Here is a 72,089-nt window from a genome sequence, read left to right on the forward strand (position 1 = left end):
GAACTTTACAGAGTTTTCTATATTGACCTTCAAACTTGATTGACAGGAAAGTGACAGTCAAAATTTTCTATGTGATCTTTTATTGTCAGGGTACACTATTCTTTTATTCCGAATGCATTCCAGCATAGTAATGAAGAAAAAAATCATACAAAAGAAATGATGCAGCAAAATAAAGAGCTTTATTTAGTTAAAAATGATGAATATAAAAGCTCTTAAGTGATATTTGACCTTAAAATTACCCAAATTTAGAGCATCACACTAACATTTATACACCAACATTGTCAAGCCATCAAATAGTAGTGGCTTGGTGGACCAGGGTGCAATTGTCTACAAAAAAGTCTAATGTAGTAGTTTTACTTTATTTGATGGTAACACATGTGGCATTGGTAGATCATAACTTACTGATTAGAAGATTCTTAATAAGCGTGCATAAAACTTTGCTAGAGAGGAAAGGAATCAGTAAGAACAAATAATAGGGAGGTACAACCTCAAATAACATACAAAAATACATACGATCAGTTGGCTCATCATTCTGTTAGCAGATGACACAGATTCATAACTGTTGACCTACTGTATGTCTGGAATTTAAACATCCTGGCATTTTAGCTAGACATAGAAGATTTGATTTGCAGGACACCAGTCCATCAGCCAGGTTGGTAACCTGTAACCACTGGACGTGAGCCCTGCAAACCTTCTTACCTCCCAGCATTTCTGGCTCTAGCTTTGTTTAGCCAGGCTAATGAAAAGAACAGGTGGGAGTCAAGGGAGGATAGGAGATTGAAAGGCTTCCATTCAGTGGTCAAAGATTACTGACCGGGCCAGCGCCTTTGTGACTCCTGTCGCCATTCTTGTGCGCCGATACTCTCAGGATTCCCCGCAGCATCCAGGTAATTTGAAAACCCTGTTGGAACCACAACAATGACAGGATATACGTATTTCCTACTATACAAGTAATTTGTTCTGATGAAGGTCCGGATGTAGATCGAAACCATTCAAACTCTTTGCTTTATGGATGCACATTTAATAAATATCTTCTGACTGGCAAGTTTTTTTCTGATTTTTTGGCCAATAGAGTCCTGCAAATTAAATCTCTCACCTCTATATTTAACAATCAATAATGAACCCAGTACCATACTGAGCACTGTATATATCTACACTAATCGGTAAGAATAGTAAAACTGGCAGCTGAATATCTTGCCCTTGTGCCGCCATCACAGACTTCTAATGTCAAGACATGAATTCCATTCTTAAAAGAATTTTCTAGTCTAGACCTACAATAAAACCATGCATAATACACATAAAATAATAGAGCCAGATTCATTAAAACCAGCGTTGTTCACGTTGGTCTTAATAAGCAAATGTGCTGGAGTCAAATGCTTCTGATTCATGAAGAAATACACCTCTTCATGAATCAGGAGCACAGGATGAGTGATGTACACCTCTGTGTGCACCTCACCACAAATTCTACTCCAGTCCATGTGATTATGAGACTTTTTCAAGCTTTTCACGCCACAATGCTGGTGTAAAAGCTTTGAAGAATCGGACACCTAGAGTTTACCATTTGAAAGTTCTATAAACTCAGGTAGGAACTTAGGTATTTAACCTTGCATTTCCATGGCTGCATCCTACAGTCCTTTGTTTACAGGCTGAAAGATTGATGTGCATTAAAAAGTCCTTATTAATAAACTCCACATCAGATAAGATCAGGTCTAATGAACTTCCAATGACAACAGCCCATAGAAATAAGTGCTTCCTCTGCCTGAATACCAAAAGGAAAAGAAGTCATTGTCTGCTTTAGTAATGGATATGTGCATTTAATGTGTTTACTCGCTATCACCTTCAATAATCTTTTATGTCATCACCCTCTGTGTTCTTTACTACTTATTTCATCAGTACAATGGAGTCAATCCTTCCATACAAGTCACCAGCAGTATTAGTAAAGTGAACACCTCTGGTTAAAAGGGTTGTCTAGTTTACAGGACTTAGGGTACCGTCACACATTGAAATTTTCATCGCTGCGACGGCACGATTCGTGACGTAGCAGCGTCGTATAATCATCGCTCCAGCGTCGTAGACTGCGGTCACACGTTGCAATCACGGCGCTGGAGCGATGCCGAAGTCCCCGGGTAACCAGGGTAAACATCGGGTAACTAAGCGCAGGGCCGCGCTTAGTAACCCGATGTTTACCCTGGTTACCAGCGTAAACGTAAAAAAACAAACAGTACATGCTCACCCGTCGGTGTCCTTCAGGTCCCTTGCCGTCTGCTTCCTGCTTGAGTGCAGCCGTACAGTGAGAGCAGAGCGCAGCACCGCTGTCATATTAGGCTAATCAGACTCTGATCAGAGTTTGATCAGAGTGGCATCCGATTTTCTCAGAGGAGGAGAGAAAACAAAAGCTTCACCACCTTCTCCTTGAAAACCAGATCACCCTCAAGATGCCGTCCAAGTGTGGTCCGATTTTTTTCATGAACTCATAGAGTTGAATGTGCAAATGTGATTCAATTCTAGGAGGTAAACTATGCATGCTACAGTCATGTACACAGGCCCATAAAATAACATGGTATAGGTGCTATCCATCAAAATCACATATAGCACTTGTCCAACTTAAATGGTCATCTACATGGACCTTTAAAGAGGATTTGTAGTGCCCCCACTGCCGCAGGGCCGAGGGGTACCCGGTACCGGGCCTCTGAGTCTCTGCTCTGGGGTTGTCACGGTGGCTAGACCCGGCCCGTGACCCTGCTGAGGGGCGTACAATGAAAGGTGAGGATGGTGATGATGTTATGGTGCGGTGCAGGTCGCAGTAAATAACGAGGACACCAGGTTGCAGTCTCTTTACCTCTTTACTGAAGGCTTCAGGATCCTCAGTCCGGAATACGGTTAACCGGGCTGCGCAAGTCCGGCCGGTCTGATGGCACCTCCAGAGTTCCCTTTGCAGGTGGAAATCTGTGCCTATCTTCTAGCGCTTGTGTGTTGTGGTCCTCCCCTGCTCTGCTTACGGGATAGTCCCCACAACTGTTGTGTCTGTTTCTGAAGTTCCCTCACAACTCGATTTTGATGTTCTTCTTCGTCCCCCCAGATGATATGGCTAGGACGCACCCATGTGATGGGTAGGCTCGGAGGTCTTCCGGGTCCCTAGTGTCGCCCCTCTCCAACTGTTGCCCCCTATGTCTTCTTAGGTGATTTGAGTGAGACAGCCCGCCTATAACTGACTGTCCTGCCGTAGGTTTGAAGTAAGGCCTGGAGCTCAATACTTCCTCGGTGTTCCGGCCACCGGCTACGCGCCTCAGTAGGATGTTGCCTCGTCTTACAGCACAACTCCTACTGGTGTTTCTCCTTGTTGCGTTGATCTCGTTTCTCACTCAGCACAATAAACCTTGCTTCTTGTCCTTTCTTGGGGTACCGCCGCAATGAAGTGCAGGCGCGGTCCCGTAACGTTCTTTCTGTTCGCTAGGCCTCTGTCAGGATCCCACCCCTGACAGGGACCCCCCTGAATCTTTCCCTGCAACACCCTCTGCCACAGGATGTTGCCTGGTTCCAACCCAGTCAGCTTCTGTCTAACTTCCTATCCAACCCCCAGTTTTACCAGATTGTGAGGAGTGGCCTAATACATAGTACCCTTAGCTCCCCCTGGAGGCCAGACTGTGAAGTGTATTGGTGTCTGTGATACCTGGTCAGGTGAACTCCTTCAGTGCCATCAGATGTACCATAGCCCCCCTTAGCGGCGGAGCATCAGTACTGCAACGACCAGGACTCTGGGGCGCTGCAGATTCAACCAATCAAAACATCTTTAATGATTCTGGTGCCTTTTTGACACCTTCAAACTGTAACTTCTCTACCCTATATCGTTTTGGGGTTTCTCCAATAAACAGAACTTCTTCATCTCTCCTATATTTTAATGGAAAAAAATAAGTGGCGTGAACATATTTGGCTATTTCTTCATCCATTCTCAGGAACGAGGTGGAACAAGTGTGTAATGAGGTTCAGAGAATATGTTTTACCAACAGTACTGTCTTTCTGACAGCTATGCCTTCAGACCCCCAACACATACACAAGCATGCTCAACTTGGCAGAGAGTGCTCTGCTCGGTATCAGCTTACCTCTTGTGCAAAGAATTGAGCGTGTTGAAATCCAATACGCCCCATTTTTTTTCCCTCACATCTACCCTTAGTGGAAAAATGGATCACCCCTATACATATTAGATACTTGGTTGGCTCCGAAAAAATTAGCAGTTTTCATCCAACATCCAAATGTCATGGCTCGACTACAGAACTCGATCTCTGGCAGTGGGTCAGTTTCCTTCTATGACCACAGCCTGTGGTTTTCTTTATTGCTTGTCTCGCAGTTTGTTTGTGTATTTCACTTTTCAGCTTTTTTCACAATTTATTACATACATGGTCTGAGGGTTTTCACGCATACCAAAGGTCTTTTTTGGTTTCTTTCTTTTCCTTCTGTCTTTCATTTATGACAGTGTGGACACTTCTGTAATCCCGTGTTTCACCCTTTATCTGTGTGCACTACGTTCTGTTGCTGTGGTTTTCGGTTACACTCTGTGTATAGTTGAGGATGCAGTCAAGGACACACAGGGTCAGCCGACGTTTAGTGAGAGCACCATTGCGTAATTTTAGGGTGCCAACCTTTGTGGTCAGGCAGTGACAAATCAGGGTCAGGTTAGGGATTGCCTAGTCTGTATTCGAATCTGGGGAGTGCCGGTCTAATCTCTCCTAGTTTGTTCATTCCCTTGTAATGGTAAGTGTTCACTCATAACACTAAGATTCAAATTGGCAGATTTGGCACTCAGCGCATATCATGTCTAAAATTGGAAACGTCTGCTTGTTATGTATTACCACTGGTGGAGTCAATGGTCCTCGAATGAACAATAACAGTATACCTATAGGTTAAGGTTCATAGGAGCTGAGCTCTTAACTTGACAGACCTCTATAGCTCATATTTTTAGACACTCTGGTAACCGTTTCAGTGCCACAAGATTGGAGGATGGTTGATATGGGACAGGTATTCAAGAAGAGTAAGATGATGGATCCCAGCAACTACTCTAAGTTTGACATCAATGGTGTGAAAAATTTTAAAGCAGTGTAACAGATGACCTGCAAAAGTACACAGCAGAGAATAATATGGTACCTAACAACCAGCATAGATCCATGAACAATAAGTCGTGTCTAACCGACATGCTGCGATTCTATGACTGGAAATCTGGATATTCATAGGAAACACTATGTGCACATTGGTAAAAAAAACTGCTTAATGGGCAGAGAAAAAGGAACAGTTGTAAATGGAAAATTCTCTAACGTCAGAAGTGGGGACCCCAAGGATCAGCAGTGGGGACCACAAGGATCAGTATTCATTCTATTTAACCTCTTTATTAACGACCTTGCGGGTGAGATTTAGAGTAAAGTGTCAGGCTTTCCTGATGACACAAAATTGTGTAAGATAATAAAAACTGGGCTTGACAGAACAATATTACAAAAAGATCTAGATTAAATGTCTGCGTGGGCAAACACTTGGCAGATGAGATTTAATGTTGATAAATGTAGTACTGCGGGCGGAGTAATAATATTGCTACATATACATTAAATAGGAGTATACTCACGACCACGGAACAGAAGGACTTGGGTATTCTGGTTACAAGTAAGCTGAGCAGCAGTACTTAATGTCAAGCAGCAGCTGCAAAAGCAAATGAAATTTAATGGTGCACAAAAAGAAAAATGCCAATATATCATTACCCCTTTATAATTTACCTGTAAGACCACATCTAGAATATGGGATCTAGTTTTGTGCTCCAAATTTTAAAATGGATATTGGAAAGCTAGTAGTTCAAAGGCAGGTAACTAGATTATTACATAGGATGGAAGGTCTCTCCTCAGGGGCCGCCAGGAGGTAAGGGGGACCACTTTCACATCCAAAGAAGATGGAGCTGTGCATTATCAATAACTTTTGAACTGCAAAGGGCCCATGTACTGTTCCTGCACAGGGACCCTCTTCTGTCTGTGTCCGCCACTGCTTCTCATATAATGAGAGGTTAGAAAAAGTAGGGTTTTTTTTATTTTATGTTGTCAATACAATGGACTGTTACATGATTTATTCTTTTAATAACCCTCCAAAAGTCAGAGGAACATTCATTACATCTGGAGGAAAGGAGATGACGTAGGAAAGGGTTCTTTACAGTTAGAGTTAGCTAAAAAAAAAAAGGCTGTAAGCTTTTATAATAATCAATGGCATTTTGAGTTATAGATAATCTAGATGATGTGTATTTGATCAGGAAGGGATGAACCTTATGGACCAGTGTCTTTTTTTAAGCTATGTATTTTCCTACGAAATGGAGCACAGCTTTCTTTAATCAGAAGATACATAAAACCCATAACCAACCTTTTCCTTTAGACTAAATTGATGCTTACAAATCAACAGTACCAATATTCTCTTCTACAAAAACTTTTATTTCTTTAATAACAAGAAAAAAATAAAGGATAAATAGAAACACCTTTAATAGTGAGAATCCCAATTCAACATTCAGATTTATAATAATCAGCTTCATCTAAAAGTGAAAAATGCTAAAGTGGTATAAAACCGCAGCTATAAAAGTTTAATGATTGTTAGACTTAAAGTCATTGAATAGTAATGATTGTTAAATATATCAAAATGGCTAAACAATAACCAACGTGTTTAAGACAATATTAAAAGCTCTATTTATATTCAAGGCAACTGAACCCTCCAGTGGAAACAGAGCTGCATTACAACAAATACATGTTTGGCTTAAAGAAGAGGTAAAATCATGAAAACAGCCACAAAACAAGACGTAAAATCATGTAATATTCCGCATTGTAGCTCACACGTCTCTGATCGGTGCTGCCGTAACTCGAATTCTCTAATTCACTCTTGTATAATGTGCTATATATCACAAATGAACTTCTAACTAATCTACATTTCAATTTAAATTGGATTCTTTAGCAAATACGACCAACGTGGAAGTGACCAGTATGTAAAATAAAACGAATAGTCATTAAGTGCTGGAAAGTCTCGGGAAATATAGCTTTTAAATTACTGTAATTGACCCACGCTGCAGATTTCATGTATAAAATAGAGTCAATGGACTGTTATGTTCATTAAGACTAATATGGACCTAAGTGCAATGTGCAAGAGACGGTGCTGATGAATGGATCGTACACCTGGCCCCTGCTGGATGAGACTCAATAATCACTAAAAGCCGATTATTGCTGTGCCATTTGTTGCCATTATGACGAGATGGAATCACAAAATTTCTCGCTTTTTTGGAAGTCACTAATTCGCTCAAATGAATAGATACAAATGTGATAAATTCTGCAAAATATGACCTGGATATTTATACATAGGCTTTAAAATACAATTTCAGAGAAATTCTAAAAATATTAAAAAAATGTTGCCAGAATGAGGAATATGTGAGCAGAATTATTAACAGCGAGCCAATACTTATTCTGCATCATGTAAGAATATGTGACGCATGTCAATGTCCCTATGGCATTGGATTACATGGATTGGCAAGCTAATCAATTATAGTTTTAATAAGGTTCTAAGAGAGTCAGAGACATAAAAAAGATAAAAAAGAAGCAGCTCCACCAATCCCTAACTGCTTCTGTTCTGAGGCTCCTTGGTACCGTCTGACATACAGTAAATGCCATTCAGCCAATCATTGAACGAGGCGATTCATAGCAATGACCTGTGATTGGCTGGAGTGGCATTTAAATATTTGTGTTTCAAAATATAAGCAGGATATAAAAATCAAAAAGGAATAAAAGAGAATTGGAACATGAGCAGCAATGGGTTGTTGAAGGTACTGGACAACCTCTTTAAAGTAGCATAGGAGAGATGACTTGATATGAGCTGATAGAATGTATTTGTAGATTTATTCTTCTTTACAAATTGTTAATATTATTAATAAAGCTTGTTTAATGATTGAATTAAATCTAAAAATATTTCCTAAAAGACCGTCATTTTTTTTTGTGACATATACACCCATAAAGGTCCCTATAATTTATCGCAGCTGAACTTGTATGAGCTATGAAAACATTGTAAAGCCACAATCTCTCACAGCTCTGCTGTATTATAACACTGGCTGCCTAAGGGAGACCTGCAGATGTGTAAGGTATAGTCACACACCGCTCTGCAATGAGATCAGGTGAGCAGAGAGCGGCCATAACTAGTGTTGAGCATTCCGATACTGCAAATATCGGGTATCGGCCGATATTCGCTGTATCAGAATTCCGATACCGAGTTCCGATATTTTTGTGTTATCGGAAATTGGAATCCATATTCATGTAAAAAATAAAGAATAAAAATTAAAAATATGGATATACTCACCCACCGACGGCCCCTGGCTCTCAGCGGTGCAACCGGCAGCCTCCGTTCCTACGAATGCAGTGAGTGTAGGACCTTCGATGACGTAGCGGTCTTGTGATTGGTCATGTGACCGCTCACGTGACCGCGACGTCATCGAAGGTCCTTCACTCTGCATTCTTAGGAACGGAGGCAGACGCTTGCAGCGGTGACAGCCAGGGGCCGTCCGAGGGTGAGTATATCCATATTTTTTATTTGTATTCTTTATTTTTTACATGAATATGGATCCCAGGGCCTGAAGGAGAGTTTCCTCTCCTTCAGACCCTGGGAACCATCCAGGATAGCTTCCGATATTTGTGTCCCATTGACTTGTATTGGTATCGGGTATCTGCGATATCCGATATTTTTTGGATATCGGCCGATCCAATCCGATACCGATACTTTCAAATATCGTAAGGTATCGCTCAACACTAGCCATAACACATTATACTGGCAATGTTCTCTTTTATATAAAATAAGCACTGATTCTCAGTGAGATATTTGTCCAGCCCACAGATCTTAAGTTCTCACATATAAAAAACATGGATTTCTCTGGAATAAGACAATGGATTTCAGATATCAAGGTAAGATTTTATTCAGTATCCTAGGACTTGCATGTCCATATAGATTGCTTAGAAGGGTAGATCCCACTGATAGATTCCTTTTTAAAATCTAGCTTTCATACTAGTCCATGGAAGAAAATAGTGATAGAAATCTGCAAACAATAAAACAATAAATCACAATGGTGCTACTCTTAATGTACTTAGAAATGTAGCTACAGGCAATCTGGCAGATATAGTGTGTGAGTCTGCCTGAAAACTAGAAGTGATTCAGATATGAAAGAGGATTGCAGTGCTTAAAACCCACTGTAAAAATGGGGATAGGCACGAATAACCCCAAAAGGAAAAAAGGCAATCATTCTATGGGGGGTGGGTTCACCCAGTGTGGCAACTGTCTATGTTGCATACATACTAAATGCACTAGACAATTGCAAGCATCATTTTGATAAAGATAAAAGTAGAGAGATTAAACTAGAGAGTTTTACATTAAAGATAATATATCCTGTCATTCCATGGGGGTCATATATACCATCAGGTGTCCATGTGACAAACTTTATGTGGGCCCCACAAAAAGACGACTTAGAGACAGAATCAAGGAACATCTGGATAACATCTCGAAGGGATTTATAGGACACCCCCTATCACGACATTTTGCTGAGAAACATGGGCGGTCAACTGCAGGAATTTCATTCTGTGGAATCCAAGTTGTCCAAAAAAATCCTAGGGGAGGTGACTACATAAAAAGTATGTCACGGACTGAATCAAAATGGATTTTTACATTAGACAGCCTAGCCCCAAGGGGTTAAATCAGGAGATAGAACTGTATGCCCTTTAGGGACTTATGAGGTCTGGAATGAATTGACAATTGACATGATGTTAATTGACATTTATTGATATTATTTATTTATAGAAAACAGGATAAGAAGTGGGTTTTACCAAATATATTTAATTACATTTTTATAATTTTATAAATTGTTCTTTTTATGTAGATTTTTTATATATATTTTTGTAAATTTTTCCAATAAAGATTACATTTTAAGAGGTAGTAAATAACACCAGGTTCTTAGTAGACACATGATGGAATGGGAGGAAGGAATTTATATGTTTATACAGTTAGGTCCATATATATTTGGACAGAGACAACATTTTTCTAATTTTGGTTATAGACATTACCACAATGAATTTTAAACAAAACAATTCAGATGCAGTTGAAGTTCAGACTTTCAGCTTTCATTTGAGGGTATCCACATTAAAATTGGATGAAGGGTTTAGGAGTTTCAGCTCCTTAACATGTGCGACCCTGTTTTTAAAGGGATCAAAAGTAATTGGACAGATTCAATAATTTTAAATAAAATGTTCATTTTCAGTACTTGGCTGAAAACCCTTTGTTGGCAATGACTGCCTGAAGTCTTGAACTCATGGACATCACCAGGCTCTGTGTTTCCACCTTTTTGATGCTCTGCCAGGCCTTCACTGCGGTGGTTTTCAGTTGCTGTTTGTTTGTGGGCCTTTCTGTCTGAAGTTTCGTCTTTAACAAGTGAAATGCATGCTCAATTGAGTTGAGATCAGGTGACTGACTTGGCCATTTAAGAATATTCCACTTCTTTGCTTTAATAAACTCCTGGGTTGCTTTGGCCTTAGGTTTTGGATCATTGCCCATCTGTAGTATGAAACGATGACCAATCAGTTTGGCTGCATTTGGCTGGATCTGAGCACACAGTATGGCTCTGAATACCTCAGAATTTATTCGGCTGCTTCTGTCCTGTGTCACATCATCAATAAACACTAGTGACCCAGTGCCACTGGCAGCCATGCATGCCCAAGCCATCACACTGCCTCCGCCGTGTTTTACAGATGAGGTGGTATGCTTTGGATCATGAGCTGTACCACACCTTTCCCATACTTTTCTCTTTCCATCATTCTGGTAGAGGTTGATCTTGGTTTCATCTGTCCAAAGAATGTTCTTCCTGAACTGTGCTGGCTTTTTTAGATGTTTTTTAGCAAAGTCCAGTCTAGCCTTTTTATTCTTGATGCTTATTAGTGGCTTGCACCATACAGTGAACTCTCTGTATTTACTTTCATGCAGTCTTCTCTTTATGGTAGATTTGGATATTGATACGCCTACCTCCTGGAGAGTGTTGGTCACTTGGTTGGCTGTTGTGAAGGGGTTTCTCTTCACCATGGAGATTATTCTGCGATCATCCACCACTGTTGTCTTCCGTGGGCGCCCAGGTCTTTTTGCATTGATGAGTTCACCAGTGCTTTCTTTCTTTCTTACGATGGACCAAACTGTAGATTTTGCCACTCCTAATATTGTAGCAATTTCTCGGATGGGTTTTTTCCTGTTTTCGCAGCTTAAGGATGGCTTGTTTCACCTGCATGGAGAGCTCCTTTGACCACATGTTTACTTCACAGCAAAGCCTTCCAAATGCAAGCACCACACGTCAAATCAACTCTAGGCCTTTTATCTGATTAATTGAGAATGACATAACGAAGGGATTGCCCACACCTGTCCATGAAATAGCCTTGGAGTCAATTGTCCAATTACTTTTGGTCCCTTTAAAAACAGGGTGGCACATGTTAAAGAGCTGAAACTCCTAAAGCCTTCATCCAATTTTAATGTGGATACCCTCAAATGAAAGCTGAAAGTCTGAACTTCAACTGCATCTGAATTGTTTTGTTTAAAATTCATTGTGGTAATGTCTATAACCAAAATTAGAAAAATGTTGTCTCTGTCCAAATATATATGGACCTAACTGTATATTTATATATACATATATACAAAAAAGGTTTGTGCATATAAGTTCCATTCACATTACTTCCACACATCGATTTTACAATTGGGGGATAGTAAGAATGTAGGATTGAGGCAGGATTGCTTTGAGATAATTCAGGGAATTTCGGTACAATGTGTCAACGGTAGTCAGATCGAGCAAATAGGGAGGCGTGCACAGATATAAATGGATAACGGTACTGCAGGAAGCCATACCTTGAGAAAGAGGGTCGGTTCCCTTAAAATGCATCAGGATTGGCCCATGCATATGTCTGTCATTCACGGACAGGTGACGTCACCGTTTCAGCCACGACCCCCGCTCACCATGCTCATCCACAGCGGCGCCATCGGCCGAGGCAAACCGCTGCGCTTTCTAGCATTGTAACGGGGGGTTCACATTGAGAGGATGCTCCCCAGCATCTGACTCTATCGGATATCAAGTTGTCAAAGACTACCCGAGTTTTATCATCCCTCACAAGACCACAGCGCACGCCTCCCAGCCGATCAACAAGTAAGTGCCCACACTAGGGACCACCCAGAGTGTTTATTCATCTGTTCAGCATAACACTGTAAATTGTCACTAAGTGGGGCACTGATTGGGCAGACTGTTCTAAAAGGTCAAAGACTCATTAGTCCCACTGCAGCAGCCACGTTGCAACCTGTTTTAAGCGCGGCAATCCTCCTTCATATCAGAATCAGTGATAGAAATCACTTTGTTTTTTCTTACAAATTTACTACATTTTTTCACCCAAAAAACTATGCAAGTTTGGCATTAGAGTATTTGTATTGTATGTTGCCAGGTCATTTTTACTGTACTGTGCAAAACCCTCAAAACAATGGTGGAATTGTATTTTTTTCATCCATTCACCTCACTTGTAATTTTTACCCTGTTTCTTACTAAATTGAATTTTAAAATGAGTGGTGTCATTCAAAACTACAACTAATCCTGTGAAAACAGATGGAGGTCTCCTACTGTCACCACAGTAAACAGTTTACGGCCTTAAACTAGGACCTTTAACCAATTTTTTTCATGTTGATCTGGACACACAATGTAATAGTGGCTGCAGACTGGAATACAACTTTTTTCAATTTTGCCTTTCTGTTTTGGAGACATTAGCAAAGTATATGTCACCTAATGATTTAACTTTTGTTAAGTCCAAATGGGTGTTATAAGAGGCGTGACCTTCTCCCTGTATGAGTAACCCAATCATAAGCAGGCAACATAATAACAGAAAAAGAACACTCCCCCACAATAGCTTAGGTTTATCAGTGTGTGGTGAAGTGTCACCTGATATCCTGGTCTAACCTCCTGCATGATTAGAAAGCACAAATGACTAATTCCTTTTACAAAAGGCTCCCATGGGGAAAGAAAAAGCTCAGTTGAGTTTAGCTGTGTCACATTACAAACCCTTCTATTAGCTCTCCTACTCTTATACCACTGTCAGCTCTGCTTTATTGACCCTCCCCCCACACTTCCTGGAGATGTGCCAGTATCACACATATGTTTGTTTGTTGTGTTACGGGAAATGTGTAATCACTTCCCAATGAAATAAGGACAAACTACTCATGTGTGAAATGTATTGACACTTAGCTCTGCTCTCACTGAAGAGTAATTACAAGATGCTGTCAGCATAACAGACATAATTGTCATTCATCTCCTGACAGGCAATGGGGGGAGGGGCAAGATATAAGAGCTGACTGTGCAAGGAGAGGAGGAGAGCTGATAGAGGTTTTTGTAATGTGACACAGCTAAACTCAGCTGCATTTTCCATCATGCAGGAGGTTAGACCAGGATATCAGAGTAATAAAATCACATCTCACACACTGAGAAACCCAAGCTATTGTGGGAGATTTTCTTTTTAAGTTTAGCTGCTGCCTGCCTATGATTGGGCAACTCATACAGTAAAAAAAAACTATCTGATAACACTCACTTGGACTTAACAAAAGTTAACTGATTAAGTGCCAAATAACTTGATAGCTGACATCTCTGCAATGAGAGGTGAAAAAAAAGTGTTATTATTCACTGCAGCCACTATTACATCATGTGTCCAGTTCAACAGGAAAATATGGTGAACGATTCTCTTTAAGGAAATATTACATTATAAAAATTACAGTTATTAACACTTTGATGGCAAAATCCTGCAAATATTTCCAACTTTTTTGCAACAATGTGAAAACCCTAAAGCCGCTTGTCTAGAACAACTGATGCCTGTAAGTAAAATCAGAAAAGCTTTATGCATTGCTGCTTAATTTGCTAATGTCAAATGTTGAATTCTCTGAAATGAAGGACATTGGACTGATATTATTGTTTCATGCTTGAATTGATAATGTAGTTAAAGTTAATAGATAAGAGATTTGACATTACTAACCTTGTACCCAACGGCCTTTTATGAACAAAATATTTTGTTCGCATATTTTAGTGAATGAGAACAATGGACTGCAAAACTGCTTTCCAAAACTAGATTCCATATTCTGTAACTGTATGATCAGGACAGAAATAGTCCTATAAGTCATGTCATACTATGAACCCAAGCATTTGATATAAATTATAATGAAAACTTTACAATTATTATGTGCTAGTAATATTGACATTTGTGAATTGTATAACTATGCCATACAGTGAGAATAATGCTGTCATACAGTGGTAAGATAGTGCTGTACAGAGCAGACAGAATAGTACAATACAAAGAATATTGTTCATCTATCTACATTAAAACCAATGCTTCTAAAACTTCTAATTCCATCTTTGATGCACGTTTTAAGCATTACTGATATCTTTGGCATAGCTTTTGCAGAACATCTTTTGTAGTAGTAGACTTGCCATTTTTTCTCCATAACAATGACTACCACACAGCAACAATAGAAATACATGTCAGCCATCACTTGAGGAACTCACGGAAAGAAGTCTGGTGCACATGATTGTATGAGTAAGGGTAGGGTGCATTATCGATCAACATAAATCATGAGCGTAACGAGTATGAGGGTGCTGCATCAAGTATAGGAAGGCAATATCAAAAAGAGGAAAGAAAAGCCGATACATATAAGATGTGCACACCTGGATAATCAATGAAAGTATGCTTTATTGGCACAAATGGACAGAACAAAGAAATCTAACACCATTTCAAACCACAAAAAGTTCAAAAACAGCCTCACCCCTGAATGCACAATAATAAAATAACCATACGTAGATTGTATTACACCATGTAAGTGCAGCGCCCCAGAGTCCTGGTCGTTGCAGTAATGTCATTCCTCCACCAGGGGGAGTGATATTACGTCTGAAGGTAACAAAGGAGATCTTCCTACCAGGTATCACAAACCATACACTACACTTCACACTCCAGACCACCAGGGGAAGCCTTGCTCCTATCTACTAGGGCACTCCTCACAGAAGGGTAAAACTGGTGGTTTGGATACCAGTTAGAGAGTTAGAGAGACGCTGGCTGGGCTTTGCTCAGGCAACACCTGTCAGGCAGACAGGGGGAAAGGAGGAACATCTGAGCTGCAGACAGAGGGTCCCTGTCAGGGGTGGGATCCTGACAGAGGCCTAGCGGGACAGAAAGCTACGGAGCTGCGCCTGCCCCACGTGCGGCAGCATCCTAAGAAAGGACACGAAGAGAATTGTATTGTAGAGGGTGAGAAATGAAGTCACAGCACAAGGAGAAAACACCAGGAGGAGTTCTGCCCTGAAATAGGCTGCCTCCTTCTGAGGCGCGTAGCCGGTGGCCAGAACACCGAGGGAGTAATTGTCTCTACGCTTTACTTCAGAGACCAGCAGGACAGTCAATTCCAAGTTGGCTGCCTGACCTTAATACCTAAGAAGACACAGTGGCAACTTGTGGTGGTCGGGGCATCTCTAGGGTCCCTATAAACAAGCCTCAGGCCATCAGTCATACGGGTTTGTCATATCCACACCATCTGGGGGACAGAGAGGAAGAAATAACATCTAGAACATCTACAAGAGTTGTGAGGACCTCGCCGGGAAGCTCAGCAGGGAGGTACTACAACACAGAGGCACTAGTAGGAAGGCTACTGATTTCCACCTGGATAAGGGGACTCTGGATTTGCCTTCGGACCGACTGGACTGTGCCTGCCCTGTGGTCTGTACCCTGGACTGTGGATGCTGAAGCCTCCAGTAAAAGGTAAAGAGACTGCAACCTTGTGTCCTCGTTATTCTCTGCGCCTTATATCACCCACCATCACCATCTACACTTCTGGGAAGCCCTGGGGATACACTTCACCTGTGGGAAGGTATACCATCTAGCTGCCATCACATCACCCCAGCGGACCCCTAAGCAGCGTCGGTCACCCTGACCGAATACCACAGGTGGCATCACGAACTTTATACAAACTCTCCCTTTCATTGGACGCCCCTCTAAGGGCCATGGACCGGGTCAGGCCACCGTGACATCCCCCGAACCAAAGGACCCGGTACCGAGTGCCCCACGGCCCTACTCTGGGGGTGATCCATAAGTACAGTAGATGATATTAGATACCGATGCCAATAGAATTAACGGAATGACACTAAGATTGATGAAGTTGACAAATGAAGTCAGTTCAATATATAATTAAAGTTTATGTGTGACCCATGCTGAGGATCTGGGAAAAGGAGAATTGTTATTACCCCAATGGCAGAGGGTCTCAGGAATAATTGCTAAGTCTGCAAACACAGAAAACCAGCTCATAGGGCAGTGGTAACTGGGCTGACCATATATCTAATCCTAGCACCACAAATACCAGCAGCCGGGGAACGTGCCTACGTTGATTCTAGACGTCTCGCGCCAGCCGGAGAACTAACTAACCCTAGAAGGGAAAAGAAAGACCTTTCTTGCCTCCAGAGAATAGACCCCAAAAGTTGGATACAAGCCCCCAACAAATAATAACGGTGAGGTAAGAGGAAAAGACAAACATAAGAATGAGCTAGGTATTTAGCAAAGAGAGGCCCACTAGCTAATAGCAGAATATAGAAAGATAACTTATATGGTCAGCAAAAACCCTATCAAAAATATCCACACTGGAAATTCAAGAACCCCCGAACCGTCTAACGGCCCGGGGGGAGAACACCAGCCCCCTAGAGCTTCCAGCAAGGTCAGGAATCACATTTAGTACAAGCTGGACAAAAATGAGAGCAAGCAAATAACCCAAAAAACAAAGAAGCAGGACTTAGCTTAATTTTGCACGAACCAGGACCAGCAGATAGGAGCAAACAGAATGTGTCTGATTACAACGATGCCAGGCACTGGACTAAGGATCCAGGAGGTTTATATAGCAACACCCCTGAACTAACGACCCAGCTGGGTGCAAACTGAGGGAAGAAAATCCCAGAGTCATATCACTAGTAACAACAAGAGGGAGCCAAAAAGTCTAATTCACAACAGTACCCCCCCTTAAGGAGGGGTCACCGAACCCTCACCAAGACCACCAGGGCAATCAGGATGAGCAGCGTGAAAGGCACAAACTAAATCGGCCGCATGCACATCAGAGGCAACCACCCAGGAATTATCCTCCTGACCATAGCCCTTCCACTTGACCAAATACTGAAGCCTCCGTCTGGAGAGACGAGAATCCAAGATCTTCTCCACCACGTACTCCAACTCGCCCTCAACCAACACCGGAGCAGGAGGCTCAGCAGAAGGAACCACAGGCACAACGTAGCATCGCAATAAAGACCTATGGAAAACGTTGTGAATGGCAAACGAAACCGGAAGATCCAAGCGAAAGGACACTGGATTAAGAATTTCCAATATCTTGTAAGGACCGATGAAGCGAGGCTTAAATTTAGGAGAGGAGACCTTCATAGGAACAAATCGAGAAGACAGCCACACCAAATCCCCAACACGAAGTCGGGGACCCACACCGCGGCGGCGGTTGGCAAAACGCTGAGCCTTCTCCTGTGACAATTTTAAGTTGTCCACAGTGCTAGTGTTGAGCATTCCGATACCGCAAGTATCGGGTATCGGCCGATATTTGCTGTATCGGAATTCCGATACCGAGATCCGATACTTTTGTGGTATCGGGTATCGGTATCGAAACAACATTAATGTGTAAAATAAAGAATTAAAATAAAAAATATTGCTATACTCACCTCTCCGACGCAGCCTGGACCTCACCGAGGGAACCGGCAGCGTTGTTTGCTTAAAATTCGCGCTTTAACTTCCTTACTTGAAGTCCCGGCTTGTGATTGGTCGCGCGCCGCCCATGTGACCGCGACGCGACCAATCACAATGCCGGAACGTAATTTTAAAATCCTGAAGGACCTGAAATTACGTCACGGCTTTCTGTGATTGGTTGCGTCGCGGCCAACATGGCGACGCGACCAATCACAAGCCGTGACGTCACGGGAGGCTGGACACGCACACATTTTAAAATGCGCGCGTCTCCTGCCTCCCGTGACGTCACGGCTTGTGATTGGTCGCGTCGCCCATGTGACCGCGACGCGACCAATCACAACGCCAGAACGTAATTTTAAAATCCTGAAGGACCTAAAATTACGTCACGGCTTGCTGTGATTGGTCGCGTCGCGGTCACATGGGCGGCGAGCGACCAATCACAAGCCGGGACTTCAAGTAAGGAAGTTAAAGCGCGAATTTTAAGCAAACAACGCTGCCGGTTCCCTCGCTGAAGTCCAGGCTGCGTCGGAGATGTGAGTATAGCAATATTTTTTATTTTAATTCTTTCTTTTACACATTAATATGGTTCCCAGGGCCTGAAGGAGAGTTTCCTCTCCTTCAGACCCTGGGAACCATCAGGAATACCGTCCGATATATGAGTCCCATTGACTTGTATTGGTATCGGGTATCGGTATCGGATTAGATCCGATACTTTGCCGGTATCGGCCGATACTTTCCAATACCGATACTTTCAAGTATCGGACGGTATCGCTCAACACTATCCACCACATGATTCCAGATCTGCTGCAACCTATCCACCACAGAATCTACCCCAGGACAGTCAGAAGGCTCCACATGTCCCGAGGAAAAACGAGGATGGAAACCAGAGTTGCAGAAAAATGGCAAAACCAAAGTAGCGGAACTAGCCCGATTATTAAGGGCAAACTCAGCCAACGGCAAGAAGGTCACCCAATCATCCTGATCTGCCGAAACAAAACACCTCAAATAAGCCTCCAGAGTCTGATTAGTTTGCTCCGTTTGTCCATTAGTCTGAGGATGAAAGGCAGACAAGAACGACAAATCAATGCCCATCCTAGCACAAAAGGATCATCAGAACCTGGAAACAAACTGGGATCCTCTGTCAGACACAATATTCTCAGGAATGCCGTGTAAACGAACCACATTCTGAAGGAACACAGGAACCAGATCGGAAGAGGAAGGCAGCTTAGGCAAAGGCACCAAATGGACCATTTTCGAGAAGCGATCACATACCACCCAGATGACAGACATACCCTGAAACACCGGGAGATCAGAAATGAAATCCATGGAAATGTGTGTCCAAGGCCTCTTCGGGACAGGCAAGGGCAAGAGCAACCCGCTGGCACGAGAACAGCAAGGCTTAGCTCGAGCACAAGTCCCACAGGACTGCACAAATGACCGCACATCCCGTGACAAGGAAGGCCACCAAAAGGACCTAGCCACCAGATCTCTGGTGCCAAAAATTCCCGGATGACCTGCCAACACCGAGGAATGAACCTCGGAAATGACTCTGCTGGTCCACTTATCAGGAACAAACAGTCTGTCAGGTGGACAAGAGTCAGGTCTACCAGCCTGAAATCTCTGCAACACGCGTCGCAAATCAGGAGAAATGGCTGACAAAATAACTCCCTCTTTAAGAATACCAACAGGTTCTGCGACTCCAGGAGAGTCAGGCACAAAGCTCCTTGAAAGAGCATCAGCCTTCACATTCTTTGAACCTGGTAAATACGAGACCACAAAGTCAAAACGGGAGAAAAACAATGACCAGCGGGCCTGTCTAGGATTCAGGCGTTTAGCAGACTCGAGATACATCAAATTTTTGTGATCAGTCAAGACCACCACACGATGCTTAGCACCCTCGAGCCAATGACGCCACTCCTCAAATGCCCACTTCATGGCCAGTAACTCCCGATTGCCAACATCATAATTCCGCTCAGCAGGCGAAAACTTCCTAGAGAAGAAAGCACATGGTCTCATTACCGAGCAATCAGGGCCTCTCTGTGACAAAACGGCCCCTGCCCCAATCTCAGAAGCATCCACTTCGACCTGAAAGGGAAGTGAGACATCAGGCTGGCACAAAACAGGCGCCGAAGTAAACCGGCGCTTCAACTCTTGGAACGCCTCCACGGCTGCAGGAGCCCAGTTAGCAACATCAGAACCTTTCTTGGTCATATCCGTCAAAGGTTTACCAACGCTAGAAAAATTAGCGATAAAACGACGGTAGAAGTTAGCAAAACCCAAGAACTTCTGAAGACTCTTAACTGACGTGGGTTGACTCCACTCATGAATAGCTCGGACCTTGACTGGGTCCATCTCCACAGCAGAAGGGGAAAAAATAAACCCCAAAAAGGGAACCTTCTGTACTCCAAAGAGACACTTTGAGCCTTTAACAAACAAAGCATTTTCACGCAAAACCTGAAACACCATCCTGACCTGCTCCACATGTGAGTCCCAATCTTCAGAGAAAACCAGAATATCATCCATATAAACAATCATAAATTTATCCAGATACTTCCGGAAAATATCATGCATTTTATGCAGAACAAGAAAACGAATCACCTCCCGATGTTCAGGAGTCATGCACATGGTCACCTGCGTCCAAAACTGTGGTTTATTTTCCGCCAATGGCATAGCATCAATACCTCTAAGAGGAATAGGATTTACCAACGGTTCAAGAACAAAACCACAGCGCTTGGCAAATGACAGATCCATAAGACTCAGGGCAGCACCTGAATCCACAAACGCCATAACAGGGTAAGAAGACAAAGAGCAAATCAAAGTCACAGACAAAATAAATTTAGGTTGCAAATTACCAATGGCGACAGGACTAACAACCCTTGTTAGACGTCTAGAGCATGCTGATATAACATGTGTAGAATCACCACAGTAAAAACACAACCCATTCTGACGTCTATGATTTTTCCGCTCATTTCTAGTCTGAATTCTATCACATTGCTTTAAATCAGGTGTTTGTTCAGACAACACCTCCAGAGGATTAGCGGTTTTGCGCTCCCGAAAACGCCGGTCAATTTGAATAGCCAGCGCCATAGAATCATTCAGATTTGTAGGAATGGGGAAACCCACCATCACATTCTTAATGGCCTCAGAAAGGCCATTTCTGAAATTTGCGGCCAGAGCACACTCATTCCACTGAGTAAGCACGGACCATTTCCGAAATTTTTGGCAATACACTTCAGCTTCATCCTGGCCCTGAGAAATAGCCAGCAAGGCTTTTTCTGCCTGAATTTCAAGATTGGATTCCTCGTAAAGCAATCCGAGCACCAGAAAAAACGCATCAATATTTGCCAATGCCGGATCTCCTGGCGCTAGGGAGAAAGCCCAATCCTGAGGGTCGCCCCGTAAAAAAGAAATAACAATTTTAACTTGCTGAGCTGAATCTCCAGATGAACGGGGTCTCAGAGAAAGAAACAATTTACAATTATTCATGAAATTCCTAAACCTAAATCGGTCTCCAGAAAATAATTCCGGAATAGGTATTTTAGGTTCAGACATAGGACTACTGGTAACAAAATCTTGTATGCCCTGCACACGAGCTGCCAGCTGGTTTACACTTGTAATCAAGGTCTGGACATTCATGTCTGCAGCAAGCACAAGCCCCTCAAAGGTAAAGGGGAGGAAGAGAGGAAAGTAAAAAAAAAAAAAAACTCAGAATTTCCTTTCTTATTATCCCACTTCTGCAATGCATTAAACATTCAATGTTGGCCTGGCATACTGTTATGACCCCAATGGCAGAGGGTCTCAGGAATAATTGCTAAGTCTGCAAACACAGAAAACCAGCTCATAGGGCAGTGGTAACTGGGCTGACCATATATCTAATCCTAGCACCACAAATACCAGCAGCCGGGGAACGTGCCTACGTTGATTCTAGACATCTCGCGCCAGCCGGAGAACTAACTAACCCTAGAAGGGAAAAGAAAGACCTTTCTTGCCTCCAGAGAATAGACCCCAAAAGTTGGATACAAGCCCCCAACAAATAATAATGGTGAGGTAAGAGGAAAAGACAAACATAAGAATGAGCTAGGTATTTAGCAAAGAGAGGCCCACTAGCTAATAGCAGAATATAGAAAGATAACTTATATGGTCAGCAAAAACCCTATCAAAAATATCCACACTGGAAATTCAAGAACCCCCGAACCGTCTAACGGCCCGGGGGGAGAACACCAGCCCCCTAGAGCTTCCAGCAAGGTCAGGAATCACATTTAGTACAAGCTGGACAAAAATGAGAGCAAGCAAATAACCCAAAAAACAAAGAAGCAGGACTTAGCTTAATTTTGCACGAACCAGGACCAGCAGATAGGAGCAAACAGAATGTGTCTGATTACAACGATGCCAGGCACTGGACTAAGGATCCAGGAGGTTTATATAGCAACACCCCTGAACTAACGACCCAGCTGGGTGCAAACTGAGGGAAGAAAATCCCAGAGTCATATCACTAGTAACCACAAGAGGGAGCCAAAAAGTCTAATTCACAACAGGGAATAAAGACAATAGTAGCTGAAATAATCTGGCAAGGAAGTATGACATATGGTCAGTAGTGTTGAGCGATACCGTCTGATACTTGAAAGTATCGGTATCGGAAAGTATCGGCCGATACCGGCAAAGTATCGGATTTCGCCGATACCGATACCCGATACCAATACAAGTCAATGGGACTCAAGTATTGGAAGGTATCCCTGATGGTTCCCAGGGTCTGAAGGAGAGGAAACTCTCCTTCAGGCCCTGGGATCCATTTGAATGTGTAAAATAAAGAATTAAAATAAAAAATATTGATATACTCACCTCTCCGACGCAGCCTGGACCTTACCGCTGTGAACCGGTAGCCTTCTTTGCTTAAAATGAGCGCGTTCAGTACCTTCCATGACGTCACGGCTTCTGATTGGTCGCGTGCCGCTCATGTGACCGCCACGCGACCAATCAGAAGCCGTGACATCATCCCTCAGGTCCTAAATTCCTAGAAGGGAATTTAGGATCTGAGGGATGACGTCGCGGCTTGTGATTGGTCGCGTGGCGGTCACATGAGCGGCACGCGACCAATCAGAAGCCGTGACATCATGGAAGGCCCTAAACGCTCTCATTTTAAGCAAAGAAGGCTGCCGGTTCACAGCGGTAAGGTCCAGGCTGTGTCGGAGAGGTGAGTATATCAATATTTTTTATTTTAATTCTTTATTTTACACATTAATATGGTTCCGATACCGATTCCCGATACCACAAAAGTATCGGATCTCGGTATCGGAATTCCGATACCGCAAGTATCGGCCGATACCCGATACTTGCGGTATCGGAATGCTCAACACTAATGGTCAGCTCACATAAGGCTAATAGGCACCCAAATCAATGGTAAGTCTCATGAGCTCGGAATAATAACCATGGTACTGCATTAACAAATTAATACAAAATGATTAGTGTTGAGCGATACCTTCCAATATTTGAAAGTATCGGTATCGGATTGTATCGGCCGATATCCGAAAAATATCGGATATCACCGATACCGATACCCGATACCAATACAAGTCAATGGGACACAAATATCGGAAGTGATCCTGGATGGTTCCCAGGGTCTGAAAGAGAGGAAACTCTCCTTCAGGCCCTGGGATCCATATTCATGTGTAAAATAAAGAATAAAAATAAAAAATAGGGATATACTCACCCCTCCGGCGGACCCTGGACCTAGCGGTGTTAACGGGCAGCCTCCGTTCCTAAGAATGAGCGAGTGAAGGACCTTCGATGACGTGGCGGCTTGTGATTGGTCGTGTGACCGCTCATGTGACCGCTCACGCGACCAATCACAAGACCGCGACGTCATCGCAGATCCTTCACTTGCTCATTCTTAGGAACGGAGGCTGCCGGTTGCAGCTGTTACAACCAGGGCGCGTCAGAGGGTGAGTATATCTCTATTTTTTATTTTTATTCTTTATTTTACACATGAATATGCATCCTGATCCCAATTCCCGATATCGCAAAAATATCGGAACTCGGTATCGGAATTCCGATACCGCAAATATCGGCCGATACCCGATACTTGCGGTATCGGAATGCTCAACACTAAAAATGATACAAAATGTGCACATCATATAAGGCAAAGAAATTGTGGCTCAATCTACTTAGCACATTACACTATACATGGATTGGATGAAGCAATGAAGGATCATGGAAGCACCATAAGGAGGCAGCATGCGGTATATGTCAGGATACCGAGATCTTAGAAATTGTACCTGATCCCTTGGAGGTAGAAGGATGGGTAACAGTACAGGGAGAAAGTGCACCCGATTAAAAAAAAGTGCCAAGGGATAGACACATAGCAATAGTGAATGGTTGTTAAAATGATCAGGGCGCAGGGAGAATCCCACGTGTATTGCTGCGTTGCAGCGTCGTCAGGGGAGGTCTGCCCACAGGTGTACAAGCACATGTGTAAAAGGCAAGAGTTCCTCCTCAAAGTGCAGATTTATCATTATGAACTTGTGCCTAATCGTATGCATAACTCATTTCTCATTGGCGTACTGAATTTCGCTCTCCAATTATCTTGCACAATTATTTTTTGTTTAACAGACAGTTTTTTCGGCATATTTCTGATGTGGCCTTGTTTCTGATGTGAGTAATGGTAAACTGACTGAACAGCGAACTAGTCTGAACTGGTGCATAACCAAAAAAAAACTTACCTCTGGCTAATATCATGGTAAAGCCTGAATTTATAGGAAGGTCGGAACTAACTATGTTTGGATGTAATTAAGATCACAGCATGGTGAAGGGCGGGGCGTTCAAGTCAGAAAAAATAGTATATAGCAAGTAATGGTAAACTGACTCAACAGCGAACTAGTCTGAACTGGTAAGACTAGTAAAACAGAGGTAAGTGTTCACACTAGGCAGACAGGTTAGTTACCCATCCGATCCATGAGATTACCTTTGGTGGATGGGCTCACATTTTTTGGCCAAATTTTGTGCTAAGCATCTCATGTATTTTTTCATAGATTTCACAAGCCATTATGCTATTCACATTTCATGTATAACACATTTCCTTGCTTTAGTACAATTCAGTGCAGCCATTTATCTATTTGCTTGTTTCTGATGTGGCCATGGGGGTTCGATGTGTTCCCGTCCACTCGCTGTCTCCATCTGTGCTGACTTCTTTGGTGGAGGAGGGGCCTCCGGCCACTTCCTCCACCAATCAGCGTGTGAAACAGCTGACGAATGACGTCATTTCATCGCTTCAGCTATGTACTGCAGAGAGTCAGCGCACTAGAGGCAGAGAGAGAAGCAGAGCGCCAGAGAAAGGGACCAAAGTGAGTATGTAGTGTTTATTTTTTTAATGTCTATGGCTTTTTTGGGTCAGCATCATGCTGGCTATGGGGGCGACATGCTCATGGTGCTGGCTATGGTGGTTACATGCTGCTGCCCATGGTGCTGGCTATGGGGGTGACATGCTGCTGGCTATGGGAGCGACATGCTGCTGCCCATGGTGCTAGCTATGGGGGCGACATGCTGCTGCCCATGGTCCTACCTATGGGAATGACATGCTGCTGCTCATGGTGCTGGCTATGGGGGCGACATGCTGCTGTCCATGGTGCTGGCTATGGCGCGACATGCTGCTGCACATGGTGCTGGCTATGGTGTGACACGCTGCTGCACATGGCACTGGCTATGGTGTGACACGCTGCTGCACATGGGAAGGCAGTGTGGGGCTCATGCAGTGTATATAGGGAGGCTGTGTGGGGCTCCTGCAGTGTAATAGGGAGGCTGTGGGGGCCTCATGCAGTATATGTAGAGAGGCTGTGTGGGGCTCCTGCAGTGTATATAGGGAGGCTGTTTAGATCTCATGCTGTGCATATAGGGCGGCTGGTGTGGGGCTCATGCCGCATATGAGGGATGTTGGTGTGGGGCTCATGCCGCATATGGGGGAGGCTGGTGTGGGGCTCATGCCGCATATGAGGGAGGTTGGTGTGGGGCTCATGCCGCATATGGGGGAGGCTGGTGTGGGGCTCATGCCGCATATACAGAAGGGGCTGTACTCAGGTTTAAATGATATATAGGGGGTGTCAACAAAATTAATTCTGCTCAATATTAAGTGAGACAAAACAATATTAATATAATTATCAATAATATAATAATTATAATATATCGATATTAATATTGAGTAGAATTAATTTTGACCTATTGGTTCGGCTCTCCACAACACTCATGGTCTCTCATGTGGCCCCTCAGCAAAATTAAGTGCCCACACCTGTTCTAGAATATTGTCTGCATTATTCTAATATTTGGTAGCTATGGAAGACAGCAGCTAGTTGTTGGAACTAAGAAGAGCAATCTTGTCCAGAATGTCTAACTCAAAGGTGACATCCGCTAACCAAGATGTGGGATCACCAGGGTATCTTTGAGTATCAGGAATGTGAGAAACATGCACTGAGGCAGAGATAGGAAAAATGTTACTGGGCAGGATCTTGACAAGGCTTGAAATTAACCAAACACCATAGTGTTTCAGATGATGACTGGGTCTCGAGGCAGAAACTGGTGAAACAACTAAAGCAGGTAGGGGTACTTGACTAGACCTAGAATCACCTTCATACCACTGTAGAGCAGGAAAGTGAGAAAGAAGACCAAAGACATTAAGGGTGAATTGGACTGCTGTAAACACAGTAATGTGACAATACTTGAGATTACCATAGACATGAACCAAGAAAACGTCAGGACCTTCCATAAGTGATTCAGACAAAATCTAAGAATCTTCAAGATATTCCTTAAAGTAATTGTATCAGTTGCTGACCTTCCTTGTTTGGTATGACTTGTTCCAGAGACAAAGGAGTCACTTGGATCCATAGCTTGAGTGTTTTTGATTTTTGTGGTATGGAAATTAGACATTTTAGGTGAAATTAGCTTGATTCTGGCAGGACTAGAGTCTGGAATCTAGGCGGTCCAGTGGTTTTCCCCTTAACAACTGCAAGGTGGTATGGTCCTTTCTGCAGGGAGATTCCAAGGTTATGGTTCTTAGACTGCTAACAGTTGTCAGCGAGATGCAGCAGCGATACAAGATACAAATTGGGATAAAAAACAGAACTAGAGCATGGAACAGAGTTATTGTTACCAGAAGGTGTCTGCTCTTAGTAGTATCCAAGGGTCTTGTATCTAAGTCAGGTTTATTGGTAGCCCCTTGATTCCAAACATTTTTCATGCCATGGCCAAGCTTGTCATAATAGACAACATCTACCCTTACTCTCTAGGGACCCAGCTGGTAGTTATGTGAGGAGGTGGCAGGTCCTCTTAGTTGCGCCTATTCTCCTTCCGTGTGACCCTACGTGTACTTTATATAAATATGTTATGTGTTCATTATTGTAATATATGCGGTACCCTGAGGGAGTACCTATGGGTTAATACCTTAATGTAAAATGTCCTTGTGTTCTTAATGGGCTATGTTTGCAATGTTTGTATGTGTATTAATGTGTAATGTATGTGATGTACTCTGTGTTATGTCTTGTTATTCCTGTAATGTGGGGAGTTCCCCTTTAACTACTGTTGGTAAAATGTACATGCTAAGTCTATGCTTATGTCTTAGAGTTAGTTAATGTGATGGGCTGGGCCAGCAGCAGAGAGTGAACAGGAAGCTGCTGCTGCTAGTAAGAAGCTCAGGTACATTAGCTCAGAGCTGACATGCTGAAGTGACAGGGCACAGCCAGACTCTCGGATGGGAGAGATCTGTTGCCCCAGGTTCAACAAGGATTTAAACCAAACACATGAGCCATGCACACAGTGAATAGGCCTGTAAGGACACCGTTCACACCACAAAGAAACTGAAACACAAAAAAGGCACAGTAAAACCCAAAAAATTACTCTGTTGCAGAAAATATCAGTAAACAGCAAGTGCTAGTAAAAAGACGGAAAAACACAGGGTATTGGGTTAATACGTTTTTTGCAAAAAATGTATATTAAGCCGCTCTACCAAACGTCAAGGTATACCCATATTAGAGCTGTCCTAACTAATGTATGTAATCCCTATCTGATGTATTTAAAAACCTGGTCATATGTATAGTACCTGTATAAGCAGGATTCAGAAATGAAATGTCCAATGTGGACACATAGCATAGAACAGCTTTTAAGTGCATGGCCCACAGGGAGGGGTGGGAACCTCCCTAGTCTTGTATAAACAAGAAAACAATTGGTTAACAAGGATTTAACAGGACTTAAGAACTCAAAGATTCAAGGATTTAAGGACTGCAACACAGGTCTCCAGGACTGTGGAAGGGCCCCCCGCTGAAGGGGTTTTAAGCACCCAAATCCCAGCGAGTGGACTTCCGCAAACATCGTCTACTGCGGCCGTTGTGGGTAGCAAGTGTCAGGGAGAGAGCAGGAAGCCAGTGTTGAACTTGTCTTTTCCTTTCCTTTTCAGCATCGTTTAATAAAAAGTTATTCCCTGTTGGACTACAGCTGTGTTTGTGGACCTTTACTGCCTGGATTGCTGTGACCCAAAGGAAAGTAAGGTAACCTGTGGGAAGAAGCTGTGTCAGACCTGTCTATTTTATGTACAAGGGGCTGGGGGTGCTCACTGACTGTCTGCTCAGTGGATTCTGTCTGTGAACTGTACCTTTAAATAACTCGGCCACAACTACCCCCCCCCCCCCAGTCGCCCTTGTTACACTTACACACCAGGCAGACTGATGTGGTCATTTACTGCAGTTCACTCCATGTCATATCTCTAAGGCTCGGTTCACATTGAGTTATGGCAGTCCGTTAGACGGACTGCGTTACACCGCGGCATAACGCGGTGCAATGCAGTTCGTTAACGCTGCCATTAACCCCTATTATCGGGCGCATCGCCAACGCATGCCATAATCGGCATGCGCTAGCTCTGTGACGGACCCTCGGATGCGGGCTCCAGCGTTTCCGGGTCCGTCACCGCTATCGCAGATAGAGCATCAGAGCTAGCGTGATCGCATAACGCAATCTTTTTCGGCACTTGCGTTAACGCAGTCCGTTTAACGCATGTGTTGAACGGACTGCACTAACGCAATGTGAGCCTGGCCTAATCCATGGCCAATTGTCACAACTTTATAGTAATTATTAGTGAGCAGTTTGTGACCACTTGCTGCTCTCAGGTCATCCTCTCTGTAGCCAGTAGTTCTTGGGGAAAAAATAAAAGTTTCCTAATTGGTATTATTTTGCATAATAGAAGTTTTGCAGGAAGACAGCATTTCTATTAAATGATACATTGTAACTCTGCAGAGAAACTTAGATGTGACTCAGATCCTGTTGCTTCACACTACATTGTAAAGAATTAGTGATTGCGTTGTGTTATATTGTTCTAATGTAAATGACATGCGTATGCAGAATGTCCTGACATTGCAGATTTTCTGAATCCATTATTTGCTGAACTTTTGGTCTGTTGGTGACTAATTTTTCACTCCCTGGAAAATCTGAAGTCAAATCTCTGCAGCACTCAAGTATTTGCAATTCCTCTCTGTAAATCTTAAACTTATTTTAGCAATGTTAACATGTCACCATCAATTATGATACACGTATGGAATAATAAATTTGGTTTTTAAATGATACATTTTTCAGTTATTAACCCCTTTCCAACATCGGGCGTAATAGTACAATCATGTGTCAGGTGCCTGGGGCCCGCACCTTTCCGGGCACATGACAGCTGATATGGACAGCTGACATGTGCCCGCAACAGCACCGGGTGGATTAGTGATCCACCCATGGCTGCTAACTAGTTAAATGCTGCTGTCAATCTGTGACAGCAGCATTTAACTCGCGCTTACCGAAAACGCGTCACTAAACCCACCCATCGGTGACCCCGTCACATGATCACGGGTCACCCATGGGTTGGCATGACAACCAGAGGTCTCCAGCAGAATTATATGGTTGTCATAGCCAGATTGCTATGTGCGCTGCACTATGGTCGCCGCTCATAGCAAGTGAGCATTTCTGCTACATACAGGAAATCTGATCATTGCCTGTATGTAGCAGAGCCGATCAGACAACTGCAACGTCTAGTCTCCCATGGAGGCTATTGAAGCATGCAAGAAGTAAAAAAATGTTTTTAAAAATATTTAAAAAATAAAAAATATATAATATTTGAAATCACCCCCCTTTTGCCCCATTCAAAATAAAACTATTTAAAAAAAATCAAATATACACATATTTGGTATCACTGTGTTCAGAATCGCTCGATCTATCAATATAGAAAAATAATTAACCTGATCACTAAACGGCGCATCAAGAAAAAATTTAAAAACGCCAGAATTACGTTTTTTTGGTCGCCACTACATTGCATTAAAATGCAATAATGGGTGATCAAAAGAATATATGATGTCAATAAAAACTTCAGATCGGCCCACAAAAAATAAGCCCTCACCTAACCTGAGATCACAAAAAAATTGAGGCGCTACGGGTATCGGAATATGGCGCTATTTTTTTTTTTACCAAAGTTTGTACTTTTTTTTCACCACTTGAATAAAAAAGAACCAAGACATGTTTGGTGTCTGTGAACTTGTAATGACCTGGAGAATCATAATAGCGGGTCAGTTTTTGCATTTAGTGACCATGGTAAAAAAACAAACAAACTGTGGAATTGCACTTTTTTTGAAATTTCACCGTACTTGGAATTTGTTTTCCTGTTTTCCAGTACACGGTATGTTAAAGTAGCATCAATTTCAGAATGGCAGTCCAAGGATGGACCAAACTCAGCACCTCTTAATAAATTTGCAGAATTTTAATCCAGCAAACTTTTTTTGCAGTTTGACATAAGAAATGTTAGTTTAATGATTTTTGCTAATTACTATATATCAAAGTCTGACGTATTATGATGAGACTTCGCGACGAGATATTTTACAAAAATAGCAATCACACAAAAATATCTATGTTACGGAGCCATTTTTTTGTATTTTGTCAGAAACAAAGCACACAAGTCTGCTAAAGGCACGATCAGGATAGTGTCACCCTGCATAAGTAATTGTAAATTGTACACAGTTTCAGTGGCAAAAGTGTAACGGAATCGTCTGGAGGACTGGAACAGTAAGATGTAAAATGCAATAAGACAGAAGTCTAAAACTCGAGATAAGAATTAATCAGTTTTGTTAGCATCTAACAGATTGCGAACCTAGCAGGGTAGAAGACATTCATTGGTCCTGCTGTGAAACTTTAGCAGACACCATAGACATGAGATGGTGGTAAGAGCTGGTATGCTGATAAACTATTACTGCCGCTAGGAACTAATCAGAAGAAACTTAAAGAACTTTCCCTTTTCTTAATGTGATTGTGGCAACTGTGAAACTTGTATAATTGCAGTACTAAATGTTTTCTGATTCCGCAAAGAAGGTCCTTAATAATGTCTTAAAGAGTAACCGTCATTTTAATTTTTATTTCATAAATCAATAGTATATGTAAAAATAAGAAGTATTGTAATATATCTCATTACAGCAATCTGCTTTATTTTTCTCCTGCACTGGTATTTCATTCTCAAAAGTATCAATGCACGGGTAAAATCAGTGTTCAGTGAATGAGATGACAGTAAGTGCTCATAAAGTTCTATGGAGAACTGTAATTAGAGAATAACTCGCAGCTACAAGTTCTATTTCCCCCTCCCCTTTCCATAAAATTTATAGAACCTCAGTAATGTAAAAGTCTGTCTTCACTGAATATGCAGGGTTGACAGAGTTTACCCATAAATTGAGAGTGAGGAAGTAAGAAGCAGATTTTTCTGATAAGATATCTTATGAATTTTTTGTGTCAATCAAAATAGGAGGAAATGGGGTGAAGATAGCGGGAAACAAGTTCGAGGGAAGGTGCGCTGAACTGTTTGGTCACATCATGGGTGCTTGGTTTGGTTGGAACAGTCATTCTGTCATGACTGACATCCTTTAAGGCCACGTTCAATATTTTACCTCAGTATTAGTGTTGAGCATTCCGATACTGCAAGTATCGGGTATCGGCCGATACTTGCTGTATCGGAATTCCAATACCGAGATCCGATATTTTTGTGATATCGGGTATCGGTATCGAAACAACATTAATGTAAAAATGTGTAAAAGAGAGAATTAAAATAAAAAATATTGCTATACTCACCTCTCCGACGCAGCCTGCACCTTACCGAGGGAAGCGGCAGCGTTCTTTGTTTAAAATTCGCGCTTTTCTTTCCTTTACGTGAGTCCCGGCTTGTGATTGGTTGCGTGCCGCCCATGTGACCAGGACGCAACCAATCACAGCAAGCCGTGACGTAATTTCAGGTCCTTCAGGATTTTAAAATTACGTTCCGGCGTTGTGATTGGTTGCGTCGCAGTCACATGGGAGACGCAACCAATCACAGCAAGCCGTGACGTAATTTCAGGTCCTTAAGGATTTTAAAATTACGTCCCGGCTTTGTGATTGGTCCGCGTCCCGGCAACATGGCCGCCATTAACCAATCACAAGCCGTGACGTCACGGGAGGCTGGACACGCGCGCTTTTTAAAATGGGCGCGTGTCCAGCCTCCCGTGACGTCCCGGCTTGTGATTGGTTGCGCCGCGGTCAACCAATCACAAGCCGGGAGGCTGGACACGCGCCCATTTTAAAATTTTAAAATGCGCGCGTGTCCAGCCTCCCAGCTTGTGATTGGTTGACCGCGGCGCAACCAATCACAAGCCGGGACGTCACGGGAGGCTGGACACGCGCCCATTTTAAAAAGCGCGCGTGTCCAGCCTCCCGTGACGTCACGGCTTGTGATTGGTTAATGGCGGCCATGTTGCCGGGACGCGGACCAATCACAGCAAGCCGTGACGTAATTTCGTCACGGCTTGCTGTGATTGGTCCGCGTCCCGGCAACATGGCCGCCCTGACCAATCACAAGCCGGGACTTCACGTAACCAAGTAAAAGCGCGAATTTTAAACAAACAACGCTGCCGGTTCCCTCGCTGAGGTCCAGGCTGCGTCGGAGAGGTGAGTATAGCGATATTTTTTATTTTAATTCTTTCTTTTACACATTAATATGGTTCCCAGGGCCTGAAGGAGAGTTTCCTCTCCTTCAGACCCTGGGAACCATCTGGAATACCGTCCGATACTTGAGTCCCATTGACTTGTATTGGTATCGGGTATCGGTATCGGATTGGATCCGATACTTTGCCGGTATCGGCCGATACTTTCCGATACCGATACTTTCAAGTATCGGACGGTATCGCTCAACACTACTCAGTATGTGTAAGCCAAAACCAGGAGTGGAACAATCAGAGGAAAAGTATAATAGAAACATATGCACCACTTCTGTATTTATCACCCACTCCTGGTTTTGGCTTAAAAATACTGAGGTAAAATACTGACCAAATACTGCTAGTGTGACTGCAGCCTAAGGGCTCATTTCCACATGCGAGGCACACGTCCGTGTCTCGCATGTAGAAACCAAGCTCTGGCGCCGGCACTTTGGAGCGGAGCTGTGCAGCTCCATGTGTTCCTATGCGGTCGCATGCTCCGCTCTGGAGTGCCGGCTCCACAGCTTGGTTTCCACATGCGAGATACGGACGTGTGCCTCGCATGTGGAAACAAGCCCTAATTGTTCCACTCCTGGTTTTGGCTTACAAATACTGAGGTAAAATACTGACCAAATACTGAAAACGTGAACGTGGCCATTGAAGAAGAGGCTGCAATACCATACACTGCCTGTGGACAATAGAGAATTTTTTTTCTGAAAAAAATACCAATTTTCTCATCCTAGGCAGCTCCACCTGTAGTATTTTATTTAGTAAGTAAATCTTTCTGGCTACACAATTTGTACCATCACAAGGTCGTTATGTACAGCGCACACTCATTTATAATGGAGTCATTGTCTTCTCCCCATGTATCTGTATAACGTGATCTTATTACCAAGTACACACAATATAGCCCTTTTATTGAATGTCAGCATCATGACAATGTAGTGCTGGAAACCTGGCACAAGTCATAATAACGTCACGGCCTTGGCAGTGTTTGGCATTTCTTTTATTTCAGGAAGTTTTGCATCTTCCATAAATGTAAGGTTTAAATAAATAGAAGCCAGCGCTCGACAATAGCAATAAATTGCCTGAAATCTGATAGTAATCATGTGTTGTCAGGTATAAAAAGTATGTTTCTCACCAAGGTAGTGTGAGGAGGAAATAAAATTGTATTGTGCTTGTTTTGTCAAGTAAAGAAATGGAAGATGAGCGTGAAACATGATCTGCCTGGAAATATTACCGAAGATCTGTGCAAGATGAAAAGAGGGAATGAGACTATGAAACTAAACCTCTGCTCAATTCATTTTGTTTTATGCTTCAATATGTTTCTTGTAAAATGCACTTTATTTAAAAAGTGTAGCACAAAACTATCTATTATATTAAGATGATATCATAACATTATATGGAGGAAAGTATATTATCTAGTGAGGTAGCGTACAGGGAAAAGATGCATCGGGCCCCACACTCAGAGGGGTCCACCTGGAGTCACACTACCCTTAAATGTGCTCACTGATATAGTTTTAAGCCAGACTTGCCCAACATGCGGCCCACAAGAGGATCTCTTGGGTCCGGCTCCCTTTTTCCCATGTTAACATCTCTCAGCCGCGAATACAAATGAACAACACTGCAATGCCGGGACAGGGGCTCGATGAGGTCAGCACACTGCTGTGATCGCTGTGCCACAATGACACATGGGGAAGTGAGTGCACATTATCGGGAAGGGAGGAAAATTGTGAGAGGGAGCAGCATGGGGGTGGGTGGAACATATATAGAAGTGGGGGACAATATGGAGGAGTAGGGTTACTATACGAGAAGTGGGGCCACATTATTAGGAAGTAGGGGGCAATATGAAGAGGAAAGAGCATCTTGGAACACATGGAGGAGTAGGTGGATGATATGGAGAAGTGAGAAAGATTATGGAGAGGTGGGAGTGTGAGGTGACTATATGGAGAAATGGGAGCGTTGAGGGACTGTATAGAGAAGTGGGTGTAGAATATGAAGAAGTGGAGTGACAGTATGTAGAGGTGGGAATGTAGGGGACAATATGGAGAAATGGGGGGGAAAGGGTGATAAATTGGAAGCGTGTGGAGACCATATGGAAAAGTGGGAGTGTGGAGGGATTGTATAGAAAAGTGGGGGCACAGTATGAAGAATTGGGAGCATGGGGGACAATATGGAGAAGTGGTGGAACAGATGGCGAATTTGGGGCACAAGGTGACAGTATGGCATAGTGGGGTAACAGTACGGAGAGGTGGGGGGTCAGTGTGGAGGTGACAGTGCGGTGGACAATATGGAGAAATGAAGGCACAGTATGGAGAAGTTGAGGTTATCACTCTGTTGAGGCGGTCACCTTTCTGCCACTGTCATCCTGCTGGGGCAGTGACCCTGCTGAGTCTATCACTTGCTACCACAATCACTCTGCTGCCTGCTGCCGCAATCAACCTGCTGTCAAAGTGGAAAAGATAAGCGCCTTACAGAGCCGAAGGTAATAGGGACTTTGGTATATGAGAGATGTTAATGTGAAGGCACAACATTGTGTGGGCAGTATGCAGAGGAGGGAAAGTGTGGTTCTAGTGCTGTATTCAACTACTGGTGGTAGTTCTGGCACTACATTCAATAATGGTTCTCGTGCTGCATTCATGTACTGACAGTGATTCTGATGCTGATGCATTAATCTGATGTTGCATTCATGTTCTGACATTGGTTTTTGTGTTGCTTTCAGGTATTTTACAGCCATTTTGAAGCACCAAAGTTTGGTTCACCATTAACTACTATTAGGTTCAGGGTCAAGTTTGGAATCAAGTTCGGATCCAAACCAAACTTTTCACTCTAGTTAACTTTGAACCCATCGAACCTGAACTTCCTTGGGTCTGCTCATCCCTATTCATAATGCTTTGGGGTCTACCCAAATTAAAAAAAAAAGAGAGTGTTTTGCAGAATACACACATACAGGCTGTTTTGAAGAGTACTCCCTCACAGAGATATTTTTCAGAGTACTGCCACAGAGACACATGCAGAGTACACACAGGTTTTTCTGCCACAGTATTCCCAGAGACACGGTTGCAGAGTGGAAAAAATTGTTTTTATGCACAGTACTCCTACAAAGGTGCAGAGTGCAGAGTACAACAATGTTTGAGGCCCACAACTTGTACCAACACAGCTGCAGAATATTATTATTTTTTAAGCCCACTACTATTACAGACATGGCTGGAAAGTGCACACAGAGGCTTTATGGCACAGTACCCCCAGAGAATTTTTGAGACACTATGCACAAAGGCAGGTTTGCAGAGTACACTCAGATGCTTTTTGGCACAGGACATAGAACTGCCAAAGCCTTTTTCGTACAATACTCACAGAGGCTTTTTGGGACAGTACTCACAGATACTTTTTGGCACAGTACACAGATGCTTTTTGGCACACTACACGCAGATTCTTTTTAGCACAGTACACACAGAGGTTTATTGGGACAGTACTCCCAGAAGCTTTTTGGCACATTACTCCCAGAAGCTTTATGGCAAAGTACACACACAGGCTGCTTTGCACAATACTCCATTAGGCAGTGTGACAGAGTACAAACAGAGGCTTTTTGGCACAGTACTGCTAGAGGCTTTATGGCACAGTACTCATAGAGGACTTTTGGCACAGTGCACAAACATGCTCATGCTTTTTAGCATGGTACATACAGAGGCTTCTTGGCACAGTACTCCCAGAGGCTTTTTGAAACAGTACTCCCAAAGGCATTTTGGCACAGCACACACAGAGGCTGTTTGGCACAGTACTCCCAGAGGTAGGGTTGCATAGTACACACAGAGGCTTTTTGGCACAGTACTCCCAAAAGCTTTTAGGCACAGTACACAAAGAGACTTTTTGGCACAATACACACATAGGCTTTTTTGCACAGTACACACAGAGGCAGGGTTGCAGAGTACACATGGAGGCTGTTTGGAAAAATACTACCAGAGGCTTTTTGGCACAATACTCCCAAAGGTCTTTTGGCACAGTAAACACAGAGGCTTTTTGGCACATTACTCCCAGAGGAGGGGTTTCAGAGGCGTATCTAGGTGGGGCAGCCTGGGCATGTGCCCAGGGAGCAGCCGGCAGGGGGGCGCAGTCGGGCCACCTAACGTGGCGGTCCACAGTGTCTCCCCGGTGGCTGCATTCTTCCACCCCCAGCTGACAGCCGACACAGAGAAGCTGCAGCACGCTGACTCCCAGGCATCAATTGTACTCCCATCTTACAGAAGTAAGTACAATTGAGGCTCTGACTGCCAGGTCAGAGTGATGCGAGCAGCGTGATCAGATCATGTGATCATGCTGCTGATGTCATTCGCCAGCGCTGTAGAGCCAGATACGCAGATCGGTGGAAAATGCTCCAGTGGAGCTGAAGACACCGAAAGTTCGGGGGGGAGATTTGATGTGACTTGGAATGGGGGGATTTATTGAGGAAGAGAAGGAGATTTAATGTGACTGGGGATTGGGGGATTTATTTTGGGGGGATTTAATGTGCCTGGCTATGGGGGGATTAATTGTGGGGGGATTTAGTGTGAGTGGGGATGGGGGATTTATTGTGAGGGGATTTAGTGTGAGTGGGGATGGGGGATTTATTGTGGGGGGAATTTAATGTGAGTGAGGATGGGGGGATTTATTTTGGGGGATTGGAGTGGGAATGGGAGGATTTATTGTGGGGGGAGAATTTGAGTGGAGATGGGGGAATTATTGTGTGGGGGTGAATTGGAGTGGAGATGGGGGAGTTTATTGTGTGGGGGAAAAATTGGAGTGGGGATGGGGAATTTATTGTGTGGGGGGGAGAATTGGAGTGGGGATGGGGGAATTTATTGTGTGGGGGGAGAATTGGAGAATTAGAGTAGGGATGGGGGAATTTATTGTGTGGGGGAGAATTTGAGTGGGGATGGGGGGATTTATTGTCTGGGGGAGAATTGGAGTGGGGATGAGTGTGTTTAATGTGTGTGGAGAGAATTTGAGTGGGGATGGGGGATTTATTGTGTGGGGGGAGATTTGAGGACACAAAATGAAGAGCAAAGGGGGGAGATGGGGGCATATCTGAGCAAAACAGTACAGGAGAATGGGGCATGTATGAGGAAACAGTAAGGGGAAGGGGGCATGTATGACGAAACAGTACAGGGGAATTGGGGTATGTATGAGGAAACAGTACAGGGGAACGGGGGCATGTATGAGGAAACAGTACAGGGGAATGGGGGCATGTATGAGGAAACAGTTCAGGGGAATGGGGGCATGTATGAGGAAACAGTACAGGGGAATGGGGGTATGTATGAGGAAGTAGTACAGGGGAATGGGGGCATGTATGAGGAAACAGTACAGGGGAGTGGGGGCATGTATGAGGAAACAGTACAGGGGAATGGGGGGCATGTATGAGGAAACAGTACTGGGGAATAGGTGGCATGTATGAAGAAACAGTATGGGAGAATGGGGATCATGTACGAGGAAACAATATGGGGGAATAAGGGGCATATATGAGAAAGCAGTATGGGGGCATATATGATGAAACAGTACAGGGGAATGGGGGGCATGTATGAGGAAACAGTACAGGAGAATGGGGGCATGTATGAGGGAACAGTATGTGGAAATAGGGGGCATGTACGAGGAAACAGTATGGGGGTGGGTGCAGACAGTATGGGGAGAAAATGGGGGAATGTATGCGGACACAGTATGAGTAACAATGTGAAAAATGTATGTGGACAGAGTTCTGGGAGTGAGGGTGATGGGATGTGTGCATGTGTAGCATGAAGGGACAGTGTAGGGGCTCAGCCAGGAGGGGACAGTATAGCAAAAAGGGGGAGTGTGATGAGAGAGTACAGTATAAATACTGGGCCCTATAGGGGGACATAGTATGAGAGGACAGTGTGAAGAGGGGGCCGGCATGGAAAGAAGAGGTCAGTGTGAGGAGCATGTACCATAAGAGTGACAGTGTGGGGGTCATATTTTATGCAGACAATATATTGAGGGGCAATTTTTTATTCAGCAGCATTATAATGACACTTCTATCTTTAAGGGCATCATGTGGAGATTTTCTGCAAAAGAGCGGAGAAGATGGAAGTCTGCAGAGATGAGCTGTTGATGCAAAAACTCATCATGAGGTCTGGACAAGATGGAGAAAAGAAAGAGAACGACTCCAGAGACGACGTCATCTATAAGGTACCTGGATGTAAATGTTATTTGTGATACTAACTAATTTCCAGGTTTGAAATGAGTCTGCAGTCATTCTATGTGACTGCAGACTTCTGAGTTCTCACAGTGCGCACTGCACGCTGTCAGGATTCTCTCATGCTGGCGATTTACATATATGCAGTCACGTGCTGACTAGACATGTGTGGCCTCAGTCAATGAAAATGAACTGAGTGAGGCCGGGCACGTCTAGTCGGAATGTGGTCAGAAGTATACAAATCACATACTTGTGCTGACATGACTGTCCACCATCAAGGGAGAATCCTAAAAGTGTGCAGTGCATTAGTTGTGAGAATTCAGAAGCTGCGATGTCAGGATTCAGCTCTGCAGATTCCAGTAGTCGTCACATGGACACCTCACTCATATGTGACTTTCATACTCATGGTCCTGTGACAAAGAGCTTCTCTTCCTGCTTCTCTCAGTTTTCCACTGAACATTGAGAGCATTAGAGAGAGCGGCTCGTCGGTACATGAATAAGTGTGCAAATCGCATATGTCCTTGGGGGAGGCGCTAAATTGAATTCTTGTCCCGGGTGCCAGAAAACCGAGATACACCTCTGAGTACGCTCAGAGGCTTAAAGGGACAGTTATTTTTTTTAGTCACAGCCACAACTTTCACAGATACAGCGGTAGGGTAGAATTTTTTCTAGACACACTAATCACAAAATGACGGCTGCAGAGTAGAATAACTTTTTACACACACTACTCGTAAAGACACAGTGATAGAATAAAATAATTTTTTCAACATAAAATGGGCAAGAGATGGCTGCAAAATAGAAGAACTTTTTAGACACACTGCTCGTATCGACATAGTGGTAGAATAAAATATATTTTTCAGCCCACAAATGGTAAAAAGATCACTGAATAGTAAATTTTTTTTAGACACGCTACTTACAAAACAACGACTGCAGAGTATATAATTCTTGTAGGCACATTACTAGTGCCGACATGGCTAAAGAGTACACAAAGGCTTTTTGTAACAGAACTCCCACAGGTGGTGCAGAGTACACACAGAGGCGTAAAGGAAGAGTACTCCTTCAGGCGGGAGTGCAAAGTACACACTGAGGCTTCTTGGCACAGTACTCCCAGAGGACATTTTGGCACAGAACACACAGAGGCTGTTTGGCAAAGTACTCCAAAATACAGGGTTGCAGAGTACACACACAGGATTTTTGGCACAGTACTCCCACAGGCGAGGTTGCAAAGTACACACAGAGGTTTTTTGGCACAGTACTGCCACAGGCAGATTTGCAGAGTAAACACAGAGGCTTAAAGACACAGCACTCCCACAGGCAGGGGTTAAGAGTACATACATACAGTCTTAAAAGAACAGTACTCCCACAGGCAGGAGTGCATAGTGTACACAGATATTTAAAGGCACAGTACTCCCACAAGCAGAGGTGCAGAGCACACACAGCAGCTTTTTAGCACAGTACTATGGGTGCAGAGTACACACAGCGGCTTTTTTGAAGCCTAACACCGTCCTTCAACCCAGCTGTGTCCTGTCCCTACACTAGTCAGAGAGGAATAATGGCAGCATTTGTGATCTGGCATTTTTGCAGGCCAGATCAAGTGCTGATCAAGCCCATGACAGCCATGTCAGTACTTGCTCACAGATTCGGTTAGTGAAAAAAATCACTCATCTGCGCTGTCCCACTGATCAGCATTGGTCTGTGTGCTGTATATTTTTTTAAATACGGTCATGCGAAAGCCCTTACCGTGCTCCCTGAATAAAAGTATATTATACGGTACCCTAAATATACCCCGTTGTCCACTTTACATTGGAACATTTGTGGCATATGTTAGCATGTTGAGTGCAATTGATAAGGACACCATTTGCTAGATTATTTCAAGGAATTTCTCTAAAAAATAAAAAAAAACATTTTTCCAATTCTTCGTGCTGAAGCGAATGCCTATATCTTCCTTTGGGATTTTCACATTCTCATACCTATTTGGTATAGTGTTGTTTTTCCTTGGGTTATATTAGATAAGCTTATTTTCTGTGGGCAGTCAATCAGTAAAAAAAAAAATTACTAAGATTGAAAAAAAGAGATAAACGTACCACAATCAAAGATTTGTAACCGGCATATGTAGCGATATGGACTCATCTCAAAAACTAACCAATAACTTCCCATGTTGAATAATAGATTATGATAATAACTCTATAAACAAAAAAAAACCTAGTGTAGTGCTGTGTAATCATCCAAACTCTAAAAGCTTTTATACAGCTCTGGTTTTAAGGGATACATGGAAATCGAGATTCACTTTGCAATAAGGAATATAAATCTGTGAATGCATATGCTGTGTGTCAGTTTCATGTTGCTCCTAAACAAGATTTTTACTGGAAATGTTCTCATTGCGAAGAGATAATAAGATAGAAAAGTCACATCATTTATCAGGCGGCGTGCACAACAGCAAAATCTTCACATTATATTCATACTGAGGATCAGCAGCAAGAAAAATTAACAAGTTATTCGGAGCTCAAATACTCCCCCAAATTAAAAGGAGATGCCGGAAATTAAACATCTGTGAAAGACATAATATGAATGGGGAGTCTTAGTCAAACAGTAGCACATACATTCCTCAAAGAGAAGGGAGAATAAATTGCTTTCTTGGGTTCAGATGGTGGCACAAGGTAAATCTACAGTGAATTTGCACCAATTAATCTCTGAAAGTGTCCTCTAAGCTGAACAGACATCTATAAAATAACCTGAACTAAACACACCTATACTTTGAGCTACCCTGGAGATTATTCATTCTGAACAAGTAGTTTGAAAATATTACATTTAAGACAATAAATTAATATACTTGAAAGACTGCCATGAGACACAGGTATGCATACTAATGGCAGGGAGAAATGAGTGGAGTATTCTTACTATATAGAACATAGTCCTTGCAAGACACAGGCTTTACGCACTTCTCCTATTGACTGTTAAAGGGAATCTGTCACCAGGGTTTTGACACCTTAATTAAGAGCAGCATAATGAAGAGACAGAAACACTTATTTCAGTGATGTGTCACTTACTGGGCTGTTTGCTGTAGTTTTGATTAAATACTAGTGATGAGCGAGTACACTCGTTGCTCGGGTTTTCACGAGCACACTTGGGTGATCTCCGAGTATTTGTTAGTGTTCGGAGATTTAGTTTTTCTCGAAGCAGCTGCATGATTTATGACTGCTAGCCAGCCTGAGTACATGTGGGGGTTGCCTGGTTGCTAGGGAATCCCCACATGTATTCAGCCTGTCTAGCAGCCGTAAATCAAGCAGCTGCGTGGGCTAAAACTAGATCTCCGAGCCCTAACAAATACTCGGAGACCACCCAAGCATTCTCAGGAAAACCCAAGCAACGAGTATACTCGCTCATCACTATTAAATACCTCTTTTAGCAGCAGGAGATTATCACTGGAGGACCAGTAAACCTGCTGCCATGGAGTCCCCCTTAATCAGGAGCGTTGTATAATCCCAGCCCCATCACTGATGCTGCCAACATGAATTAGCAATAGTAGCGGAGTCAGCAGACTTATTTCTGCTCAATATTAAATATTACAATTAATATTAATATAAAATAATAAGTGTAATTCATATGTTATTATTAATATAGATCAGAATTAATTTCATCCTGTTGGTTCGGCCCTCCACAACAGTCAATGTGTCTCTTGTAACCCCTCGGGAAAATTATTTGCCCACCCCTGCTCTAGATTGCATCTGTCAACTTGACCAAGCCTCTAATGTCAGCCCGAAGAAGATTCATGCATCTTGGGAAGGTGAAAAGAAGTGTTGCGGAGAACCAGATGGCGAGCTGTCAGGGTGGCAGGACAGGAGAGTGTAAGTACTATTATTCTTCTTTAACAGTAGCCCAGTCCACTACAGTTTTGCAAAATGACAGCAGCAGCTAACCACCATATTACTAAATTCACGAGGAGCCAATCCCCCAAAAATGTGTATTTTGGAGAATTCTAATCAGTGTGAATTTTGAGGATAATTCAGTCTCACTCTTATACATGTGTTCATTTCTACTCATAATTAATTAAAGATGGGCGAACAGTAAAGTTCGGAGTCCTTACCGAACACCTACCGTTCGGGCACAAACTTCTCCAGACATGATAAAGCAGACAGCTGAGGATTGCAGCCAGCAGCTGTCAGTTTTGCCATGCTGGTTATCAAAAATAAAGAGGAAGCCATGTAATTTTTTTAAATTGCTTTTAATTTATTTATAACGCAGGAGCAAGCGCTGGCTGATAAATACTCCCATCATTCGCCGCCTCCTCTCACTGTTGTCAATAAATCGGGTTATCAATCTTGATAAAATGGTATAATGACAGTGGCATGTAAAAGTTTGGGCACCCATGGTAAAAATTACTGTTATTGTGAACAGTTAAGCAAGTTGAAGATGAAATGGCCTCTAAAAGGCCTTAAGTTAAAGATTACACATTTCCTTTGTATTTTAGGAAAAAAATATATACCGTATATACTCGAGTATAAGCCGACCCGAGTATAAGCTGACCCCCCTAATTTTGCCACAAAAAACTGGAAAAACGTATTGACTCGAGTATAAGCCTAGGGTGCAAAATGCAGCAGCTACCAGTGAATTTCAAAAATAAAAATAGATGCTCCATACCGTTCATTATGGCCCCATAGATGCTCCATATAAAGCTGTGCCACATAAAATGCTCTGCACCATTCATTATGGCCCGATAGATGCTCCACATAAAGCTGTGCCACATATAATGCTCTGCACCGTTCATTATGGTCCCATAGATGCTCCACATAAAGCTGTGCCACATATATAATGCTCTGCACCATTCATTATGGTCCCATAGATGCTCCACATAAAGCTGTGCCACATATAATGCTCTGCACCGTTCATTATGGCCCCATAGATGCTCCACATAAAGCTGTGCCACATATAATGCTCTGCACCGTTCATTATGGTCCCATAGATGCTCCACATAAAGCTGTGCCACATATAATGCTCTGCACGTTCATTATGGTCCCATAGATGCTCCACATAAAGCTGTGCCATATATAATGCTCTGCACCGTTCATTATGGTCCCATAGATGCTCCACATAAAGCTGTGCCATATATAATGCTCTGCACCGTTCATTATGGCCCCATAGATGCTCCACATAAAGCTGTGCCATATATAATGCTCTGCACCGTTCATTATGGCCCCATAGATGCTCCACATAAAGCTGTGCCACATATAATGCTCTGCACCGTTCATTATGGTCCCATAGATGCTCCACATAAAGCTGTGCCACATATAATGCTCTGCACCGTTCATTATGGTCCCATAGATGCTCCACATAAAGCTGTGCCACATATAATGCTCTGCACCATTCATTATGGTCCCATAGATGCTCCACATAAAGCTGTGCCACATATAATGCTCTGCACCGTTCATTATGGTCCCATAGATGCTCCACATAAAGCTGTGCCATATATAATGCTCTGCACCGTTCATTATGGTCCCATAGATGCTCCACATAAAGCTGTGCCACATATAATGCTCTGCACCATTCATTATGGTCCCATAGATGCTCCACATAAAGCTGTGCCATATAGAATGCTCTGCACCGTTCAGTATGGCCCCATAGATGCTCCATATAAATCTGTGCCATATATAATGCTCTCCACCGTTCATTATGGTCCCATAGATGCTCCACATAAAGCTGTGCCATATAGAATGCTCTGCACCGTTCAGTATGGCCCCATAGATGCTCCATATAAATCTGTGCCATATATAATGCTCTCCACCGTTCATTATGGCCCCATAGATGCTCCACATAAAGCTGTGGCATATATAATGCTCTGCACCATTCATTATGGCCCCATAGATGCTCCACATAAAGCTGTGCCACATATAATGCTCTGCACCGTTCATTATGGCCCCATAGATGCTCCACAGAAAGCTGTGCCACATATAATGCTCTGCACCGTTCATTATGGTCCCATAGATGCTCCACATAAATCTGTGCCATACATAATGCTCTACACCGTTCATTATGGTCCCATAGATGCTCCACATAAAGTTGTGCCATATAGAATGTTCTGCACCGTTCATTATGGCCCCATAGATGCTCCATAGAAAGCTGTGCCATATATAATGCTCTGCACCGTTCATTATGGTCCCATAGATGCTCCACATAAAGCTGTGCCACATATAATGCTCTGCACCGTTCATTATGGCCCCATAGATGCTCCATATAAATCTGTGCAATATATAATGCTGCTGCTGCTGCAATAAAAAAAAAATGACATACTCACCTCTCTTGCTGCCCGCAGCTCCTCAGCGTCCCGTCTCGGCGTCTCTCCGCACTGACTGTTCAGGCAGAGGGCAGCGCGCACACTAGTACGTCATCGCGCCCTCTGACCTGAACAGTCAGAGCAAGAGGACGCAGAAGACAGAGCTGTTGTGAATTCTATTTTTGGGCTCCCTCTAGTGGTCACAAGCGGTACTGTGTAGTGTTGTCTTTCTGCAGGTTGGCTGCATCAGCTGGTTCGTTATCCTTGGTTGGTTTCCAATTTAGCTCACCTGGAGACTCAGTTCCTTGCCTGCTATCAATGTATTCAGTGCTCTTCAGATTCCTTGTGTCTACCTTGCTCCCAGTCTCTCCAAGACAAGCTAAGTTTTTGTTTGATCATTTTTTGATTATCAGTGTTCATTATGTTTTTTTGTCCAGCTCGCTAAAATGTGATTTCCTCGCTTGCTGGTTGCTCTAGGGGACTGAGTTTCTCCCCCCACACCGTTAGTTGGTGTGGGGGTTCTTGAAATCTCAGAGTGGATATTTTGTAAGGGTTTTTTACTGACCGCATAGATTCTCTTTTCTATTTTCTGCTATCTAGTATTAGTGGGCCTCATTTGCTGAATCTGCTTTCACCCCTGTGTATGTGCCTTCCTCTTACCTCACCGTTATTATCTGTTGGGGGCTTCTATATCTTTGGGGATTATTTCTCTGGAGGCAAGAGAGGTCTTTCTTTCTCTCTAGGGGTAGTTAGTTCCTCAGGCTGGCTCGAGACGTCTAGGATTTTTAGGCACGTTCACCGGCTACTTCTAGTGTGTTTGGATAGGTTCAGATTTGCGGTCAGTCCAGTTTGCCACCTCCCTAGAGCTTGTCCTATGTTTGTTATTTGGCTGGAGTAATTTGTGATCCTCAACCACTAAGGATCATAACAGTATAGCAGGCCAAAACATGTTTAATGCATCGCAGAAGTGGGATAAAAAGAAGACCTGAGTACATTTTTTTTTTTTTCCTCCCGCTTTTCCTTTGCTGCAGTCTGTTTAGCTTCTTTCATCCCCTTGAACTCTGGGTGGTTTTGAGCTCAGCTGCAGACATGAATGTTCAGACTCTGACTTCTAGTGTGGATCATCTTACTGCATGGGTGCAAAGTATTCAGGATTTTGTTATTCATAGCCCTATGTCAGAACCAAAGATACCCATTCCTGAGTTGTTTTCTGGAGATAGATCTAGGTTCCTAAATTTTAAGAATAATTGTAAGTTATTTCTATCTCTGAGACCTCGTTCCTCTGGTGATTCTGCTCAGCAAGTTAAAATTGTTATCTCCTTGTTGCGTGGTGACCCTCAAGATTGGGCTTTCTCTCTGGCGCCAGGAGATCCTGCATTGCTTAATGTAGATGCATTTTTTCTGGCTCTTGGACTGCTTTATGAGGAGCCTAATCTTGAGAATCAGGCAGAAAAAGCGTTGCTGGCTATCTTTCAGGGTCAGGATGAAGCAGAGGTGTATTGTCAAAAATTTCGGAAATGGTCGGTGCTTTCTCAATGGAATGAGTGTGCCCTGGCTGCAAATTTCAGAGAAGGTCTTTCTGAGGCCGTTAAGAATGTTATGGTGGGGTTTCCCACCCCTGCAAGTCTGAGTGATTCTATGGCTTTAGCCATTCAGGTTGATCTGCGTTTGCGGGAGCGCAAATCTGCTCATCCTTTGGCGGTATTTTCCGAACAGAGACCTGAGTCTATGCAATGTGACCGAACTCTGACCAGAATTGAGCGTCAAAGTCATAGACGTCAAAATGGGTTGTGCTTTTACTGTGGTGATTCTAGTCATGTTATCTCAGCATGCTCTAAACGCTTAAAAAAAATCGCTAAACCTGTCACCATTGGTACTATACAGCCTAAATTTATTTTGTCTGTTACTTTGATTTGTTCTTTGTCGTCCTACCCGGTTATGGCTTTTGTGGATTCGAGTGCTGCCCTGAATCTGATAGATTTGTAGTTTGCCAGGCGCTGTGGTTTTGTCCTGGAGCCTTTGGAATTTCCTATTCCTCTGAGGGGAATTGATGCTACGCCATTGGCTGAGAATAAGCCTCAGTATTGGACGCAAATGACCATGTGCATGACTCCCGTACATCAGGAGGTGATTCGCTTTCTTGTTCTGCATAATTTGCATGATGTTGTCGTTTTGGGTCTGCCATGGCTGCAAGCTCATAATCCAGTTTTAGATTGGAAAGCTATGTCTGTGTCAAGTTGGGGTTGTCAGGGAATTCATGGCGATACTCCGTTGGTGTCTATTGCTTCTTCCACTCCTTCTGAGGTCCCTGAGTTTTTGTCTGACTACCAGGATGTATTTGATGAGCCCAGATCCTGTGCCCTGCCTCCTCATAGGGATTGTGACTGTGCTATAAATTTAATTCCTGGTAGTATATTCCCTAAGTTTGACTTTTTAATTTGTCTATACCAGAGCATGCTGCGATGCGGAGTTATATAAAGGAGTCTTTGGAGAAGGGACATATTCGCCCATCCTCTTCCCCTCTTGGTGCAGGTTTTTTTTTTGTGGCCAAGAAGGACGGTTCTTTGAGACATTGTATAGATTATCGTCTTCTGAATAAAATCACAGTCAAATTTCAGTATCCTTTGCCACTATTGTCTGATTTGTTTGCTCGGATTAAGGGTGCCAGTTGGTTCACCAAGATAGGTCTCCGTGGTGCGTATAACCTTGTGCGCATTAAGCAGGGAGATGAATGGAAAACAGCATTTAATACGCCCGAAGGCCATTTTGAGTACTTAGTGATGCCTTTTGGACTCTCTAATGCTCCTTCTGTGTTTCAGTCCTTCATGCATGACATCTTCCGAGAATATCTGGATAAATTTATGATTGTTTATCTGGATGACATTTTGGTCTTTTCTGATGATTGGGAGTCCCATGTGAATCAGGTCAGGATGGTGTGTCAGGTCCTGCGTGCTAATGCTTTATTTGTGAAGGGCTCAAAATGCCTCTTCGGAGTACAGAAGGTCTCCTTTTTGGGTTTTATTTTTTCTCCTTCTACTGTGGAGATGGACCCAGTCAAGGTCCAGGCTATTCATGACTGGACTCAGCCCACGTCTGTTAAGAGTCTTCAGAAGTTCTTGGGTTTTGCTAATTTTTACCGTCGTTTCATCGCTAATTTTTCTAGCGTGGTTAAACCTTTGACGGATTTGACCAAGAAGGGTTCTGATGTGACTAATTGGTCTCCTGCGGCCGTAGAGGCCTTTCGGGAGCTGAAGCACCGGTTTTCTTCAGCTCCAGTCTTATGTCAGCCAGATGTCTCTCTCCCCTTCTAGGTCGAGGTTGATGCTTCTGAGATTGGAGCAGGGGCTGTTTTGTCGCAGAGAAGCTCTGATGGCTCTGTGATGAAGCCATGTGCTTTCTTTTCAAGAAAGTTTTCGCCTGCCGAGCGGAATTATGATGTTGGTAATCGGGAGTTGTTGGCTATGAAGTGGGCATTTGAGGAGTGGCGACATTGGCTCGAAGGAGCTAAACATCGTGTGATGGTCTTGACTGATCACAAAAATCTGATTTACCTTGAATCTGCCAAGCGCCTGAATCCTAGACAGGCTCGTTGGTCGTTGTTTTTCTCCCGTTTCAACTTCGTGGTCTCATACCTGCCTGGTTCGAAGAACGTGAAAGCTGATGCACTTTCTAGGAGTTTTGTGCCTGACTCTCCGGGAGTTTCTGAGCCGGCTGGTATTGTCAGAGAGGGAGTGATTTTGTCTGCCATTTCCCCAGATTTGCGACAAGTGCTGCAGAAATTTCAGGCGGATAGACCTGACCGTTGTCCACCAGAGAGACTGTTTGTCCCGGATAGATGGACCAGCAAAGTTATTTCCGAGCTTCGGTGTTGGTGGGTCATCCTGGGATTTTTGGTACCAGAGATTTGGTGGCTAGGTCCTTCTGGTGGCCTTCCTTGTCGCGGGATGTGCGTTCCTTTGTGCAGTCTTGTGGGATTTGTGCTCGGGCTAAGCCTTGCTGTTCTCGTGCCAGCGGTTTGCTTTTGCCTTTGCCTGTTCCGAAAAGGCCTTGGACGCACATTTCCATGGATTTTATTTCGGATCTTCCAGTATCTCAGAAAATGTCTGTCATCTGGGTGGTGTGTGATCGTTTTTCCAAGATGGTCCATTTGGTGCCCTTGCCTAAGTTGCCTTCTTCCTCCGATTTGGTTCCTCTATTTTTTCAGAATGTGGTACCTGTGGTTCCTTCTGTTGAGCCTCCTGCTCCGGTGCTGGTCGAGGGCGAATTGGAGTACGTGGTGGAGAAGATTTTGGATTCTCGTATCTCTAGACGGAGGCTTCAGTATTTGGTGAAGTGGAAGGGCTATGGTCAGGAGGATAATTCCTGGGTTGTCGCCTCTGATGTTCATGTGGCCGATTTGGTTTGTGCCTTCCACGCGGCTCATCCTGATCGCCCTGGGGGTCTTGATGAAGGTTCGGTGACCCCTCCTCAAGGGGGGGTACTGTTGTGAATTCTATTTTTGGGCTCCCTCTAGTGGTCACAAGCGGTACTGTATAAACAAAATAACAACAAGAAAACACATAGCTGAACAAGATTTCAATATAGAAGCCATAAAGAGCTCACCAATGATTTACAGCTATAGAAAGGTCTAATAGGACTATAGTGAAGGATAAGTCGCTTAAATGAAGGACAACAAGAGGGTGTGGGTCACAAGGACCCAGAAACAACGACCATAATATCCAAAAATAAAATAATGTATGTAAGAGAGTTTATTTAAATAACTTTATTAATCCACAAGATACATGTACAAAATATAACATACATTACATATAAAAGGTACAGGTAAGTATCAGGTGCTGCAAGGTGTGCCTCAACACCGCAAGATAATAAAAACAAACTAAGGGCGCATGGAACCCAGGACGTACACACCCGCAATAATCAGGACATGTGCCACCAAAAATCTAATAAATAAATATATATTGCACATATTGAGCTGTAAAAATGCCTCCGTTTGGACCTAGAAACAGGTCCCTTCCAATGCAAGCAAGGTAATGGCTTATCCAATACAGCACATACATATAGGGCACGAAAAAAATACTTACAATTTTACCTCCAAGTGGAGAGCTGGGTGGAACGTCCACAGGGTCCGTGCGTCCTCCCCGACGCACGTTTCGGTTTTACACCTTCCTCAGGGGGCATGTTAAGTGAGGCTGAGCACATATTTTTATAGTTACATATACAGGAAGTGACCGGGAACAACCCGGAAGTAACTGGCGGTAACTATGACAACCGCTGTACATTGATCTGGACAGCTTGCAGCGGCCATGTGGTGGTGCATTATCGATCAGGGGATGCGCCGCAGAGCGCCGATCCCCGGACAAACACAGGGCCCTGTGGAGTCCGGAGGCGGACGCACATACGGCGCAAACACCTGACCGAAGAAGAAGGCGAGGGTGCGCATGCGCGGAAGGTCCGCACTGCTAAAACCACCATCACACACATGGGAAGACGCTGCCCACACATTGGTGAGTATCAAGCTGCCAGAAAACATTAGTGCACTTTCAAAGAACGTGGGGGAACAAATACAGCATCAAATTATAAAACATAAAAACACAACATATACAAATGGATGCACATATTAAAGACTATCCTATATGGATGCAGGGCCAAGGAGATAGGGGAGGTGTACACAAGAAGCGGTACTGTGTAGTGTTGTCTTTCTGCAGGTTGGCTGCATTAGCTGGTTCGTTATCCTTGGTTGGTTTCCTATGTAGCTCACCAGGAGACTCAGTTCCTTGCCTGCTATCAATGTATTAAGTGCTCTTCAGATTCCTTGTGTCTACCTTGCTCCCAGTCTCTCCAAGACAAGCTAAGTTTTTGTTTGATCATTTTTTGATTATCAGTGTTCATTATGTTTTTTTGTCCAGCTCGCTAAAATGTGATTTCCTAGCTTGCTGGTTGCTCTAGGGGACTGAGTTTCTCCCCCCACACCGTTAGTTGGTGTGGGGGTTCTTGAAATCTAAGAGTGGATATTTTGTAAGGGTTTTTTACTGACCGCATAGATTCTCTTTTCTATTTTCTGCTATCTAGTATTAGTGGGCCTCATTTGCTGAATCTGCTTTCACCCCTGTGTATGTGCCTTCCTCTTACCTCACCGTTATTATCTGTTGGGGGCTTCTATATCTTTGGGGATTATTTCTCTGGAGGCAAGAGAGGTCTTTCTTTCTCTCTAGGGGTAGTTAGTTCCTCAGGCTGGCTCGAGACGTCTAGGATTTTTAGGCACGTTCACCGGCTACTTCTAGTGTGTTTGGATAGGTTCAGATTTGCGGTCAGTCCAGTTTGCCACCTCCCTAGAGCTTGTCCTATGTTTGTTATTTAGCTGGAGTAATTTGTGATCCTCAACCACTAAGGATCATAACACAGAGCGGTGCCCGGCGTGTGGAACGCGGACAGGTAACTATGACATACTTACCTTCTCCCGGCGTCCCTGGCTCCTTATCCCGGACAGCTGGTCTCCGGGTGCCGCAGACTCTTCCTCTGTCAGCGGTCACCGTTACTGCTGATTAGAGGAATGAATATGCGGCTCCACCCCTATGGGAGTGGAGTCCATATTCATAACTTTAATGAGCGGTCCCACGTGACTGCTGAACAGGGGACGAGCTGCGGCACCGAAGACCGTGGGACAGGCAGAGGGAGCGCCAGGAGCGCCGAGACTAGGTGGGTATGCGACAGTCCTCTCTCCCCCTCACCCGCCGACCCCACCACCGATCATGACTCGAGTATAAGCCGAGAGGGGCACTTTCAGCCCCAAAATTTGGGCTGAAAATCTCGGCTTATACTCGAGTATATACGGTATATTTTAATCTTTTACATTTTTAAAATTACAAAAAGGAAAATGGGCAGATGCAAAAGTTTGGGTAATATGCATGGTTAGGACCTAGAAGCACCCCCATTTGAAAGTATCACAGCTTATAAATAGTTTTTGTAGCCAGCCAAGTGTCTTTCAATTCTTGTTTGAGAGATTTTCATCCATTCTTCCTTGGAAAATTCTTCCAGTTCTGTGAGATTCCTGGGTTGTATTGCATGCACTGCTATTTTGAGGTCTAACCACAGATTTTCAATGATGTTCATGCTGCGCCCCAGAGTCCTGGTCGTTGCAGTACTGACGCTCCGCCACTAAGGGGAGTGATGGTACGTCTGATGGCACTAAAGGAGTTCACCTGACCAGGTATCACAGTCACACATTACACTTCACACTCTGGCCACCAGGGGGAGCAAAGGGTTCTATGTATTAGGCCACTCCCCACAATCTGGTAAAACTGGGGGCTGGATAGGAAGTTAGTCAGAAGCTGACTGGGTTGGAACCAGGCAACATCCTGTGGCAGAGGGTGTTGCAGGGGAAGATTCAGGGGGGTCTCTGTCAGGGGTGGGATTCTGACAGTGACCTAGCAAACAGAACAGAACGTTACAGAGCCGCGCCTGCAATTGAATGCGGTGGCATCCCAAGAAAGGAAACAAAGCAAGGTTTATTGTGGAGAAGTGAGAAACGAGATCGCAGCAAAAAGGAGATAAAGCCAGTAGGAGTCGTGCCTTAAGATCGTGGCAACATCCTACTGAGGCGCGTAGCCGGTGGCCGGAACGCCGAGGAAGTATTGGGCTCCAAGCATTACTTCAAACAGCGGCAGGACAGTTGATTATAGGTTGGCTGTCTCACATAAATCACCTAAGCAGACATAGGGGGCAATTGTGGGAGAGGGGCGACGCTAGGGTCCCAGAAGAACTCCAGGCCTACCCGTCATACAGGTGCGTCCTAGCCATATCATCTGGGGGACGGAGAAAGAACATCAGAACAGATACAAGTTGTGAGAAAGAACATCAGAAACAGACACAACAGTTGTGAGTAGTGTTGAGCGATACCGTCCGATACTTGAAAGTATCGGAAGTATCGGCCGATACCGGCAAAGTATCGGATCTCGCCGATACCGATACCCGATACCAATACAAGTCAATGGGACTCAAGTATTGGAAGGTATCCTGATGGTTCCCAGGGTCTGAAGGAGAGGAAACTCTCCTTCAGGCCCTGGGATCCATATGAATGTGTAAAATAAAGAATTAAAATAAAAAATATTGATATACTCACCTCTCCGACGCAGCCTGGACCTTACCGCTGTGAACCGGCAGCCTTCTTTGCTTAAAATGAGCGCGTTCAGTACCTTCCATGACATCACGGCTTCTGATTGGTCGCGTGCTGCTCATGTGACCGCCACGCAACCAATCAGAAGCCGTGACGTCATCCCTCAGGTCCTAAATTCCTAGAAGGGAATTTAGGACCTGAGGGATGACGTCGCGGCTTGTGATTGGTCGCGTGGCGGTCACATGAGCGGCACGCGACCAATCAGAAGCCGTGATGTCATGGAAGTGTGATAGAAATATATATATCATGTAGATCTCACTTGCATGTATACTCCTCTATAATCAAATATATACTTATATGCTCACATCTAGTATATACATTATAATAAATGGTTTAAAATGGTTGACACGAACTAATATAACCCAGACAGATCATATGGGGTTTTCCATCCCTAAAAGCAGAACAGAGTCAGATGTTTGGTGACTGCTGATCAAGTGTCTCCACTTTGTCCTAGACACAGAACTCAGGTTTAGTTGCTTAATCGGCAGTCATATGAGCATTAATCACAATATTCCATATATGTTTAGATAACCAATGACAGAGGAGCTAGACAATATGGTAATTAACTAACCACCCCTGACAACCCCTAACCACTCCTTTCTATGTGAAAATATAAAACTATGTATGTACAATAAAGTATCAGTATTGATGGAATGTTGTTCTGTCACAGTTGTGTACAGTCCATTCTTGATGAGCGCTCAAAATACTCAGTCTAATTGGGAGCGGCCGCAGCACACACAGGGATATATTTATCCAACCCTAATATTTCCATAACAAAATGGCGCCCAACGTGGGGCACGGATGAAACGCACTGGATCCTTCTAACTGGAGATACGGAAGTTGTAGCCGTGGCCTTGGCACAGGGGCAGGAGACTGCGCAGCTCCATAAGTAAGGTAAGAAAATGTTATCATCTTACCTGAAAGTCCCCTGTGCCCAGTCCTTGTCTATGCCTCTTGCCGGTCAGATGTGGTCATCAATTCCCAGGTAGTGTAAAAAATCCGTAGCCACGAATCCACCCTGGGAGGTGTCTGCTGTGTACCGTGTATATGTTTTGTGTAAAATCCGAGAGAAGAAGGAAAAAGTGACTTTTGTTTGTGGTTGCTGGGAAACAGACCGCAGGAGGTCAAATCGCTCGATAAGTTATTGCAGAATTCCCGTGCATAGGAGGAACACGCAGAGTTCCGGGGCAGGTAGTCCCATGTTCCAGGCACGGGTAGTGATAACTTAAGAGGGCTACTGCAGATTCCCGTAGTGCCGGCGATCCAGTCAGGACGTCCGGACCGGGGTGGTAGATTTCCCGCTTGTTGTGCTTCTCACTCAGGCGGCCCGGGCGCAGGTGCGTCCAGTGCGATTGGCAGTAGTCTGTTCCCAGCGCAACCTGCATGTGTCACAGAATTTAAAAAGGGCATCTCTCGGATTGTCTATCTGTTTCTGTTTGTGTCATGTACTATTGCCGCTTTAAGAAGCAGAAATAGTTCTCTTAAACTTCCTCTTTTTTCAGCTGAAGCGGAGATATGCATTGTAAATCAAACTGTCACATCTGGTTTTTTCTGACTGTTTTCAGCTGCAATGCTGGCTATGTGTAGTTTTTTTTGTGAAGAAGTGAAATTTAAATTGTATCTATCATTTTTGATGTGACATAAGTGTTTTCAGAAATGTGATTTTAGTGACATTTGATATTATTGCAATGGCATACGGATTAAAAAGAGGAAGTGTGTCTCTGACTGCATTTGAGCGCAGAGATTCTAAAGGAAAAAAAAAGAGAAAAGCCGTTTTAATTTTTAGTTTTTTTTACTCTCTTAAAGGGTCTTTTTCTTTTTGCGGCATTTTAAAATTTTTAATTAAGTTTTCCTCAATCTTCAATCTCTACCTTTTTATTTTTTATTTATTTTTGAAAAAAGTTTTTTTTTCCTCTTGTATCAAAGTTTTGAGTTTTTGGTTGTGAACTAAGTTTTTGATGGTTTTTCTTATCGTTTTGGGTTTTTCTTAGAGTTTTATATACTCATTTTTAGAAGTTTTTTTAGTACTGTTTTCTTTTTTTTTTTTTTTGTGTGTGTGTTTTTCATTTTCATTTTTTTGCTTTTGCCATGGGGAATAGAGTGGCCGAGCAACAGGAAAGTCTTTTTACTTCCTGATGAGAAAACAGCCCCTAGATAGTGGCAGGACACGAAGGTATTAAGTATGTGAAGATTTTGGAAGGTACAAAGTACGTGAAATTCATTAGAATGGCAGACTTCAAGCTGCGGAGTGGCATGACGTAGAAAGGAAAATAAGGGAAGTTAGCTGATGTTAGATTGCTGAATACTAATACATGGTATGAAGTGGCAGCAGAGCTTACATCGTTTAGGTGGTACAGAAAGTTATGTGAGCAAACCAGGAAGTGATTTTTGTGGGTATGAGACGGGAGAATCTGCGCAGTCTGCTTTTAGCAGAATCCATGGTATAGGTAGTTATTTTTGCACAGTATGTGCCGCACCCCGTCTCTCCCTACAGGGAGAAGGCATAATTGCTCCTCTCTATTATTCTTGTTGTTCTCATCTATCCTTTTTTTTTTTCTCTGTCAGTCTTTTCTCTCCGCATTCTCTCTCCTTTCCTCTCCTCTTCCTCCACATTTTTTCTCCTCTCTCTCTCTCTTCTCTTCTCCTCCCTCTCTCTCTCTTCTCTCTCTCTCTCTCTTCCCCTCCTTCTCCACCCTCCATCTTCTCCTCCCTCCTTCTCCACTCCCCCACCACACCTTTCTCCTCTCTTTCTCCTCCCTCTTCTCCTCACCCCCTCACTCCCCTCCTTCTCCACTCCTCTCTTCTCCTCCCTCTCTCTCCACTCTCTCTCTCTCTCTCTCCCCTCCTACTATTTCTTTGTCTCACTCCTCAACCCCTCCCCCTTCTTCCTCTTTTTCCCTCCTTGTTGCCGGCTGGGCCAACGCCCAATTCAAACAATATGGTGCTTACAGCACAAGGTTCCCTTTCCATGTCCCTGGCACAGTCTAGCCATTGCCATTTGTGATATCGGGGGAAGAAGGTGAAAGCCCCCCCTACAGTGGGCAGCCCTAGACACATCAGGTAGCAGACAGCTCATCCCTGGGTGCAGAGGGGGGAGGCATGATATCAGAACGAGCTCACTGACAGATCCTCCGTTACCTCATTTCACAGTCAACAATATTGTAACCCTTAATGTACAGCTTCAGCACCGGTCAGAGCTGCCTACATCCACATTCACACCAACATGAAACTATAAGCCTAATCCATCATAGCTTCACCAAGGGGGAGACATCCTCACATAAAAAAGCAACTCTAAAGTCCAAAATCAGTCAGTGTACGACCCCAGTACAAGCTATCACAACTATTCCTCTGATGAAGATGAAGAGGGAACATCATACATGCTGTCCAGTACTAGAAAAGAAACCCACAGGCACCAAGAATGCAAGGGCAGATAGAGGCACCACCATTACACTATGTGTACTACACTTCAAGTCAGATGACAATAGTCCAGACCCAGGGATGCATTCCATGCCATTTTACCGAAGAATGTAGCAGAAGCAGTAAACATATGCAGACACCTGGAATGATCTCTGGGCCATGAATGAAAATAGAAGCAGGTGATGCACTCTGGCCAATCATGAAGGAACAATTCAAACTTCCAGCAGAATCAGACGTACACGCTTGGGAGTCAGAGCCACAGCTAATTGAACAGCTCAGAGAGTGGGCCAAAGGCAGATTGGCAGGACAAGCCATGACATGAGCCAAGATAAGACAGAGTCTGTAAAGAAGTTTCATTGCAGAGTAATGCAAGTATTCCAAGACTTGGGCTTCACCATTCATGACCAGATACACAGGCAAATGTTGGCACAGGCCTTTGGGCATGGACTGAGACAGCCAATCAGGAAACCACTGATAGTGGCTAGGCCTAGGAACAGGTCAATAGCAGTGGACTGACCCAGAAAAAATGTTTTATGTGCGCCTAGGAGACTGTTTATTGCCGATTGTCACCAAAATTGCCACCATTATAGCACCACAAAAGAGCACAAAGAAGGAAAAGGGTGACGTGCTGCTGAGAACACCAGAAGGGAAGCCAGAGGTGAAGATGCTGCAAAGTGCCGATCAACACACCGGAAGAACCGCTGCAGACTCCATAGAGGAGACACCGACCTCAATAAGGTTAGCAAAGGGGAGAAGCTATGTTGGAGCAGGGGTAAGAAGTGACGGCAGATGCAGCCGTAGCCCCTGTAGTGCCCCAAGACCTTGGGTTGGATGCAGCCGCCGGTCTCATGGCACCCCGGGCCTCGTCACGAATGCACCTGCAGGCCCCGTCTTACCACCGCAGCTTCAATCAGCAGGCCGGACCCCGCTGCCGCTACAGTACCCATCATGCCGTTGTCCACAGTAGCCAAAAGGATTGAGTCTCAACCAGGGGTGCAGAAGACAGCCCCTCTCATGGTGACTACTGACCTGGAAGCGCAACCACCCTACAAAGACAGAAAAAGTGTCAAGTGTTACATCTGTGGCAAGTTTGGCCATTACCAGAACCAGTGCAAAGCACCCACGCCCCCGAAGAGACTGGACCCATGCAACCCAAGAGTTGGTCCAGAGAAACAGGTCAAGGAGGAAGTGCAGAAAGCAGTGAAGTACCTCATCCAAAGGACAGGGGCAAGCAAGCCAGGTTCGCAAGACACTACGCTCCTGACATGTAAAACTTCATCTGCAGGACCAATACCTCAAATTACCTTTAAAGTGGATGGCGTTGTCAGATCCAAAGTGGTGCAGCCAGAAGTGTGATGACACCTGTGGAACTCGCTGATCCCACCTGCCTATCAGAATCCTCTGTGTCTCGCATGGGCATTGATGGTCAAGTCAGACATTCTCAGCTTACAAAGCCACTGAGCGTGTGCACTCAGCCAGGACACTCTATCCTGTCCCAGTTTGTGGTGTAAAGGACCTGCCACTCAACCTGCTGGGAGCGAACCTACTGCAGAAGCTGAAGGCAACCACAGTGTTCCAGGAAGATGGGACAGTGACACTTTCTTCATCCCTGACCCGAGAAGAGTCATGCTGGCGGCCCTACAAGAACATTAAACAATCGATGAGGCCTACCCAAGGAGGTACTGGATGTAGTACCAGAAAGTCTATGGTCTAAGGGACCCCAGCACGTGAGAAAACCTCAAGTTGCCCCAGTACGGGTGTCACTCAAGCCATGTACCCCGTACCCTCGTAAGGCCCAGGCCAGGCCTAGAGTCAAGCTGCCTCTGACCAACTGAAGGTCTACCTGGATATAGGAATCATTGTTCCTCGCACATCGCCTTGCAATACCCCGCTTTTCCCCGTCAAGAAAAAGACTGTAAAAGGAGAGCCAGCCAAGTTCAGAATGGTATATGACCTGAGAGCTGTGAATGACGCCACGGTGTTTGAAACTGCAATTATGCCGAATCCGCACACTCTGCTCTCAAATGTGCCTGCCACAGCAAAAGTGTTCACAGTGAACAACCTGGCTAATGATTTCTTCAGTGTTCCCCCTCATCCGGAAGACCAGTTCCTGTTTGCCTTAATGCACCAGGGGGGACACCACACATGGACAGTGATGCCACAGTGGGCCCAGAACAGCCCTTCACAGTTCACCAAAGCAATGTCCACAGTCCTCACCACCTGGGTCACAGAACAAGCAGAAGTAACCCTGCTACAATACATGGACAATCTACTCCTTTGTGCAGTTGACTTTGACACATGTAAAGCCCATTCCTTGTATCTCCTACTCTACCTGGCGGAGCAGCACTGCAAGATCTCAAAGAACAAAGTCCAGTGGTGTCTGAAGCAAGTTACGTTCCAGAGACACTGTATTGCTCACCAGGCGAAACACCTGACAGATGACCGGAAGACCACAGTGGAGAAGATGGTCCCTCCGACAACTCCAAAGGTGCTACAGGCCTTCCTTGGTCTAGTTTCATATTGCAGAGCCTGGATCCCTGATGCTTCCGTCCTAATGCAGCCTCTGTGTGAATACGTCAGTCTGACCCCGTTCCTCCAGACAGATGTGGCCTTCAGTTCGTTCAAGAAGTTAAAAGGCTCTGTAGTCTCAGCGCCAGCACTAGGCCTATCTGACTACAAGAAGCCATTCCATCTCTACTTGATGAGAAAAGAAGGCCTTGCTACTGGAGTCCTGACACAGCTTCAGGGGGGAAAGCAGAGACTTTCGGACTACTTTTCAGCTTGCCTGGATCCAGTTGCAAGGGAAGCCTCTTCCTCCCGCATGAGAGCAGCAGTTGCAGCACACGCCCTCCTGGACAGGACTACTGACATCAGTGGAAAAACCATTGGAAATCCTGGCTCTGCATGACATCTCAGCAATCCTCAACCAAACCCAGCTAAAACATCTCTCCACCGCCAGGCATCTTCGCCTCCAGTGCTCTCTACTCCTGCCCAACAATGTCACCATCTCCAGATGCACAGTCCTCAATCCGCCCACTCTACTCCCACTCCCAAGGGGGGATACAGATACGGATCCTCAGATAAAAAGTCTGATCAAAATCTGCATGATACCTTCTGCAGGGATCTGAATTTGCTCCGGACGGATGACCATGATTGCTTCAGCATCATGCAACAGGAAACAGCAGGACTACCCAAGGTGGCAGAAGAGCCACTGACCAACCCAGAGTTGATCCTCTATGTGGATGGCTCCAGATTTGCAGATGATGAAGGAAGATTCCACACGGGAGGTGCAGCGACCAGCAATCAAGAGATCCTGTGGTCCAGAAGTCTGCTGCCCAGTCTGTCAGCCCAGGAAGCAGAACTGATAGCGCTGATGAAGGCCTACCAGATGGCAGAAGACAAGACTGAGAAAATGTATACCGATTCAAGGTACTTGCATGGCATAGCACACAACTTCGGACCCATCTGGGCTGCAAGGGACTTCATAACAGCCAGCGGAACAACCGTGAAGCATCAATGGAGCCATTAAGGACCTGCTGAACACACTTCAACTTCCAAAAGTGGTGACAATGCTAAAAGTCAAAGCGCATGGAAAACTGAACACAGTAGGGGCACGAGGCAACAACATGGCGGATATGGCAGCCAAAGAAACAGTCAAGGGAAGACAATATGGACAAGTGGAAGAGGTCGTAGAGCCGGACGGCTACTACAGGACGGCTGAAGACAGGAAACCTGACAAGATGACATCCTGGGATCTGCTCAAAAAAGTTGCAAGAGCAAGCCCCAAAGGACAAGAAGGAGTGCTGGATGCAGAAGTGAGCAACACATGAAGAAGGAAGGGTATACTAAATGGACTACAAACCCAGTTTACCCTGAAGCATGTACCCTATGGTGGTCCAGTGGGCACATGGGCCCACACACAGATTAAAGACACAGATGAATGATCCGATTGGTGCTTACTGGTTCGCTCCAGAAATTTCCACCCTAACAGCCAAGTTCATAAACAGCTGTCTGACCTGTGGCAAATGCAACCCTGGAAGAATGAAGAAAGTTCCCACACATCGTCTTGCCAGACCACTGTACCCCTTCCAGAGGATCCAGATAGACCACATCCAGATGCCGCCAAGTGGAGGATTCGAATATGCCCTTGTGGTCGTGGACGTGTTCTCAGGATGGCCAGAAGCTTTCCCAGTGAGGAACCAGTCAGCAAAGACTACTGCAAAGAAGCTACTCTCAGAGATGAGATATGCAGCCATGGGGTCCCAGAAGTGATAGAGAGTGACCAGGGACCTGCATTCACAGCAAACCTCACATGAGAGATCTAGTCAGCAGTAGGGTCAGACTTAGGCCTACACACTCCCAATCACACTACTCAGTGTTCAGGCACACTCCCAGAGGCCCAGGAAAGCTGTCATTATATGAAATTTTGTTTGTGTCTAGTCCCAGGTTAGGGGTATCCTTTCCCTTAGCAGCTGATTATGTAATATGATACTTTGTCTGCTTATGTAATTGAAATCACCAAGAAACTTGCTAACATCCATTCTCGAGTTTTTTTCTTCATTGCCAGATCCAGATTCAGTGTCCGGTATGCACTCCTAGAAGCCAGGAGACTGGGTGTTGGTGAAAAAGCTTGTAAGGAGAACACCACTCGATCCCAGATTTGATGATCCTGCTCAAGTGCTGCTGATGACACCAAACTCTGTGAAACTGGAGGGAAGACCCACTTGGATTCACTCATCGCATGGCAAGAAAGCTCCCCTACCAGAAGATGACACCCAAGCCAGAATGATGTTGCGGCCTGACCGAAAAGATGACCTACCTGATAAAGACTACACATCGCTCACTACACATGCTATTGACTAAGAGACTGATTGTAACGAACCCCCGTTAGGGACAGATCTCCTGACCGCCCATTTGCGAAAAGTCTGTATGGAGTGGGGCACAGGCGTTAGGCTTGTGTCAGTTCGCCGACAGCACAAAAGAGTTGCAGCGCTTTGGGACAGGAGGCTAGGATTAGGGCAAGTGATATCTAAGGGGGGCTTGTGATAGAAATATATATATCATGTAGATCTCACTTGCATGTATACTCCTCTATAATCAAATATATACTTATATGCTCACATCTAGTATATACATTATAATAAATGGTTTAAAATGGTTGACACGAACTAATATAACCCAGACAGATCATATGGGGTTTTCCATCCCTAAAAGCAGAACAGAGTCAGATGTTTGGTGACTGCTGATCAAGTGTCTCCACTTTGTCCTAGACACAGAACTCAGGTTTAGTTGCTTAATCGGCAGTCATATGAGCATTAATCACAATATTCCATATATGTTTAGATAACCAATGACAGAGGAGCTAGACAATATGGTAATTAACTAACCACCCCTGACAACCCCTAACCACTCCTTTCTATGTGAAAATATAAAACTATGTATGTACAATAAAGTGTCAGTATTGATGGAATGTTGTTCTGTCACAGTTGTGTACAGTCCATTCTTGATGAGCGCTCAAAATACTCAGTCTAATTGGGAGCGGCCGCAGCACACACAGGGATATATTTATCCAACCCTAATATTTCCATAACAGAAGGTGCTGAACGCGCTCATTTTAAGCAAAGCAGGCTGCCGGTTACTACCAGGGCGCGTCAGAGGGTGAGTATATCCCTATTTTTTATTTTAATTCTTTATTTTTTACATGGATATGGATCCCAGGGCCTGAAGGAGAGTTTCCTCTCCTTCAGAACCTGGGAACCATACTCTGGGAACTTCCGATTCCGATTCCCGATACCACAAAAGTATCGGCCGATACCTGATACTTGCGGTATCGGAATGCTCAACACTAGTGTTGAGCGATACTTTCCGATATCGGAAAGTATCGGTATCGGAAAGTATCGGCCAATACCGTCAAAATATCGGATCTAATCCGATACCGATACCCGATCCCAATGCAAGTCAATGGGACGAAAATATCAGAATTAAAATAAACCCTTTATAAACTTGTAGGTTCATTCTACATGAAGGAAAACAACTAAGAATAATGTAGGATGTATTGGGGGACGTGGCGGAGACATTAAAGGCACAGAGGTTTAGCCCAATGTAATAGAATAGCAGGTTTTTGTTTTTTTTTATGACGTTCGGCGGTAGAAAGATTTTGACTATGTTAATTTTTTTTTATTTTGTCAGATATTGATGTTTCACTACTTCCACGCCCTTCACCTTCTTTTTTACTTCTCCCACACTTTCTTCTTCATTATCCTCATCATCAGCTTCTTTGACATCAACTTCTTCACCTTATTCATCTTCTTCTTCATCTTCTACCTATTATTTTTTTTCTTACATTGTTCATATTCTTTTTATTTTACTATTATCTTCATCATATTCTACTTCTTCATCATATTCTTATTTGTGACAGGCATTCCCGTAGTTGTTATCTATAAAAGTTTGAAGATTACACCTTCCGTTCTGCCTGTCACAAAAGAGTTACATTTGTCCGCGTTCAGTTTGGCCTGCAGCATCAGGCTTTATCCAGGGGCACCACGAGGAGGAACGGACTCACCCCCATACACTGCTTAGTCTTCTTCTGCTTATAATTTAGATAATATTTTTTGCTCTGATATTTAGTGTTATGCTTAATGTTCTTCTGCTCTTTGTTCTGCAGCCTCTTGTTCTTCTGCTTCTCGGTCTTCCAGGTCGTCGTCGTCTCCAGGGTCGTCGTCTCCGGGGTCGTCGTCATCGGGGTGGTCTTCAGGGTCGTCGTCTCCGGGGTCGTCGTCATCGGGGTGGTCTTCGGGGTCATCGTCTCCAGGGTCGTCGTCATCACGGTGGTTGTCGTCTCTGGTGTCGTCGTCATCTTAGGGGTGGTCTTCCGGGTCATCGTGTTTAGTCTCTTGAACTTGGAAATGTAGCAGAAGGTACAAGAAGGCTGAGAAAATGCCGAGAACCAGCTGATGGAACTGGAACTCGGATGGCTACCCGAAGGTCCAAGAGCCAATGGAACTACCGAGGACCAGCTGACGTTACTGGAACCCGGTTACTAAGCAGGAGGTACCCGTGCCTGAAAGCACTACCAAGGACCACCTGACGTTGGTGGAACTCGGATACCCAGAGGGAGGCACCTAAGCCAAAGGCTCTGCCCGGAACCAGCTGACGGTACTGGAACCAGGATGGGGAGCAGAAGGTACAAGAGCAAAAGACACTGCCGAGAACCAGCTGACGGTGCTGGAACCCGGATGGGTAGCCGAAGGTCCAAGAGCCAATGGAACTACCGAAGACCAGCTGACGTTACTGGAACCCGGTTACTAAGCAGGAGGTACCCGTGCCTGAAAGCACTACCAAGGACCACCTGACGTTGGTGGAACTCGGATACCCAGAGGGAGGCACCTAAGCCAAAGGCTCTGCCCGGAACCAGCTGACGGTACTGGAACCAGGATGGGGAGCAGAAGGTACAAGAGCAAGTGTCTGCGTGGCTTTTGCAGGACACGATGCCGGCTGCACAGCAGGGGAACAGCTGGCGGTGCTGAACCCCACTGACACATTGGCTGGTGTTTTTCTCTGTGCAGCTAGCAGTACCGGGCCCCAACTGGCGGTGTTAGAGCCCGGGGTCAGCAGGAGGAGGAGATGGAGCAGAGTGTAGGCCGAAGCCTGCACTGGCGGCAGCTTTGGGTCTGTTGTGCCTGCGTGGCTGTTGCAGGACACGTTGCCGGCTGCACAGCAGGGGAACAGCTGGCGGTGCTGAACCCCACTGACACATTGGCTGGTGTTTGGCTCTGTGCAGCTAGCAGTACCGGGCCCCAACTGGCGGTGTTGGAGCCCAGGCTCTGCAGGGGGAGCAGAGTGTAGGCCGAAGCCTACTTGAACCAATTTCAAAGGTAACCTTTAACCCCCCCTCAGGGGTTACAAAGTAGAAGAGCCACAGCTTATGCAGCAGTAGTGCTGCACAAGTCAAAGGTTGCTCTTTTAATTTTGCTCCTTGCACACGCTGAATGAAACACGTATAACATTTAGCCCTTTATACAGTCAAACTGTGTTGGAGGCGCGAGTTCCCTTTGTAATGAGACGCAGCACAGATGTCAAGAATCCCACCTTGGTGCTGGGTGCAGCCTCCTGAGCGTTGTTATTTGCTGTACAGGAGTCTGCGCTGTCGTGTTATCCCCTGGCCTAGCGCTGTTAGCGCTGCCCATCTTCTGACCTCATTTAATGTCGGCCGCTGCGGTTCGCGATGACCATGAATCCCAGCCCCGCGGTGTCTTAACATTGTTAAAACACTGCGGGGCTGGGATTCATGGCCTGGCGCAGCACATATGTTCGCCTCTCGCACTCGGGTCCTTACACCCGCTGCAGACTGTGCGGCGTCAGCTGATCCCTTATCTCATGCCACGGCCATGAAGCCGCACAGTCTGAAGAAGGCGGAAGGAGATGAGGGACAGGCGAACTGATGCACTGCTCATGCCCATCAATCACACCCTCGCAGTCCCAAGAAATAAGACACCGAGGGGCGTTGTGTGGGTCAGGGCGGCCGCAGAGGCGCAGGCAGCCAAACAATGATGCCAGAAGACGGGCAGCGCTACCAAGGGGGTTGCAGCGTGTCATTACAAAGGAAAGTCACACCCCCGGGACGGTTAAATGGTCACACAGAGGACACATTTCAGACGTGTTTTCAGTTCCACATGTGCGAGGAGAATACGTTTATGAGCCACCTTGCACACATGCAGCATTACCGCTGTACAAGGTGGCCTTAAAAACGTACAAACGCCTGGGGGAGGGGGGACAGGTTCCCTTCAATTTCAGTTCTTGTGTCTGCGTGGCTTTTGCAGGACACGATGCCGGCTGCACAGCAGGGGAACAGCTGGCGGTGCTGAACCCCACTGACACATTGGCTGGTGTTTTTCTCTGTGCAGCTAGCAGTACCGGGCCCCAACTGGCGGTGTTAGAGCCCGGGGTCAGCAGGAGGAGGAGATGGAGCAGAGTGTAGGCCGAAGCCTGCACTGGCGGCAGCTTTGGGTCTGTTGTGCCTGCGTGGCTGTTGCAGGACACGTTGCCGGCTGCACAGCAGGGGAACAGCTGGCGGTGCTGAACCCCACTGACACATTGGCTGGTGTTTGGCTCTGTGCAGCTAGCAGTACCGGGCCCCAACTGGCGGTGTTGGAGCCCAGGCTCTGCAGGGGGAGCAGAGTGTAGGCCGAAGCCTACTTGAACCAATTTCAAAGGTAACCTTTAACCCCCCCTCAGGGGTTACAAAGTAGAAGAGCCACAGCTTATGCAGCAGTAGTGCTGCACAAGTCAAAGGTTGCTCTTTTAATTTTGCTCCTTGCACACGCTGAATGAAACACGTATAACATTTAGCCCTTTATACAGTCAAACTGTGTTGGAGGCGCGAGTTCCCTTTGTAATGAGACGCAGCACAGATGTCAAGAATCCCACCTTGGTGCTGGGTGCAGCCTCCTGAGCGTTGTTATTTGCTGTACAGGAGTCTGCGCTGTCGTGTTATCCCCTGGCCTAGCGCTGTTAGCGCTGCCCATCTTCTGACCTCATTTAATGTCGGCCGCTGCGGTTCGCGATGACCATGAATCCCAGCCCCGCGGTGTCTTAACATTGTTAAAACACTGCGGGGCTGGGATTCATGGCCTGGCGCAGTACATATGTTCGCCACTCGCTTGGGTTCTTACACCTGCTTCAGACTATGTGGCGTCAGCTGATCCCTTATCGCATGCCGCGGCCATGAAGCCGCACAGTCTGAAGAAGGCGGAAGGAGCTGAGTGATAGCCTGGCGAAGATATGCACTGCTCATGCCCGTTAATCACACCCTCGCAGTCAAAATAAATAAGACACCGAGGGGCGTTGTGTCGGGCAGGGCGGCCGCAGAGGCGCACCCAGCCAAACAATGATGCCAGAAGTCGGGCAGCATTACCAAGGAGCTTGTTGCGTGTCAATACAAAGGAAAATCACACCTGAGGGACGTTTTAATGGTCACAGAGGACACATTTTAGACGTGTTAAGTTCCACGAGTGCAAGGAGAATACGTTTCTGAGCCACCTTGCACACATGCAGCATTACTGCTGTACAAGGTGGCTGTAAAACATAGAAACACCTGGGGGAGGGTGGACAGGTTCCCTTCAATTTCAGTTCTTGTGTCTGCGTGGCGGTCGCAGGACACGTTGCCGGCTACACAGCAGGGGAAAAGCTGGCGGTGCTGAACCCCACTGACACATTGGCTGGTGTTTTTCTCTGTGCAGCTGGCAGTACCAGGCCCCAACTGGCGGTGTTAGAGCCCGGGGTCAGCAGGAGGAGGAGATGGAGCAGAGTGTAGGCCGAAGCCTGCACTGGCGGCAGCTTTGGGTCTGTTGTGCCTGCGTGGCTGTTGCAGGACACGTTGCCGGCTGCACAGCAGGGGAACAGCTGGCGGTGCTGAACCCTACTGACACATTGGCTGGTGTTTGGCTCTGTGCAGCTAGCACATCTGGGCCCCAACTGGCGGTGTTAGAGCCCAGGGTCAGCAGGAGGAGGAGAGGGAGCAGAGTGTAGGCCGAAGCCTGCACTGGAGCAAGTTGAAAGGGAAACTTTAACCCCCCCCCCAGGCGTTTGTAGCTGAAAGAGCCATCGTGTACAGCACTAATGCTGGAAAAGGTAAACTTAGCTCTTTTAATTATGGTCCTTGCACATGCTGAACCTAACACTTATAAAAAGTGTCCCCTCCTACCGTGATACCGTCCGGTAGGTGGAACTTTCCTTTGTGATGTGACGCACCACAGCCGTCATTCTTACCCCCTTGGCGCCGTGCGCCGCCTCCTCAGCGTTGTTTGAATCAGTCCCGGAGCCTGCGCTGTTAGGTTAGCCCTTGGCCATGCACACATTTTGCGCTGCCCGTCTTCTGACATCATTTGGTGTCAGGCTGGCTGCGCCTGTGCGGCCGCGCTGGCCGAGAGCCCGCCTCGTACTGTCTTCTGATTTAATCCCACTGGGGGCCTGAGATCCATGGACATGCGCAGTGCATATCTGAACCTCCACCTCTCACTCATCTCCCTACGGCTTCTTCTGACTGTGCGGTGTCACGGCCGTGGCATGCTATTAGGGACCAGCTGACACCGCACAGTTTGAATAAGCCGTAGGGAGATGAGTGAGAGGTGGAGGTTCAGATATGCACTGCGCATGTCCATGGATCTCTGGCCCCCAGTGGGATTAAATCAGAAGACAGTACGAGGCAGGCTCTCGGCCAGCGCGGCCGCACAGGCGCAGCCAGCCTGACACCAAATGATGTCAGAAGACGGGCAGCGCAAAATGTGTGCATGGCCAAGGGCTAACCTAACAGCGCAGGCTCCGGGACTGATTCAAACAACGCTGAGGAGGCGGCGCACGGCGCCAAGGGGGTAAGAATGACGGCTGTGCTGCGTCACATCACAAAGGAAAGTTCCACCAACCGGACGGTATCACGCAGTTATAAGTGTTAAGTTCTGCGCGTGCAAGGAGCTAAACCAAAATAGCTACCTTTTCCTTGTGCAGCATTACTGCTGCACAAGGTGGCTCTTTCAGTAACAAACGCCTTGGGGGGGGGACAGATTCCCTTACATTTCAGTTGTTGTGTCAGCGTGGCGGTCGCATGACACATTGCCGGCTACACAGCTGGGGATCAGCTGACGTTACTGAAACCCAATAACACTGGGTCGTATGTTTTGACTGTGCAGACGGCACTTCTGAGCCTCAACTGGCGGTGTTGGAGCCCAGGAATTTAAGTTCAGGTGGTAGAAAGATGAACACAACAGGAGACCTGGATAACGTATACAGTGACCTAATTATTTAATCAGGAGGAGGAGTGGCAAATTCCTGCGAGATCCAGGCCTTGTTCATTTTCAGGAAAGTAAGCCGGTCAACGTTATCGGAGGATAGTCGCATGCGACGGTCAGTTAGTACACCACCTGCAGCAAGACAGCACCTCCAATGCATACTGGCTTAGCTCTGGCCATGTATCCAGCTTTGAGACCCAAAACTTGAAAGGGGAAGAGCCGTCTGGGAGTACAGCAAGAGGGCAAGACATGTAGTCTGTCACCATCTGACGGAACCGTTGCCTCCTGCTGACTGGAGCCGTCTGTGATGGTGTAGACTTTTGTGGGGGGCACAGAAAACTGTGCCACAGTTGGGCCATACTGGTCTTGCCTTGGGCAGAGGCACTGCTTCTGCTCCCTCTTTGTGCAGAGCCTCCACCACTGCCTGGACGCACTGAGCTGCTTTGGAATGCACTAGCAGCACTTCTCTCAGTTGGAATGGAGAAGATGATGGAATTGACCAGTGTGTCTTGGTACTCCCGCATTTTTCGCTCCCGGTTCAACGGTGTGATGAGGCTTTCTACGTTGTCCCGGTAGCGAGGATCGAGGAGGGTGAACACCCAATAATCAGACATGTTGAGAATGTGGGCGATGCGGCGGTCGTTTCTCAGGCACTGCAGCATGTAATCCACCATGTGCTGCAGACTGCCAACTGCCCAAGAAACGCTGTCCCCTGCTGGAGGCGTGGTCTCTGCCCGCTCGTCATCACCCCACCCTCGCTGTACACACTGAGTACTGGACAATTCGGTAACTCCCTCCTCTGGACGGATGTCTTCCTCCTCCATTGACTCCTCCTCATCCTCCTCACAAACTGTCCCCTGCCTACGCGTTTGTGAGGAACCACGTGGCGCTGACTGTCCAGAAGATGATGGAAATGGTGAATCCTCATCCTCCACCTCTTCCACAACATCATCCCTTAGCGCTTGCAGTGATTTTTCAAGCAGGCAGATAAGGGGGACAGTCATGCTGACTAGTGCATCATCTGCACTCGCCATCCGCGTGGAATAATCAAAGGGACGCAAAACCTGGCAGACGTCATTCATAGTGGCCCACTCTGTGGTTGTGAAGTCTGTACGGCGCTGACTGCGACTTCTTTGCGCCTGATACAGCTGGTACTCCATTACAGCTTGCTGCTGCTCACACAACCGCTCCAACATATGTAACGTGGAATTCCACCTGGTAGGTAGGTCACATATGATGCGATGTTCCGGCAGGCGGTGTCGGCGCTGCAGAGCCGCAATGCGCGCTTTTGCCGTGCTGGAACGCCGCAAGTGAGCACACTCTAGGCGGACTTTGTGCAGCAGTGCATCAAGATCCGGATAGTCCCTCAAAAAGCTCTGCACGACCAAATTGAGCACATGTGCCAGACATGGGATGTGAGTGAGGTTGCCGAGGCCCAGAGCTGCCACCAGATTTCGGCCATTATCACACACTACCATGCCTGGCTGGAGATTCGCTGGCACAAACCACACATCGCTCTCCTGCTTGATGGCATTCCAGAGCTCCTGCGCTGTGTGGCTACGATTCCCCAAAAAAATTAATTTCAACACGGCCTGTTGACGTTTGGCCACGGCTGTGCTCATGTCGGTCGTCACAGGTAGATGTTCATCACGGGTCCATGTGGAGGTGGACTGTGACGGCTCCTGCAGCGATGATTCTGAGGAACTGGTGTAAGAGGAGGAGTCAATGCGTACAGAATGGATTCCTGCAATCCTTGGAGTGGGCAGGACACGTCCTGCGCCACTCGCACGGTCTGTACCCGGCTCAACGACATTAACCCAATGGGCAGTGAGGGACAGGTATCGCCCCTGTCCATGTTGACTGGTCCACGCATCGGTGGTGAGGTGGACCTTGCTACTGACGGCGTTCAGTAGCGCGTGTTTTATGTGTCCCTCCACATGCTTGTGCAGGGCAGGGACGGCTTGCCTGCTGAAGTAAAAGCGGCTGGGCACATTGTACTGTGGGACTGCCAATGACATCAAGTCACGGAAGCTGTCAGTCTCCACCAGCCTGAATGACAGCATTTCCAGTGAAAGAAGTTTGGCAATGCCTGCAGTCAGAGCCTGTGCTCGTGGGTGGTTTGACGAGAAAGGCCGCCTTTTCTCCCATGCCTGTACTACCGATGGCTGTAGTGTGGGCTGGGAGTGTGTGGATGACTGGGAAAGTGGTGCTGCGTGTGGAATTACAGCGGGTCTCTGGACAACAGGGCCAGAGGTTCTTCCACGGCGATCCTGGGAGGAAGCCGAACCAGCTGCGTGTGAGCTAGAGGAAGAGGCAACACGAGCTGAAGAGGTGGTAGCTGCCGCTGTTGGTTGGCCTAGCTCTTCAGTGTGTTTTTCTAACTCCGCCGGGTGCCTGTTGCGCACATGTTTCCACATGTTGGAGGTATTGAGGTTGCTGACATTTTTCCCTCTTTTGACTTTTTGATGACACACCTTGCATCTGACATAGCAAATGTCATCTGCAACTGTGTCAAAAAAGGACCAGGCACTGCAAGTCTTGGGAGCGCCCTTTTTGGCTTTTGGAAGAGACATGCTCCTAACGGGTGCCAAAGCGGAGGCTGCAGGATCCGCAGTCTTCCCCCTCCCTCTCCCTCTTTGGGCCATACGGGGAATCTCTTCCTCAGAGCTGCTCCCACCACCTTCCTGTCCCTCACGCCAAGATGGGTCAAGGACCTCATTATCTACACTACCCTCTGCCCCCAACTGCTCCTCCTGGGTAGTCTCAGCAGCAGAGCACGCACCAGTAAGTGGCACCTGAGTGTCATCATCAGCTGATGCGGCCTGCGATGTGGTGTCCGGAGCCACTGGCCCACCCGCCTCTTCAGAGGAAGAGAGAAAAAGCTGTTGGGCATCACTGCACCCTGCCTCTTCTTCCATTTCTCCAATGCTGCTTGGCTGGCCCCCTGTTTCCAAGCCAAGAGATTCAGAGAACAGAAGTAGAGACGGCTCCTGTCCTGGGCTCTCTGTCTGCCTGGGCAATTTGGCAGGTGGTGAAGAGACAGATGGCTGCTCTCCAGTGCTCTGTGTCTGAGAGGATGTGGCACTAATTGAAGTTGATGCATTAGCTGCCATCCATCCGACAACGGCTTCAATTTGTTCTTCACGCAGCAGCGGTGTACGGCGCTCTGACACAAAGCTGCGCATGAACGACTGTTGCCTGGTGAATGTGGGTGCTGATGAGTCACCGGTGCCCGCAGCAGGCACAGAATCCCCACGTCCCCTCCCTGCTCCGCGCCCACGCCCACGTGCCTTACTCACTGCCTTCTTCATCTTGGTTGACTGATAAAGATAAGCAGAAAAGTACTAACGGCTTTGTGTGCTTATTCCTGAGCAACTCCTCCTAACAGGTATAAGAAACACTAATTTTCTAAAGTGTGGACTAGACTTTAATATGAGCTAATGTGGCCTACACAAATGTAAAGTGGTGTAACTGGT

Source organism: Ranitomeya variabilis, chromosome 1 (genome assembly GCF_051348905.1).
Source record: "Ranitomeya variabilis isolate aRanVar5 chromosome 1, aRanVar5.hap1, whole genome shotgun sequence".
Classification (NCBI taxonomy): Eukaryota; Metazoa; Chordata; class Amphibia; order Anura; family Dendrobatidae; genus Ranitomeya; species Ranitomeya variabilis.